Source organism: Lipophrys pholis (assembly GCF_963383615.2).
Source record: "Lipophrys pholis genome assembly, chromosome: 5".
NCBI classification, from domain to species: domain Eukaryota; kingdom Metazoa; phylum Chordata; class Actinopteri; order Blenniiformes; family Blenniidae; genus Lipophrys; species Lipophrys pholis.
The window spans coordinates 6,811,897-6,883,459 of record NC_137628.1 but is presented as its reverse complement, the minus strand read 5'-3'; the positions used below and the strand labels follow the sequence as shown (position 1 = coordinate 6,883,459).

Genomic DNA, 71,563 nt, shown 5'->3' with positions numbered 1-71,563 from the left:
GTCCATGGATCCATGACTGTTGCAGTTTTCCGCCAGGGTCTGCGCGCCAAATAACTTCTTAAACCAATAAAGCTTGTCTAACGCATATCGTGTTTGTGAGTTTTTTCAGGTTGAATTACTGATACTGTGAGGAATAGTGGAGTTCATGGCTTTTTAGAACAAGATTCCCCCCCAAGTAAAACAAATGAGTTTGAAACATGTTTGCGCAGTTTATCCACCTTCAGAAGTCTGGTATTTATTTATTTATATAATCATTTATTTATTTATTTATTTATTTATTTATTTATTTATTTAATTAATTATTTATTTATTTATTTATTTTTATTAATTTATGCATCCGTTTGTTTATTTGTTTGTTTATTTATTTATTGATTGATTTATGTGTCACGTGTGTGTTCACCTGATCCTGATGTTTGATGTTGTGTACAGTTAGCAATAAAGTGTATCTTTAGAAGCTGGTTGAATTTGTGCTAAATGTTTTACTGTAATTAAATTTAAAAAAAAAACACACACACACACAAAATGCATGAATTCTAGAAGAAAGAATGATTCACAGATACACAGAAATGTTTTTAGGACAGATTAGTGCATCTTGAGTGCAGGAACGATCCGTATTCCTCCACACATCTTCATATTTTTCCATTAAATTCACCAACTGTGTCTTCATCTTCGGCGTTTTGGACAGGTCTCCTTCACGTACATGATTGCAGACGATCAAAAGTGAAGGGGAGACAACAAATAATAAAGCAGTCCTTTTTCAGATCTCATTCAGATGCTCTGTGCGGCTGCCAGTCGGGAGATGAAATCGTGACTGCTGCTGCCATTAATTCATTTGGCATTCGGTCCAGCAGTAACGGCCCAGTGCTCCTTCTTTCATGAGTCCCACTGCGGGTTTTCACCATCGCGAATCCGGAGCTCGTCACTCACTCTGTCACTTTGATTTACACAAACAGCAACAAGTGTCACCATCAACAAAACTTTGATGAATGCAGTACACTTCGATTTGAGAAATACTTCCATGTATACCTGGCTTCATGTGTCCCGCCGTAGACGAGAGTATTCGCTGGAGTCGGAGTTAAACACTGGCTAGGTGGATGTTTCATTGTGCCTTTAAATAACTTCCCTGCCTCACTACTGCCTCCTGCTACTTTTTGAATACTTCTGGACCACTCGTCAACACACACCCCCATGTCTGCTGGTGTAATGTTGTTATCTAACATTATGTATATTGCAGCGTCTCCTTGGAGATTTATCTCCCTCCAGCTCACAGCAATCATCGGTCCAAGCAATGGACGACAGTTTGCTCTTGTTGAACAAGTTTAAAAGTGCACTGATGTGTTAGCTTCATATTTTATGTGAGGTGTGAATCTCGTGGTTTATGGAATGACAAGGGATGAGACATTTGCTCCCCGAGTTTGTCCTTCAGACGCGGCTTCTCCCGAGAGCTGCCGCAGTTTTGCCAGTTTGCTTCTTGTCTGTGGCAGATTGAAGTTCTTCAACCGAAGTGCAGGGAAACACAACACAGATTACATGAAAACATTATAAACTGCAGCTTCAGACGAATATAAAAGAGTGTGTCTTCCATCAGGTGGGCCGTGTTCTGCATTGAAGGGCCCGTTCACATCAAAAACACGATACTCAAAACAAAGGCAATTAGCATGGGAAGCATGAGTGGGTAAAGAGCCATCCGTGGTGAACTGATGAACAAGTTAAACTTCTGCTTTTGGGTCACAAAGGATTACAAAACCATCAACTTAGTAGGGAAAATAAACATTTTATGTTTAAGCTTGCTGTTGTCATTTCATGGGTTACCACGTGCAGGTTAAGGGAGAGGTGGAGTTTAAGATGTCAGAGTGTTTTTAGCCATAAAGAAGGAAAAGTTCAGCAAGTGTTTATTGTTTTGTTTTGTTTATCCACATTTAACCACTCTGAGAGCCAGTTTTTGAAAATGTGTGATTTTCACCGTCCAAAAAAAAAGAAAATGAAAAACCCAAGGCCTACAGGCCAAATAAAGCTAACTGGAAGGGAGCAGCATGATTTGGACTGAATTTCCATTTCATCATGAAGTTTCATCAAGGTATCCTACAGAAGTTTTTAACCCTTGTTTTTTGGGGGGTTTTCCCCCCAGATTGCCTCAAAAAAAGATTGTGTGGATCCAGTCTGTCTGATCTCGGGTTTGACAAAACATTACAAAGAATCCACTTTTGTCTGGCACACCCTTTAGCCTGAACAATATCAAAGCAGGATAACTCGGATTTCTCTGATCGTCCTACCGTCACAGTGGCTGCTCCCCAACTGGAGCTTAGTGTTACAAGCTACAAAGTCAAACATTTCCATGGCGTATATATACTTTATTTTGGAACAAATCCAGCGTACGACTGCATCTACAGTACTCGATCAACAGTGTGTAGTGTCTATCTACTCACTGGGTACTGTAGACCGAGGGTGGGCGCTCGCTGTTAACGAGTGTATCATTCATACTTTAATCATGTTTAGCATGTACCACCGCTGGTGTGTGAGCCCCGAAAGCATCTTTAGCATGTAGCATATAGCATGTAGCATGTAGCACGGCTCGGAGTGAAATCCTCCAGGATCCACTGAGTAGTTAAACGAATGAGTGACATCGGTCTAATTCTGCTGGTCCATATGTCTGTGGTGATAAAGTTGATAAAGTTGTCTTTCTTCTCCCCTTTATACTTTAGGAGAACATCATTTACAGTCAGTCTTACTTTTGTAATTCTCTTTAACATTAAAGAATCTCCTAGCCACGGACAGGCTCGTGTTTCTTTTTGTCAACCTGAGCATGACGTTGCTGACGCATGACGTCACATAATCCTCACCGGGTTGTATCGGGGATCTTTTAAGGGCATGAGTACTCCGTGCAGTATCAGACCTGATTACCAGTACTGGTATCGGTATCGATGCGCGCCTATTTGTTATTCTCGCACAGCTCATTTTGCATTCTGCTCGTTAGAAATTGCCGTCAATTTGGAAAATTGGCTTAAAACAAACAACAGCTCCTTCAACTCGCATGTTAGCTGCACTCACAACTTGCTGAAGTGGCACAGTACAAAGTCTCATCAAACACACTGCCATCAATGATGTGTTCTTTGTACAGGCATAACATATATGTAGATCCTAGATCTTAGACATCATTATGTATCCGCAGCATTCAAAAAAGGTGTTAACGCAAAATCATTATTCCTGTCTTTGTAATTGCTCTAGTTTGAAAGGTGATGGGGGGGAAAGATGACAAGTGTGTGGAGAGAGTGGGAAGAGGAGGGGAAAGAGAGAGAGAGAGAGAGAGAGAGAGAGAGAGAGAGAGAGAGAGAGAGAGAGAGAGAGAGAGAGAGAGAGAGAGAGAGAGAGAGAGAGAAGAGTCAGAACACCCTGCTAAGTGAAAGAGCTGTGCGTGAGACTTCTGTGAAGTCGATGAAGGATGCTCCTCCGCTTCTCTGCTCCTCCATTTATTCAAAAAGTGACATTTGAGATTTTTAAATCATTTATTCCACATGACATTATGAATAATTTTCTCTTTCTGCACCAATTGACTGAATATTGAATCCAAATACATTTCTGCGCTTGCAGTTGAAAAGCCTTTAACGACAATCTTCGCCAAGCGCTGGTTCACTCATCCTGAAAAGTTTTTTTTTTTTTTTTCTTAAATCATAAACCTTCTTTATATAGGGCCGTAGCCCGCCTCTTTCTTCAGTAAAGGAATAACTGTCTCAGCTGTATACTCCGGGCTTTAGATCTGCCTTCTTTGACACACACGCAGTAGGTATCTAGTTGACAGAGTTAGCAGTGGCTTGGGGTTTGGGTAGGATCGGGTAGAGCACTGCGGCGGCGCTTTGATGTGATCCTCAGGAGATGAAATGACTGAAAAGCTGTAAAGACAATGAAAACAATGACTAGAAGAGAGGAAGTGGGGGCAGAAAGAGAGAGGTTAAATGTATGTTGAGACTGCTTGGAAGATGAGACGTGCGTGTGTGTGTGTGTGTGTGTGTGTGTGTGTGTGTGTGTGTGTGTGTGTGTGTGTGTGTGTGTGTGTGTGTGTGTGTGTGTGTGTGTGTGTGTGTGTGTGTGTGTGTGTGTGTGTGTGTGTGTGTGTGTGTGTGCGTGCGTGCGTGTGTGTGTGTGTGTGTGTGTGTAGAGTCTGACGAGAGGAGAAACTGTCGGCCGAACTGCAGGAAGGTAAGAGACGCCGACAAAGAGACTTATCTCCGTGATGAGGATTTAATCACAGCCTCAGCAGTTCACCAATAACATCGTCATCCCTTTTTCACACCCTTTGTACCAGTCCTTCAATCTCACGCTGCACTTTTTCCCCGGATACAGCCCATTGAGTCCAGGCAGCTTCACCTCCCCCACAGCTTCCCTCTTAATGGAAAACTAAAGGTGTTCCGGCTCATTCCACGTTCATCTGAGTCGGAACGCAGTACCTCTCCAAACGGAGCTTGTTATTCCATTATCAGTGGTGAATGTGTGTGTATGTGATTCCCTTAGAAGTCTCAGAAGTGTTTTATATTTGAGAACAGAGCCATCAGGTGTCACAGTGTGAGATTTTTTTTTTTTTTTTTTTTTAACCATCTGAGTCACAAAGCATGACTCAGTCGCAGCAGGGAAGCTGATTGGAGAGACACGTGTCAGACATCAGTTCTCCTGACTGAGTCAGTCTCACATCCACAGTCCCTTAGGCAACCCCCCCCCCCCCCCCCCCCCCCCAAGTACCTTCAAATAAACCTGGAAAATTACCCTCCACTTTAAAGGAATTATCCTGCCTGCAGTTGATGAATTGGTTGAAATCACATTTAAAGTAAACACATATGGCCATGAAAGGCAGCTCCAATACAGACTTTAGCCACGATCAAGAAAGCAGGAAACATTTTGTCTCACATCTTCTGTTTCGTGACATAAATCATCCAGTTTCTGATGGAGCATCTTGGGAAATGCGTGTCAGACGTTTGCGAAACCAAACACAATAAAAGAGCCATATTGGGAAACAGAAAAAATTCTCATGGTTGGTTGAATGTCAACAAATAAATGGGAAGCAACTTCAAGTCATTGTGGGTTTTGTGTTTCCAAACATTTTAATATGCAGTCACAGCAGAGCGTCTTGTGTCTTTCATACCTTTCTTATCACACCCAGGCTCCGAGGGGTCTTGAGCTGGTGGTAGTGGACTGCAAAAGGCAGGGGAGACGTTTCTCCACTACAACAAGAACAAGGATCTGTCTACACGATGAGGTTAAAATGCATAATGTTTGTGTTTTCATTTCAGACACGCCTTGCGTTTCCACAGAAACAGCAGACGCACTGAAAACGATGTAATCGTTGCTGTTTTCCTCTCAGTTGACAACACTGTTTCCCAGCTTCCAATGAGACAGAGACCGGGGTGTTTTGAAAACATTGTGCTGGAGACCGTATTCAAAAAGGGCCATTTTGCAGGGAAAAAAATAAAGAACAGTGAAGTTTGAGTGGTGGAGCTTGGGGAGATGGACGTCGGCCTGTGGTTGTGGTGGGACATAGTCGTCCACTGTCTCCACTTCCAATTGTATATGAACGACTTTACATTCTGTATTCATTGCAGTGTCCCACACTCTGTTATAAAGTCTGGTACAGGTGGTGCTATTTAAAAGGACAATTCTCATCTGGTTAACCAGCTGCAGGGGTTTTGGGGGGGGGGGGTGGGGGGGTTATGATGGAAATAAGCTTTAAAGGCTTTATGGTATTGAGACAAACCCTGCATGGATCCAAGATCAGCATGTGGTTATTGTGGAAGTGCTGCGCAGAGAACGAAAATACATTTACACAAATTTGCTGGTTCAGTCACTTCCTTATACGTTTCTATATTTTATACAGCATTTATTTGCTGTGCTTTATACGGTGTACTGGTGAAGTTGCGTGCATCAGGATGAGGAAGGGGTAGATTCGGTTCCACCCCGTAATAAAACTCATTCAGCAGAAGGGAATTAAATCTCCCGTCCTCCACTCTGACTGAATGAAATACACTTCAAGTTACAGCGTGAACCCTGGTTTTGGGTGAAGGTATTTTACTGTGTATTCACACAAAAATGACGGAAAAAAACAAAAAAGGGTCAAACATGTGGCTTGATTAGAGACACTTAAATTAGTTTTAAAGACTTCTCATTGAAAGTTGAAGAAAGATCATCAACCTTTATGAAACTAATATAAGGCAAATCTCAATACACAATTTTTCTTTGGATTATATTTTATCGCCTTTGATTTGCAAAACGATGGCAATCAAGAGAAAGAGAAAGAATGTGGCACTGTGGAATTCATGAAACGGAGTATTATTTCTCAGATAGGATTGGTAATCAGAAGGCATCAAGGTTCCTTGTGTTGAATTGGTTTATTATTCGGGGTGCCAGAAGGTGAAAATAAGGCCGTCCTTGAGAGGGTTTAAACTCCTGAGATACTACTGAAGGACCTTTATCTTCTTTTCTCACTTAAAATAGACGAAGACCAAACATCTCAGATGTTTTTACCATAATAACACAGAGTACGATACATTTATTATTGTCAGTAGAATGAATAGAGACGCTCCTGATTAGTCGGTTTGACCTGTCATCATTGAGTCCCTTACTCGTTAACACGAGATCTAAAGCAGGGGGGTCAAGCAGAAGGCCCGTGGGCCAAAACTGGCCCCTCAAGAGGCTCCAATCCGGCCCACCAAGCCACCAAGAAAATTGTAAAAATATCAAAGAAAACTTTTTTTTTTTTTATTTTATAAAAAAACAAAATAATTCAATTTCATTATAATTTGAAAAAAGACCACGAGCCTACAACATGGGGAAATATTTTTGTTCAGTTGACAAAGAAAATAGTACAGCTAATTTTCTTTTTTTTGGAGGGGGTAGTTGACAGGACTGAATCACTTGGTCTGTGGAGGGACATTTCCAGAGAAGACCTCCAGACACACAGGGAGAATGTGCAAATACCCACAAAGAGTGGAGCCCCAGAATGGAATCGAACCAGAGATTTTTAACTGTGAGGAAAGAGCGTTGACCGCTGTGCTTGATGTTCCCTCGTTAGAAATCTGCTCACATTCAATCAACGGTTTTCAGTTCCACGTGACGTTTTGAGCCACGTCACAAAAATTCAACTTCCCCAAAATTGTTTCTCTCCACACGACGGTACAGATAACAATTAGATAAGTCACAACTTTGTGACGAGCATGCTCTTATTTAGTCTAAACTCTAATGTTTTTTTTGTATGAAACTGCACATTCTGCAATTTAGTTCTACATAAGATAATCATCCTGGAGGCGCACACCGACAGCACAGCTGGAAACTGCCGCGTCAGCATCTTCTGGAGCTGGTTACTGGTATCAGACGAGCTGTAGTTAAAGGTTTAGCCTGAGCTGAGAATCAGCATTCTGTCATTTCATTTCTGATTTGTTTCATTTTCTACATTTGCAGAATTCCTTTTTTTCACTCAATGCCAGATTTTTCTATTTTATTTTCACACTCAGTGATAAAGTATTTGGGGTGGGAAAAAAAAAAAAAAAACACTTCAAAACTTTACAGGCACCGTCAAGCTCCTTCAGCTGTGACATGTCATGTGCCTACACCCACCAGATCGCTGCCGCCTCCTCAAACTTAAAAACAAAACTCTTTTTTTTTTTGTCTGAAGTTCAGCCAGTAAATGTGCCGCTTCACAAACACCTGAAGGGGTGTAGAACACTGACGTCAGTGGGAAAATGTTTAAAGAAGCAGCTTATGAATAAATGCTGTGATCTTAAAGCCTGATGATATAGCGATCAGCCATAACATCATGACCTACGCCTAATACCTGCATTTTCCTGACCACTGACCAAGTGCTGCAAGTTCTGAGGTGGCGCCTCCACCCATCGTGTCCGTTTGTTCAGCACATCCCACAGCTGCTTGATAAGACTGAGATATGGGGAATTTGGAAGTGAAGACAACACCTCAAGTTGGTTTTTATGTTAATAATGTTTCCCATGAGAGAGTGGACTAATGGTCTAATGTGTAGGTCACAATCAACATCACATTCTTCCCATAATGCATCCTGGTGACATTTGTTCCCCAAGTACAAATGGGACTCAAAACCAAGACACAAACTCTTCCTAATGTATATTATGACACCTTATTTTTAAATCAGAAGCAGCACTCTGAGCTTCAGTAACATGGGTCAGCCTTCACACCCAACTTGGACAGAACAACCATGTATGTTCACCAGCTCACCACTTCTAACAGTCGTAAAGACATGACAAGCATTACTGTTTGGCTGATCTGTGTGTCCACTCTCACTTTCAGATAGTAAAAGACAATAAACACTTTTCTTATTTTCTACTTTTTTTTTTTTAAATTCTGCTTTATACTGTAAATATGACAAAGATATTGACTAGCACCAGCACATGTGCATAGCTAAACTTTGTGCACTATCCATTGGGACATCTTGTGCCGTGCATACACGATCTCAAGTCACAATAAATACTAATTATGACACATCACTATTAAAGAAATGATATGACCGGCAAGTTGTGAATCAAATAGTGACATATTTCAGGTAATTCCCTGGCACAAGTATGGAGGCTTTGCTTCTAATCTGAGGATTATGAACATCTCTGGATTAAAAATTCTGGGTCATATTAGTGTCTAATTATTACTTGACAATAAAATTGGCTCAATGTGACGGATCACCACTTCGATTCATGTTAGGAGAGATTTTTTTAATGTTTAATTAGAAGGTGATGGATCAAAATTAATCCTATGTAGATTTATGTTGTGAATTTAATAATCATATCAACTCACTTCCTTTTTTAAGACCTAGTAAACTGCTCTTGTGCACTTTATAACTTAGGTGAACGATTCCCAAACTTTGGGCAGGCTCTCATTGTTTCTGAGAAAGACTGATCTTTAATTCTCCAAAATATGATTATACAAGGACATTGTGATTTGATTTGATTTTTTTAATAAACATACTCTGCTGCTGAAAATAGCTGAACCAAACCACTGGCCAACGCTCTCACCGTCCAGTTGCGTGGGTCTGCTTGAGATTCTAGAGAGTGTATCAGTGATGTTCTTTGGGTTTGGGTTCCACGGACAAAAGCACTACACACATCCAGTTTTGGTAACTTAAGAGCAGGCGATGCTTCAGGGACCCCCCCCCCCCCCACACACACACACACACACACACACTGCCCCACCTACAGTGGGAAACTCTAGCTTAGTGTAGCGTTCCAGATTTACCCTATAATTAAGACACCTCATCTCTCGTGGTAAAATTGTGTTTCCTCACGACAACAAGATATCTCTTCGGTGGAGTGTTTCCATGTGCTCCCCGTGCATGCTTGGGATTTCCCCTGGCTTCGTCCCTCCCTGCCGTTTGGTGACATAAGTGTGTATGGGTTAATCTGATTCCCGTTGTTTGCCCTGTGATGGACGGGTGATCTGTGAAGTTTGTACCATGAGATGAACCATCTCTACGCCTATACATTTCTTCTGAAGACAAAGTGGATGTAATTTATGAACAGATCAGTGTCCCGGGATTAGTTTATAATATTAATTGAAGAATATCCATATGTTGCATTTAATTCCCCTTGCTGTGTTCTTCAAACATTCAAGCCAGAAACCAGAAACACTCCGAAATACCCAGTGTTTTTAAAAAACATTGTATTACTTGCAGCTCTTTTCTGTTTTCTCCCTACGCTCATAAACAGAGTTTTTAGTTGCACAGAAGAGTTTTGACTTTCAGAGGTTGGTGGATTTAAGGCCAAAGCTTAAGCCCGAGGTGAATTTGACTCAGTAAAAGGTTTTTTTGTTCACCATGGTCCGTTGTGTAAACGCTAAAATAAAGTCTTGATTTCTTCAATTCAGCATTAATATGTGTTTAGAGTCTTCGCAGCGAAACAATCCCTTTACCAGCCAGCCAAAACACATTGAGTTATTTCCTTGTACAAGGGTGAGTTTATATAATATTCCCACCGCTTGCTACAGTTGAATTTATGGACTGAGAGAAACTGTGTGCCTTTGTTTTCCGCTCCTCTTTTCTTCTGTCCTCTTCCACAAGCAGACTCTGCTCATCTGGAGGAAGATGAAAGGATGACTTTTGCTCATTGATATAAATAAATGGAGAGAGAGAGAGGAATGAGGCGAGGCCGTGTAGGAGGGGAGATATCCTTGGGGCAAGAGAAGGAGTAGGAGAGAGGGATGAGCCGACCACAGGGAGGAGAGGAGGTGGACGGTGAGGGCGAGAGGGAGGTGGAAAAAATGAGAAGTGGAGACATGCATGTGGAGAAAAGGGTGATAAAGGAGACCAGAAGAAGGAGAACATGGCAACAAGAAAAGGAGGAAAGACGAAAAGTAACACGAGATGGTGAGAAGGCATGATAACGGGAAAAAAAAAAAACACACTTTATGAAAATGAGATTTTCCACCACATTTGATTACAACTATCATCAAAGCGCTGAGAGTGATTGAGTGTGCACACAGTGTACGTGCAAAGAGTCACACCAGTGTGTCTGTGCAGAAATGTGCACATTTAGTTTCTGCCTACGCACGCTCATATGCATTTGGCTGCACGTCTTTGTAAGTGCATGATATCCCCCCCCCCTCAGTATTTCTCTTTTTCTTCTTTATGAGCTCATCTGCCCGTTTCACCCATAAGCCCGCGCGCTTGTATTGCAGCTTACAGTATGTGCATGTGTGCACAGTCCTAATCTCATCCACCTGTGCTTGTTGAAGAACATTTATATGAAGCACCAGTTAACCTTTTTTTTTTTTTTTTTTTTTTTCCCTGTCTAAAGCCGTCGCGTTGTGACATTTTATTAACTGTGGCAGGTGATATATTACCACACTTTCCGTGGTAAGATTACATTAACCCTCTCGCCTTACTCCCCACTTATTCCTCTTTCCCCCCTAGTCCTCCTTATCTCTTTTCTATTCCCACTGCTTTTTCGCCTCCTTCTCCTGCCTAACCCCCCCCTCCCCACCATCCGCATATTCCCCCCACCCCCCTCACACACTTTCGGACCTGACAGCATCCGCCACTGTAATTACGCTAAAGGGGACAGCATGGAAAGAAATAAAGGGCAGTTAAATACTCAGTGAGACAGGGAGAAGATCCCCACATAAGCCACTTTTTGAGAGAGGCACAAAGAGAAAAGGAAGAGACATCCCAGAGAGAAACATAGGGTTGAGAGTGACAGAGGAAAAGAAGAGGGCCCGAGAGGTAGAGAGATGAGAAAAAAAGGTTTTATTGGGGATGGGGTAGATGTAAAAGCTATTTAGCTTGCAATGGAGCGCTCTTTACCAAGCAGGCAGTCCTATGTGGTTACCAGTGTTAGCTGTGTCACCGTGGTCTCCAAGATACATGGAGGGCTTTAATAATAGCGCAGCGCAGGGAGGGGTGGTTTTAAGAGATGTGTGAGGAACATAATAGAGTGAGGGAGAGAGTGAAATGGAAATACTTATGAGATGCACTTAGTGCGGTCATTATACAGTTTCGGTGTGGTGCTTGATGTTCATCTACAGTATTACCTCCAAAAAAGCAGTGTGAGTGATGAGACTTGATGTAATGATGTCTGAGACTCCCACTGATAGATGAAGATGTATGGCAGGAGAGATGACGGCTTTGAGTAAACGATAGACAGATGAACAGATGGATGAAGAAAAAAAAAAAACATTTTGATGAAAGGGAGATTTTGTATTTTATCTCATGGTTTTCTCTATAAATGGTAATTGGACGTTTTCGTTTAAAAAAAGGATAACAGCGGAGAAAATGAACGTGTGTTAAACATTAATATAATAGCTATATCTGTCTAGCTCATAGGCCACACATTGTCAAACACCTCTTTCCTTCCATTTACATTAATCCGTCAATCTCTACAGCCACATTATTTTAGGGAGCTGAAGCCTCGGCAGCCAGCACTAGGTGAAAGGCAGGATACAGATTGGACAGGTAAGATATCTTCCAACCAACACAACTATCCAAACCAGCCTACACTGGCACATAAACACCAACTCTATTTTTACTTATTATATTTCAAAAGTTACAGAGTCTCACTGTGCTAATTTGCCTAATTATTGCTTGGTAAGCTATCAATCTAATCAGAATCAGCAGGGCTTTGAGTTTATTTGTTTTTATTTGTCGATACAGTTGGATTTTCAGTTAGATCTTCAAACACAAGGATGCAAGATCTCTTAGAGCATTTTGTTTTTACAGCACAGGTACAAATACGGGTACCGACATCTTGTTAGTTGTCGACACCGAGTGACGATATGATTAGTTATGAAACGCCATGGAGCTTTATTTGTTCTCCATACGCAAACAAAACACAAAGGCTATGCATTGTCACGATCGAGCTCCACACAGCCTCTTCCTCCACGCGATGCACTTCCAACAACCTTGAAGGCTTCAGTATACTACTGCGTCGAGAGTATAAAGCACAATAATCCCTAATAACATATTGGCAATTTCTACATCGCCGCTGTTAACATTTCTATTGTTAACTGTATTGTGTCACAAGAAGGACAACAGATATGCCTGACAATAAATGTCTAAAAGTGTGGAGGAAAGTCATGCAGCTCCTGATACACAGTTTGCAAAAGTTTTGTGACCCCATGGTGTGATTGTGGGGTGAAAAAAAACAACAAAAAAAAACACCCAAGTAAACTAAAGTGCGGACGTTTATTTCAGAAGTTCCCCAGTCCAACTCTAACAAACCCCTTAATGCTTCAGAGTGTGTGCCTAATTTCCAGGATGAATGCAAAGTCATGTGATGAAAGGATGATTTGCATCACCACCAAGAGCATCAGAGGGCATGCAAGGCTTTTGAAACTGTAGCCTAATTAATAGCTGGCGAGCCGCTTTCCCAGCCTAACTGTGGGGAGGCGCCTACCTATCACGTTAATTTGACTGACAGGTTTTGGATGAGATCCGGTCCACTGAGAGTAGGCCGCTCAAGCAGTCCAGTCAGTCACCTTCATAGAGTCTGACACCAGACTGCTTTCCCCTAATTCAAACTTCACATCCAATCACTTTTCACTCCCTCATAAATCCTCTTAGATCCCGCCTCCCTCCCTGTACTCCTATTAGGTGATTGTGTTTTAATTTGGAGCAACGAATGAGCTATTAGCTGTCGCTGACACGTTATCCATGTAATGCAGGAAAGCGGAGCGCAGCAGCTGTGACAGTTTATCCTCATTCACTCAGTCACCGACCGAGCCACACACACACACACACACACACACACACACACACACACACACACACACACACACACACACACACACACACACACACACACACACACACACACACACACACACACACATACACACACACACACACACACACACACACACACACACACACACACTCAAAATTAAAAGCAGCTACTTTTTGAAATGAGATTAAACCAGACTTCCTGATTCAAGTCAGATAGAAACACAGAGAAAAAAGAAGTCCTAACGCAGCGGAGGAGTGTAGCGGCTTGCTCCCGTTTTGGCGCTGTTCGCCTGAAAAAGTTCCACGTGCGCTAACACTCTGATCACATATTCACAAGGTGGCTGGGAGAGAGAGAGAGAGAGAGAGAGAGAGAGAGAGAGAGAGAGAGAGAGAGAGAGAGAGAGAGAGAGAGAGAGAGGAGAAAGGAGGAGAGGAGCTGCGGTTAATTGCAGTTTGCAGGGGCTGTCAGAGCATTGGCGAGTGCCGCACATCGGAGTTGACTGGCAGCTTGATAGAAGCCTTATCAGCCAGATAAAAAGAGAGACGAGGGTGCGGAAAGAAGAGAGGCAGAGTCCGCGTGATGAAGGAGAAGAAGGACGAGGACAAAGGGAGGACAAAGTGAGCACGAGTCTCTACGCGTAAAGAAGAAAAAAGACATTGTAACTTAAAGTTGTATCTCCTGTTTGATCACGGTCATCAAACACCAGAAAGTGTATAAATATAAAGAAATAGCCACACAGTTGGTCTCTCCTCTTTCCATTTGCTTTCTTTGTCTGCATATTCCCTGTAGCACAAAGCCCCCCTTTTTTTTTTTCCTTTTTTTTGACATTTACCATTCTTATCCTCATCTGTAAGTTTGCCCTCTATTTCTCTCTCCACCACCATTTCTTTGTCTTACTCAAAGTTTTGTGTTGCTTTCATCTGTTTCCCATTTTTTTTCTCCCTCTTCTGCGCTGTTTATGCTTCTTCCTGTTTCCCTTTCAACTCTCTCTTACTTTAGGTTATTCCGCACCTCCCCTTTGTATACCCTCTCTCTCTCCCACCGCTGCACTTTAGCTTGTACTACTCCAATCAAATTCGGATCACATCTTTATATCAAAGATGCCTACCCTCCAGGAGGCACTACTTTCATGTGATGAAACTTGCTTATAATCCTTTCAAAGCTGTAAAGCCAAGGCTGAATATTAACACTCCACATTATTGACCTTCTACTTACACAACACTTCTTTGTCAGTTTTTCAGACTTGGAAAGTACTTACAGTTCTTATTGTGTTTGCTACAAGCGCCCCACCAAATTTTTACATTTCCACATCAGGTCAGATGTTGAATTTGTTAGATTGAAAAGGAGACGGTGTCAACCCAAGAGGAGAACTGCATGTTCAGAATTCAGTGTATTTGACACGTTGCATTGTGTCTCTTCCACCCATCTTCTATGACCCAGTTTTAATCTCTTGCAAGCAGGCTTGCTCATTTATTCATTTAAAAATGTCGGACATAGTCACCACTGTAATGTGAGATAACAGGTAGTGCTTACTCTTGTAAAATACACTTTGACTTACTTTTTTAGTACTTTGCCTATGTTTTTCATAGCCAGGTCCTGTGGATATAGCTGTACAGAAAAGGGGTCTCCAACACATCGCTCATGGCCTACCGGTAGCTCACAAAGTGCTTTCAGATAGGTCGCCAAGGGTGAAATGATATAATAAAAATGTGATATGTCATTCCTTAAACCGGTATGAGACTAAGATTACATACCTACCTAGCAATTTACTTACATAAATACAGTGGTGGGCCATACCTTTCAGACCTAGGCCTTCACTAGCCTCGGTCTGTATCAATTTACCCTTCAAAAACTATTTTATTGCTATATAAAAAAACATGTTATTATGCAGAAATGCAGTATAAAGAGCAGTTGCATCACATCGATGCTCATGTAACCAGAATAAATACCTTTGCTGGTTAATTAAATCTGGAATGCACATCTTCGACTGCTGCAGCTGCATAAAAAAGTGGCTGCTAATCCCGAAACCTCGAGGAGGGTGACAAACGTAAGCTTTTCGTGGTCTTAAAATCTGCTCTGTGTTTGGTAGAATCCTGCCATGGAGTTAGTTACAGTGCGCACAATAGAGTGCATTGGACCTCCGTGCCCTCGGTGTGCTGCGGTGCATTCAATGGCCTCTTGAAAAGTTTGTATTGAAAATGGTTTTGACAATAAATCCGCAACCAAATCTCTTTATCTTCTACTCCAGCCATTGTAGGTTGGCAAAACCGAATTTAAATCAACACAACTATAATTTTGCTCGTGCAGCTCGCTATAGATGCAGTCAGCTCGCGCTGAAGAGTGAACTCTCTGACTATCTAATCAGAGGGCGTGAATATGCTGACGTTACCCAAGGCCAGGTAGACGGCCATAAGCTGCCCTCTCAAAATCTGATTGGTTGAAGCAGCAGCTTGATCGAAACTTATTTTTATGCTGCAGACGCCTTCAGAATTAGACTGTGAAGGCCTCATGTAGATTTCTTTACCCTGGCAACAAGTGATGGCTGAAATGTGATTGGTTAAAAGCTTAAATAGGAAAATACTTCTCTGGAATCAGCGGAACCAGGGGAGAAGTCATGGAAGGAAGTGGACAGACCATTTGGAATTATTTAATGAATATTCATGGGCAAAATATAATTAACATCAGTCTATGATTCAGACATTTGTCTTTGGCCTTCAGAGTATATATTGCAGGCTCTGATGGCCCACCACTGCATAAATACCAACCAAGCTATACCTACTACCAAATGCCAAACAACCTACCTACTTACACGAATATCAACCAACTAACTCACTAACCACTACCACTCCTACTTGCCTACCAACCACCCTATGTACCTACCAATCGAGCCTGCCAACATTGAATCCTGCATACCTTGATACCAACCAACCAGTACCTACTAACCAGTAAACCAACAGACCTACCTAAATAACTACCTGCCTAAACATAAATACCAACCTATCCCAACCTACTAACCTGTACCTACTTACCAAGTACCCAATGCCAACGTACCTATCTACTTGCATGAATATCAACCTACCAGAAAACCCACCAAACGCCACTGTTCCTACCGAGCAACCTGCCGACCCACCAACCATGATACCTACGTACTTTGATGCCTACCTACTTACCTACCTACCTATCTACCGACCTACCTACCTACATACCGACCTACCTACCTAACTAACTACCTACTTACATGAATACCAACCAAACACTCATGTTCCTCCCAACCAACCAAGCGACTTATCTACCGATCTACCTACTAACCAACACACCAGCCTGCCTACCTAATAACAGTTTTGTAGACATAATTGGAGACATTCATGCATTATATTAAAGTAAAGGTAGATTTTTTTCAATAACTGTGTTAACTTCTATCTTTTAATATTCAGCTTACTATCACTTATGTATTTAAAACACACTCTAAATAATTATGTTTTTGTGCTTATATAGTATGTTGCACATGACAAACTTATTTTAAGCAATATTTTTAAGACATTGTCTTTTATAGTTCACTCTTCTTTTTTTCCCCTTTTTTAAGAATACCCATGGCTTTCATAACATCTCCATTTGCCCAGATTGTGCTGTGTTCATTTGGAGCGTAGGGTCTGTTTCGTCAGCTGTGCTGTCTTAGGTTCACCCAGGAGACAAAAAAGCTGCCAACCTGCCCAACATAGCACCAGCATACAGACGGCTGTGTAGTTATTAAGAAGTAAGGGAGCGCTTTCCTTCCACACCGCAATGCACAAAATACTACTTCACTTGCTGGAACGGGGTACAACACATTTGGGACCACCTTGACTATCACTTTATGCCCCAGATACAGTTGAGGGTTACAGTGTGAGAGGCTTTAAAGCTTCAACACTTGGTTTCTGAATTCATGCACCTGTCTTCAGTCCATGGAAGGTTAACATTGTTAGGGTGGCTTTGAGCACTCAGCATAAATTTGGGAGGGCATCTGAATTCAAACACAAGACTGAATGCGGTGCAGAGATTCACTTTGCCCAACTTGAGCCTTCGAGATGCTGGTGGGCAGAATTGCATGACATTTAGACAAAGCCAAGGCCTCCTGGTGCAATTTGTTCAGCTACTGAAATCTGGAAACCTGGATGATATGGGTGCGGGTTGAATGTCATCTGTCTTGTTTGCCCTGAAGTTCAGTTTGAAACAAACTTACACAACAATTTTGACATCAAGATGTATTATAGTTTGCATTTTAAGGAGTCATTTAACACAGCTTTGTTTTGCTGGTCCAATGCAAACACATACAAATAAGTCTTCAGCTCATTAAGTAATTCTCCATACAGACTGATTAAAAGCAGCTTGGTATTTATAAGAAATTATTAGATGACTGAGCAGTTGCAAAACATCTCATTCACTGTCATCCAAAGTTAGTATTTGTTTCATTATTATTTTTTTTTTTCCAATTTGTTGAAGTTCACCGTGTCTCCGCATCGGAGGATTTCAGTGTTCTGCTCACATTCTGCAACAGGCACAGTTCACAAGCATGTCAAAGTTCAGCAGCACAGATTACAATTGGGTATCTTTCAATTCTGTTTGGTTGCTTAAGAACACTGTTATTGTTTGTTGTCATTTAAGTAACATCTGGATATTCCTCAAATGAATGATATCCCGGTGTGGTAAAGGGGGGTAATTAGGGCATCTTAGTGGAGCCGTCGGTTCGAAACATGCTCCGTTGCACTGATTGATCTGTTTAATGATAGCAGCGGAATTAACTGAGTCAGTGGAGATAAATGTCAGTGAGCTGATCATCTGGCAGCTTCAAACCATTGATTTGTCTCTTATCTTGGCTAATAAGACGCCGTTAGAGGCTGTCGTTATTAAAACTGAAGCAGCTTTGTTCAGATCCAGCCTGAGAAACAGTCTGCAGATGATCAAACCCAGAACAGTTTAATCATCAAACATAATTAACAATTTATTTTATTTTTCAATTTGAATGTGTTCATTTGTGGTAACTTCAGTGAAAAACTTACATTTCTGATTTAGTGAGCAACATGAATGACAAAGTCCTGTGAAGCAGGGTTTTTTAGTTCAGGGGCCACAAACTGTTTGATTTCACCTTGAGTGGGCCAGACGGCTAAAATATTGTCATAGTAACCTGATGGGAAAGTCTATTTTTTCACAAAACCAAACAATTACTACAGGAAATGACTACAATCTCAACATAAAGCCAATTTTAACGAAATCTTCTGGTGCAAAATACAGTGAAATGTCCCAATTTGTTTTCCTAAAACTATTTCAAGTATGCATGTTTTTACGGACTCATCCTCACAGCATGGCTTTGCGGCTAATGCTAGTTTGCTAACGTTTATGTCAGAATCACCGCTCTCTCATTTCTGGTCTCTGTGTTTCGATGTGTCTGCTACTCTTAAGAAAGTAGTTAAACAAATCATTTGCTTGGTGGTTTGGCTGGATTGGAGCCTCTTGTGGGCACCCCGGCTGGAAAGTGTATATAAAACTTGACAAAACAGTTACCCAGGCTGCGCGGTGGTGTCGTGGTTAGCACCAGCATTTCACAATGAAAAGAACACAGTTAAAGTCTGGCATGAGTATAGTTTGCATGTTCTGCTTGTATTATCTGACTGATGTGTCTTTCCCCCACACAAACACATGTTTTGTGAATTAGTTCATTTAAATTACGTGAGGAGTGAACGTGTGATTGTCATTGCACTAGTTCAGTCTAAATAATAGCTTTATTCAGAGATCAGAAGATGGATGGAAGAATCATTGTTGATGCACATCATCCTTCCATACCATGATTTTATATTTATCGGAAACATAAGCACATACTATACTGTAAGCTCAGCACATGTTAATGTTGGACCTTGGCACTGATGGATGGATGAATGAATGGATGTATGGAGGGACGGATGGAGGGATGTATGGAGAAATGTATATGGTCTTGAACAAACTACAATCCTCAGATATGGTCTTTGTTAAAAATTTACCAATGACTACAGTGCATTCATGAATCCCAAAATTTGGCAGTCTAGTTGGTAGTTGGAAAATTCCCACTTCCGATTTGGAATTATTACATGACAACAAAAGTCATCCAACAAGTTGGCTCTGTAAAGATATGCAGATTAACAACAAACAGCATAGTGATTACAAGGATGAAAATATAAGTATTTATATAAAACCCATTGACGGAGTGGACTGGTTTTTGCCTGAGCTCAACTATAATCGCCTCCAACTGATCTTAACTTGGATGTTTATCAAGGATTGGTCTATAGACAGACAGCTCAACTTGTGGAAAAGATACAGTTCAGTTGGATTTATAAAGCACCGTTTGAATACCCATCTCATGACAAAAGAAAACAATTCCATATGATTGTTTGTTTGCGTTTACGTTTCAGAAAAGTTTCGTGTTTATACAACGGTGATTTGAAAATGATGTCTGTTCACAGAAATGGAAGAAACACTGATAACAATGTAGTTTCAATGTTGGCCACTATTGGGTGCTATTTGGTTTTATGATGAAACCACACCTATGCACGAAGACACCAATACACAAGCATTAACAATGGGAGGAAACGGACATTAGTATGGACAGACGACCAAGTTGGATTGTTATTACGGTGCCTCTCAACTATGAAACTACCAAGTCCCAGCAGAATATGGACTTGGAGTCATGACACTCTGGAGGCTGCCATTTGTTAATATAGTCCAACTCCCTGCGCATGTGCAGAAGATCTATTCACGACAGCCTTTGTGCGCATGTGCAGTAGCAGGAGCGATCCACAGAGGGTCCGAGCATTCTCAAAAAGTTGCATTTTATCATGTTTCAATGGAAATAAGAGTTGGAACTTCAAAAAGTTCCACCTTAGGAGATGTATTCAAATAGTTGTGGTTTAAGTGGCTCCAAGCAGCGTCATATAAATGGGGCCTGATATAGCTGCAAGTTAATAATGGTGCATTTTGACATTGTGTAGCAACATATTCACTTAAATTCAATTATACTAATGGTCAAAAGTGGTACTTTTACATTCAGAGATGTACGTGGAGACTTGGTGTGGACTTTGAAACTCGTGCTTGATCATTTAGTTTATGAAATGTCCTCATCGCTTTATGCACTCTGTCTCGTTGATGTTATTTATGTTGTCACAATGCCTAGAAAAGTCCTAAATGGATAAAGTTTTCATTGTTATTACTTTGCTGCCTTTTCTCAACCTTTGCATGTTTGAAGTGTTCTGTTTACATTCATGAACACAGACTTCAGCAATTCCATGCTTTTTCAACAATGGGGCAATCTTGTCATCCATTCCAAAGCGTTCATCGTTCTTCCAGTTAAGAGTAAGTGGAGTCCTTGCACTTCATGCATGTAGAATAAGCATCCGCTGATCTCTCCATGGTACATTTGGAGATGGACTTACACAGTGAATATAAAGTCTGAGGATAAGAGGAAAACCAGAAATGCAATAATTGACCTAGAAAAATAAGTAAGCATTCAAAAAACTGAACACAGTACAGTCAAGAGTCGTCGCTGGTGGAAATGCTGAAAGAAGAAGAGGTGACAGTTGAAAGTACACCGTGTGAAGGCTTCACATTCCAACCTTAATTTTGCATTTGAAGACATTCACTGAAATTATGCACTTAAGCTCTTTCCTGTATGCCGTGTTTCCTTTCATTGGTGAGGTGCCGATGTTGAATTGATGGGATGCGTTGACAGACTTCTCAGCATTTTATCTGCTCAAAATACAGCATTGGCAGCCATGACACCTAACCCAGATAAATACTGTAATTATCAGCTCTGCCTCTCACGGCTCACCCGTCTGCCGATCGTCTGTCGTATCCATCATACCTGCACAAGCACACATGCCGACACACACGCACGCACACACAAACCTGCACAAGTGCACATTGTTTTGCTATGTCAAATCAGTATCCATCATGGCGAGTCAAAGTGAGATTCAGTGCCGCACCCTAACAGGGTAACCGCACTGTGGGCGAGTCCATATTAAATTGTCTGCTGAAGTGGGCCAGATTGCGTTAGGCCAGTCTATCCATTCATCTGCGCTAATGCTTTTTTCTGCCTCCATCTATTTTATGAAGTGAAGGGGGACTGGGTAGAGGAGGACAGGGCCCTGGAGAAGAACAGAGGTGAAGAGGAGAAAAGATGGAGAAAAAAAATTGCAAGGCTTGAAAGAGAAAGCCACAGAACAAATGGAGATGTGAACAGATAGTAAACGGTAAGAAGGAAGGACTGTACAAACATGTTATAAATGGAAGAAATGCATGGGTAGACTGTGGCACCTCGTGATGTAATTATGGGTTGTTGTTTTTTTTTTTTTGGCTCACTATATGCGACTAACTGCACAGTTATTTGAACATGTGTCAGTGTTTTAAATGAGCGAGCCCACAGAATCCTCCGTTAAGGCAACACGACCAAACAAGCTCTAATGGAATGAAACAGCGTGCCATGTACGGCACATAGCAGCAGCTCTGCTAACAAGACTCCGCAGTAATGAGCTTGAGGATGTGAAAACACACATGCACGAGTGGACACACACACACACACACACACACACACACACACACACACACACACACACACACACACACACACACACACACACACACACACACACACACACACACACACACCACACACATTTGCATTGCTATCCATGTAAGGCCTTCCCATTGATGTAATGCTTTTCCCAGACTCAAACTTTAACAAGTTCAAAACTCAGACCCCAAATGAATTTCAACCATATCCTTAAAACGACCTCTTGACATCAGTCGGTGTGATATCCATGTTGTCTGGGTTGTCGAGCTGACCCAACAATTAATCTTTGACTAAGCCCCGCCCCCAAACGTGGACAAACTAATAGCATTCAACTAGCAACTGCCCGAACTTGGATAAACATTCCTAGTTCCATAGAGAAGCATTAGAGGTGGCGACACTTTTGTTTTTTTTTACTGTGTTATTTAAGTAAGTAAAGATGCAAAAAAATGGTCAAACAATATTTCTGGGGCAACATGCAACAGCAATGTGAGGTATCCCGATAGGATAAACAACGAGGTTGACTTCATCCCATTACCAAAACCCAAACAAAACATGGACAAATGTTTGCTGGTCATTAAGCTCTGTCTCGTGCCTGTTGTGGTGTGGTTTCAACACTGAGAGTTGCAGAGTAGCAACAGTAACTAAGCCAAAGGTCAATTGTAATGTGTTCCCAGCTATTGGCTTCCAAACAATGAGAAATACAACAACACCCATATACACGTTTGTGTTGCCATCTCTGTGCAGCCTTAACAAGAAATCATAGCTTGGTTGGTAGAGTGGTCGTCTCCCAATCGGAAGGTTACAGGTTCAATTCCCATCTTTGCCATCTCTGCCTGCCTACATACCGAAGTGTGTTTGGGTAAGACACTGAACCCCAAAGTGCCTCCATTGGAGTGACAGCGCCTTGCATGGCTGCAGCCTCAAATGGTGTGTGAATGGGTGAATGTGATGAACTGTGTAAAGTGCTTTGGGGCTGCTGTCAGTGAAAAGGTGCTATATAAGTGAGTCCATTTACATGGTTGGATTGCTGTCTTTGTGGGTTCTACCCATTGATCAAACTTTTAGGGAATTTTGTCCCAAAACTACATCTTAAACCCTAAATACATGTAAAGCATGTGCGTTACATATTTGGCCCCTAAGGGTGAGATAGCTAAAGTGTTGTGTGCCCCTGGTTTTTGGTCAATGTAAAGCAAGAAATACCAATACACAGAAACACACACTGTCCATGCTATCATTAAAGTGCCTACCCATTAACACGATGCATTCCCAACCCCACTTTAGCTGTAAAACTTTACATTTTAACACTTAAATACATGTAAATCTACATGCTTCGATCGGAACCCACAAGTATAGTCGGCTCCCTGTTTCTAGGCCCCACAAAGAGGGAAGTACATGATGATACACACACGCACCCCACCTCAGCGTGCTCACACACTATCAGCATGCACTCATTTCGCCATGACCACTTTAAAGTATGTGTTGCTATGGCAACAGTGTGATTTATTTCCCAATTAAGAGTTAGTGAACTTGCCCGCTTACCACCAGTAATATGAAGCTGCACATAAATTACCTTCAAGCGTAATGCGGTCTATTAAAAACAAAGAAGTATCACCGCCTCCCATCTCCCCGACAAGCAAACTTCTGCATTGAGAGTTTGGTTCTGTCCAAGTTTACGGCGCAGAAACAAATATTCTCTAATAATTGTGTGCAGCGTCTAATTGACGATTAATGGGGTTGCTTAAAAAGGATGGAATTCAGCGGGCTTCATGTTCAATACCCGCCTTTTTCATCCATCTCGCTTAAAATGAAGATAAACAATGTGCAAATGGATGAGAGAGTCAGGAAGCAGGTGGGAATGTAATGGAATCAATTAGGCAAACACTCGTGATTTATACTCTGTGTTGATAACAAAGAAAGCTTAATTCGGTTTATTTTGCCTTCTTACTGATATCATTTGTTTTTAACGTTTATGCAGTGATAACATATGTATCTCGCTACCTCTTGTGACAAATGAATTGAGCGCGGAAGCTCCTTTTTTCGTGCTTTTTGCATCCCCATGTGCTCGAGTGCGACGTGCTCAACGGGTATGCGAGCGTATGAAGCAGAGGTAACTCTTAAATATTAACACGGGCTATGAAATGTTAATGCACGTAATAGCCCTGTTTCATAAACATGAAGGCAAAGTGTGTGTATTTGCTTGAGGAAGATTTTAATTTGTGTGTAATACGTCTCTCCCGTCTACATGAGCAACTCTTTGCGTGTGTGAATATGCGAGAAAAATCCAAGAGTGGAAAAGACTGCAAATAGTAGTTTAAGAGTGTAGAGTAATGAAAGCGCTCTGTACCACCCCCCCCCACCCCCCACCCCCACCCCTCTAGTTTCTTCCTGTCCCTCTCTCAGGCTCGCTGCAGTCTTCTTGAGACCAGAGACCTCGTCTGGGTCTCATTAATGTCCCAGGCAGTCCCCTCGTACAGCTCCATCTCACATTCCAGCCATGCCATCCCTGCACGCACAACACGAGCAGGCTTCAGCTGCAATTAGCATTTATGTCGTCACACATTCACACACGTGCACATTTTAGCTCCGTATCGTTTTTCTTGTACGCACCCTTCCCATGCTTCAACCCTGCGGCCCTCTCAGTAATGATAAGCTGGTTGGACAATAATTAGATGGAGTTAATATGCACTCACCTGGTCCAGGAAAACGACTCAGATGCCCCGTTCCCTCCCAACAGGGCATTATTAGAGGACCTCCATGGCTTTTCTGTACGATTTTCCCTCTTTATTTGTGGCAAAAGGTGATCCACAAAGTCATTCCATAAAATGCACATTACCACAAACTAACAACAGCATGAGCTGGAATCCAAATGTGAACTGTAATTGAAGGTAATTATGTTCGAGGAGGTGGCAAGTGTTTTTTTTTTTTTGTCTTGTTTGTTTTTTATGTGTGACATTGTGTGTGAGAGAGTATAAAAGCTAAAAGTATGTTTCTGAGTGAACACGCTGTTAAGTTCAGTAATTAACCAATCAAAAATGATTCAATCACTAAATCAACTAACCAGAATAAGAGAAAAGCAAACAATTGTTACAGTAATGATAATAACAAAGCAGTGTTTTCTCTGATTAATGAGCCCACAACTACCAAATACACTTCCCCAGTTTTAATTTGTGTCTACGGCTCAGCTCTTGCTCTTAATATGTGCTCCAAAAAAAGTCTTTTAGTATTCACCACATTTCTTTAAATGTCTGATGACTCATTTTTTCCCTCATCCGTTCATCAGAAATACAGATTTATCTCTTTCAGCGGTTTGTGTTTCAGGGCAGGTGATTATAATCATTAATATTGTTTTACATTTCTACTTCCAAGTACTACAGCCAAGGTTAAGCTGTTGTTCTTTAAGATGGTCTGCAGGGGGCTTGACCTCTGCTTGATGGTAATTCCTGAAGCAGCAGTGGAAGATGAAGCCAACAGCAGTAACAGAAGTAAATGGAGCTCCTGGCCCAGAGTTCTCAACACTGCTGCAGGGTACATTATAGTAAAAACCCAACAGTGCATTATCTTTCTTCATGACAGCTTTAGCATTGGCTGTTGTGGGAAATAAATTGGGGGTAAGCTTGTCTACAACACGGGCCTTGAATCGCACTTTGGTGATGAAGTAAGATAAAGTCATGCGCGCTGATCACAGTTTTCTTTGTGCAGTTTGCTGTATTGGAAGCCAGCAAACTGCAAAGTGTTGATAAGTTCTATCACCTCGCATTATCTGATATTGCTTTTGGCTTCAGCTTGCAAAGGCCACAAATTGTCTCGGTATCTTATTAGCCTCAGTATGAATCTTTCATTTGGGCCTCTAATCACGGAGTCCCTAAAACTCGGCACAGTCGTTACACTTCTCACTTTTACAATCTCTCGCTCTTTTCATGTTTTTATTCCCGCCGTTCTATTTTTCATCACAACTTTATCCTCCTTCATACCCTCAAACACTCTTTAAACTTGAGGAAATGAGACCCTCATCTCTTGGATGTTTGAAAAAAAAGAAAAAAAAAAAAAAAGTAGGTGATCACCTGAAAGTTTCTGACACTGAGAATCAGCCGTAAGCCTCTGTTGAATGTTTTAGAGCAGGCTGGTCGGCTTTTTTTTTTCTTTTTTTTTTTTTATGTCCGAGGGGGATAAGACGGCTCCTTGTGTCTGGTTGTCTGCCAGGGCTTTGGAGGTAGAGGAGAGGCAGCTACCTTTTCTACTCTCCCCTCTCATCTCTTCACACTAATTAGACAGAAGCGGGTTTAAATCTTGGTGGGGACACACATCCTGAGCCCGATCACAAGGTGGGTGTGTGCACTGTGTTCATCAAAAGCTCCCGTTTCTGTGTCCAAAAACACATTTTCAGGTCAACATTGTATTTGCAGAAGACATTGCTGGTTAGGAATACTGCATGACAACTCCTTACGTGTGTGTGTGTGTGTCGGTGTGGCGAGGCACCGCAGGCGATGATGAGGAGGGGGCTTAAGCAGTGGGCTCTCCAGGCGTAATCACTTCACCCATTTCAAAGGCGAGGATGCCAATTAAAAGTGATAGGGCTCAATACGAGCTTTTGGGCTGCCACAGCCAAGACCAGCACAGCTAACGTGAAAATCAATCACCCCCCCCCCCCGTTTCCTGGTGGAGGGCAGCAAAAGAAACAGATGAAAAAAATTCAAGTTCTGCAACGAGCTGCAGTCGAGGCGACAAAAGGGGAAAAACCTCACAGGGTCACTAAGAGAAGACAGAGTTGAGTCCCCACTCATCGCGGGTGTGTGTGTGTGTGCGTGCGTATGTGTCGGGGATGTGAAGGTCTGTGATCACAACTTCAGAAAGTAGGTGAAAGAGTGAGCGAGGGAGACTTTGATGTTTACGTTTGAGGGAACAGTGGTTATCCTCACAGCGACACAGACCCTGGTTCATTTAGGCCTTTTGTTTTGTTCGGAGTTTGCATGTTATTGCTGGTTGGATTAATCGGTGACCGCAAATCCCCCTGTTGTCTTCTCTGTTCGTCTGTACAGATAAAAGAATAAATGCAGACAGAGATTAATATCGATTTGGGATGAATGTAAAAAAAATGCACATCTTTAAATGGATTTATTTATATGTATGAGCCCACACAAAACATAAACATGTTACAAATGTATATTTGCTTAATAGGCACACACAAATATTTCATGTTGTATGATACATATATTATAAAATTCTACAAATATATACTGTTGGGATTCCATTGATGCTGTCAGATCGAGTGCAAAGACTTACGGGATGCCATTTCTCTGGGCTAATTGTGGACAAAGCTGCAGTTTTTGTGTTTCTACTATCATTTGGTGACCCAGTTTCCTCCCACGATCCAAAAATATGCAATGTGCGTGTGTGTCCCTATGTTTGCCCTCTTTCATTTCTTTTTCTCTCTCAGTCGAAACTCTCATCAAACCTAAGGTTGCAACCTTACGTTTGATAAAAACAGATAATGCAGGTGGATGATGGACAAATAAATACAATAAACCAGTATCAAACACCTCAACAGGTGCCGCCCTCCTTTATTTGAGTGAATGAAGTCACACACGTTGTATCTGACATACAGTAAGGTAAAAGGAAATGTCCAGGCTTGCCGCTTCTTCCTGAGAGCCGGGTGAGGAGATCGATAACGCGCTCGAGTTTGTACGCCAGCCAAGGGAACAAATTTCAGCTAACAGGCTTTTGGCTTCAGCTACATGAGCGAAGTCCAAACACACAGGAGGGAGTGTTTTTTTTCTCTCCCCTGAATCTCAGGAAAAACGAAAAAAGGATATATGTCAAAATGTTCAATGCGTTTCTGGAGCGACAAAAATGATTCAGCAGAAACAATGCAAACATATGACATGATAGAAATAGGTAAAAGGTTTGGAAAACGATTGGACAAGGACCTAATTACAAGAAAGCGACTTGTATTACTCTATAAACTAAAAGGCACAAGATGTTGGGCACTTGGTTTTCATGGCTGAGATGTAGTTAGAGGTTTGACGTCTCAGTGATATTAAGATTTTAACAGTGGATCCCACTATTTTCACCGTTTCAAAGTGCTTCACGCTGACGTACACGCACTGTCACACATCAGTGGTGACAGCTGCCATAGATGGTGGGAGAAAGTTCAGCGTCTGCCTCAGAGGACCTGATGGGGAATTGAACTTATAATATTTGGATAGCACAATGATCCATGAACATAAGTCACCAAGTAGTACTGGTTGAGGTTTATATATAGAGCTAAGGTGGACCAAGTTAACCCTTTATTCAGAATATATTGTGGTCAGCAGTGAGGGATTGAATCATTTATACACTCGAAACAAAATACACAATAATTCAGCTCTCAAAATGACATTAACAAAATTGATTTGCTTTTTATTAGTGTTTCTCACTTTCAGTTAGTGCAACTGATTGGAAAATAATAAGAAATGTTATGTTATATTTACGGTATATTTTCATTGACGAACTGTGAATGTAGAATTTGTAACTTCATATAAAATCAATTCAAAAATGTTTGGATAGAAATTACGAAAGATTCGCTAATTTAAACTTTCAATTTCCAAGTACTCCATTGACGGTGCTTTAAATTGATAAATGTTAAGTGTGTGAATCACAGCTTTGGTGTCTGTAGGGATTCACAGTTTCTCTTATCTTTTGAAGTTTTAATCTTTTTTCTGCTATTGGCAAATTTTATTTTGTGGAAAATGGATAAACATGCATCTTTTGATCTCTCAGGAGTCCATGTATTTGTGTGTGTGTGCCTTCGTGTGTACCTGACGACAGTGAATGTCAAAATCAGAGAAGAGAAAACGAGCTCAGGGCTTTCCCTTCCACAGATGCGACTCTGGCTGGACCCAATCCTCCCCCATGATGCTCTGCAGACGGAAATCTTGGAAATACTCCAGACGGTGACTAAGAAACAGAAAGGAAAGTAACCAACACATCTCAACATGAACACATCGATACTGAGCATGATTCTCAAGGAAAGACATAAAAATCGAGTCCTGGATGTCCTGCATGTCATAGGCCCAGTTTACAAGTTGTTTGTTTTTTTGGGGTGTTTGTTTACACAAGAGTGGTGATTGGAGCCAGTGAAAATGGAACGTGTTGAGAACGGCACTCAAGTAAATAATTTTCCTGAAAGCGCGACAATAAGATGGATAATAACAATGATGTCCTCAAGAGTGCCATGACTCCCCAGTCCATATTCATTTTATCCATAAAAAATATATATTTTATTAAATTTTTTATTTGTTATATTATTCTTATTATTGTAATTTACTATTATTATTATTAAAAAAAAAATTTTTTATTACTGCACACATCTCTGGGCAGGTTGGCCTGCTTCTGCACATAATCTCCTATTTTCGCCCACCCGTCTTTTTTGTGTTTCTTTTCTCTCCTGCCTTTTTATGTATCACTCTTTGCCCACCTAATTGCCCCTTGGGGATAAATAAAGTTGTTTTCTGATTCTGATTCTGATTGTGGTAGTTATACAGTTGACAATCACTGAAATAACAGTGTGGGATTGACACAGGGTCTTTAACCCCTCACAGCCCGGGATTTATTGACACTCATATGTAAAGTAAAGCGGAACAATAAATCACAAATTTAGCATTACCACAATCAGCAGGAGGACTAACTGAACAGCAGCAAATCAAGTTTTAATACATTGTGCATTCATGAAATTAAGAAACCACAGAGGCAAGAAAAGTAGCCTGTTATTTGGAAGAAAAAAAAAAACCCAAATACATGAACATTAACGTCATCTGCATAAGTGATTGACTTCAATTGCAAATCAATCGATTATCACAATACTTAATGTTCTTGCATGTTCTCCTGATGTTGTGCAGCCTTAATGAAAATAAAATAAATCGTTCCTCTTTTTTTGCTTCCTAAAATAAGTAGAGACCGTTCATTGGAAAATAGAGCAGCACATCCAGTGCATATCGCCTGAACCAGGAGTCTTCAGTCTCCCCCGTTGCAACTTTTTTTTAGGAACTTCGTGAAGACGGCCATCAGACTGAGGTGTGTTGAAGAAGGAAGACATCTAATAGCCACGTTTACACAACGCTTCGACGCGGGTTGGTACTGTTTGTGTGATGAAACCACACACATACGTGCAGAGCAAGACGCTAAACATTAACAATAGCAAGTACACAGACATTCGTATGGACAGATGACAAAATTCGATTATTATTCCTTGTGATGGTCAACTATAAAACTACCCAGTCCCAGAATATAGACTGGAAGTCATGGCACTTTGGAGGAAACATCAGTCTGATTGTCCATGTACCTGAGCACTTGCAAAGAAGTATTTACTAAGGCAGTGGTGCAAAAGTTGCTTTTCCCCTCATTTACACGATGACGGAGCGTTTAAAAAAAATAAGAAAATTCACCTTGGGAGCCATTTTCAAAAAGTCACTGTCACTGTTGTAGTATAGACGGACTCCGAAAACACAATGATTTCACGTCAGGGCACACTTAAACCAAATGGGAAGTACATTTCCAATGACTTCATTCAAACAGCGAAAGTTTCAAATATTTTAGATCCATTACATATAAACTGAAACGTCAGAGCCCAAAACATCCAGGACATCCAGGACCACAGTTGGTTATTACTGGCGTATACATTAAAATTATACAAATATAGTTAAGATGCAAATGGCTGACATTAAATTGCTTCTAATCCGATTGTTGGCATGTGTACAATATGCATTGTGCATTACTGGGATATAGACACCAGTGTGTCAGCAATAAGACCAGAAGAAATTAGGAAATCTACCATCCACTGCTTCGATATTCAGCCTCCTCTCAATAGATCTGCTTTTTAACAGACATCCAGCTTTAAGTGAACAATATTCTTCAGCATACTTACAAATTGGGAGCTTGGCCCGGGGCTACCTCCTCCTTGGGTACGGGGTAGAGAGCCTCATATGTGCGCTTCTCTCCGGAGCCGTGGATGGCATAGGAGTTCATCTTGTTGACGTTGGGAGGGAAGTACGACCAGGGGATCAGAGCCTCACCCGTCCACTCCTCCCCGTCGATCGCGGAGGTAAAAACCATCGGGAGCTGTTGCTGTACAAAGGAGAACAATTAACGTGAGAAGCTCTTCTTCCTAAAACGTAATAACCTCTTACATGTTAACCTACCACAAAGGCCTGGCCGACTCCCGACAGTAATAAAATCAGGTGCTGTCCGTGTCTGAAGTTAAAAACACAGAGGAATCGTCTTAATTCTGCTCATCTCTTCCAAAGTTAGATAATAACCATGAAAACACAAAATCCTAGCTTGTGCTTACGGGCAAACCTCCACCTCCAGGTAATTTTCTGTGGTACTATCAAGGAAGAAGGACTCCACAACTGACGAGATAGGAAGAATTAACAAAGTTAATTTCACATTAAGAAACTACTTTAAAACTGGTATTAACCCTAATTCACACCAATTTCATGAAAGCATTTAATAATTAAGTAATCTGACTCATTTACTTTAAGTTACAGTTTGAAAAAAACAGATCCGTAAAGTTTCAAATACGATAACGTGAGCGACACACGCGTTAACCCCGCACCGTTCTCATTATCTCCCTCCATCTCAATGTGTTTGGTTTCCAAGCTATTAAGTAACATTAATGAGGCCAAATATACGGCGCTCATTAACCGGAAGTCAAACATAGTTCAGGTCAATTAGAATGAATTGTTATTACTCAACCTCATTACAAGGTTTAATTACTGTGTCGCTATAATAATGATAATGCATTTATAAAATAACGGTCTCATAAACACAGAGTTCCATAGCTTCTTCTGCCTCTGATTTTTATCACAGAATTTTCATTGTACAAACAGCAGCAGAGATGCTATTAGAAATACAACTACCATAAAACTGACGGCAATTTATCACAAATGGCCATCAATGTGACCTTTGATAAGTTTATGAAGTTCAGTTTTCATTATTAGTTACGAGTTGAATAGAGAAATAAATAAAGTTTTTCTCACTGGTTAGTTGTCAAATAGTTTGATAAAACAAATGCCGGTTTGTGTTGTAAGTATGGAAAGTGTATCTGTATTTACAAGTACATTTTAAGTCAAATTGAAACTTAGTGTTTATAAGTATATTTTAATGTAAATATAGAATTAAAACACTATTTAAATACATTGCATTTTTAAAGATAAAAGCTAAAACACTGTTTATATCCACATTTCATGTGGAGAAGTAGCTAAAAGAGTGTTGACAAGTACATTGTTATGTAAATGTGTAGCTAAAAGACTGTGTATATGTACATTGTATATAAATATGAAAGTACAAGGGCATTTATAGGTATTTTTTTTATATATGGGATGACCTGAGAGTGTTTATACATATATTTTATAAAAATAAGTGTTTTGTAGAATTTCAAATGCATTTGGAGCTAAACTGTACTTATCATCAGATATCTTGTCCCTTGACAGTGCCTTTATGTCTCACAATAAATATTTATGTACTTCTACTTCAAACTGTTTTATAGATTATATTTAGAAACTTCTATAGTGTATACGTATTATCTTATAAGACGTATATAGTTCTTATATTTAGTTTTTTTCCGACTGCTATACTCTTTCTGTGCATTATCCCAGTATGATGTTGTGACATGTGGAATTTCCCTGTTGTAAGACTAATGAAATAATGTATTAAGTAATTTAGTCTTATAAGTGTTTATAAGTACTTTAAACACATAGAATGATCTATATGAATCTTTAGAAGTGCATTTGAAACAAAGCAATAGGTGGCCTGTTTGGCTGGATATTGTTAAAAGAGAATTATTGTGTTTATGCATTGATTGCATGCAAGAATATAACTGGCTGTCAATCTCCTGGATGAAAAGAGCTTTTTATTTGGAGTTTAATCATCTTTCAATTTACTTCAGGCGTTTTAAATCTTCACCTTTCACTTCAAAATGTGCTGTGTTGTTGTGTCACACTAAACTATTGCTTTCACAGCAGCTCTGTAACAAATATTAATAGTGCCTTGATAAGAGAATCAGTAAAAGCGCTTTTGTGGCTCCAGCTCTTCTTACCCACCTTCATAATCCCAGAGTCCAGGGAAGGCATGGCCGGGGGGTCCGGCAGGAGCTGCTGGATCGTTGAAGAATGGGCCAAACACCTTCATGGTCATCCCTCCCAGCCCAGGAGAGAAGGTGATCTTGATTGGATCGTGATCAACAGGGTTGCTGTCCCAGGTGGACTGGATGGAAAACTCCATCTGCTTGTATGGACTGAAAAAAACAACAGAGTCAGTGAGCGAAATAGTGACTGCAAGGACAGCAAAGACAGGGCAGACTTACAGAGGTTCACAGCAAAGCAGCATGTGCATGAGCGTTAGGACCTGCAGCCCATGAACTAAACCCATGTTGTCAACCATTTAGTCTCTGACAGCAACACAAGTGTCATGCGTTCAGATATTCGCAGCAGTTTGTTTTTAGTCTCTGATAGCAAAGTGGGCTCCTTATGAGCTTCTCATATATTCACGTGTCCTCTGACTGACTGGATCAGCAGTTTGTTATCAAATGAGATTAATGGAAATTACAGTTCTGTTACTCAGTGACAAAGGCAGTAAAATCAACGGCTTGATAAATGAATCTTTGAACAGAGATAACTTACTTCATGTCATGTGAATCACATGATGTGATCTGAATAAAAGAGGAAATGAACTTTCCTGCAGATGTTATGTTGCAGCATTAACAAAAAAAACAACAACTATCTGATAAATCTACATAATGGGTTGTATGCATATGCTGCATCTACTTTCTGACAGACCAAACAGAATCAACGTAAAGAAATAAGGAATAACAAAACCTCACGCCTCCATTTCCTCGTTTCAGTGTAGGCAGGAACCTTTGCTCGGTGTTGCGCCGGAGCAGTTTGAGCAGGACACCTCTCTGTTGTCATTGGTTGTTATTGTTATTTTCAAACTTCGCGGCGGAAGCAACAAAACCAGTAAAAACACTTCATAACTCTCATTTTCGTTCACTACTAAGCACGACACGTTTGGCTTACATGGTTTACAAGTATCGTCTTTTATCGGAAACGTGTTTGGATCCGTATTTCGCAGGTTGAAGTGATTAGTTGTTGATTAGCTGCCAATGCTATCAGCGCTAGCTGGTAACCACAGGTGACGACTGTAAGCTAACTCTCTGTCAAAGCCATTTAAACGTGTTTTTACTGCTTTTTATGGTCGTTAGCTGAATGAATGCAGTGTAGAAGGAGAGTATTTAAACCCGCTTACTGCAAATGTATCGGGTTGCTTCACATCAATCTCTCCGCATAGTTACACGGAGATTACCTTTTCGTCTTTATCTCTGCTCGTCATCTGGTTTTGCCATTACAGATTATTTGTCTTTCATTCCGACCAGACATTCAGGATGGATGCAGAGTTGGAGTTTCTGCGTGATGAAGGTATGAACGTCCTTTTCTCTCACGTAGATGTTTACTACTAACTAATTTCATTTCAACTAAATCATTTCGTTTTATAATCTCCACTGGTGCAGAAGATTGAGATCTTTTAAGAAGAAAAAAAGATATATGGGGAATGTTAAAAAAAAATCTAAATCATACTGAAAATTGGCATCATGTCCACAATCACCATATTTTTCTTTTGTTTCCGACACTATTTTTGTTAGGGTTTTATATGTTCGTTTTTCAACAGGGTTGCTTTTATTTTGTTGTTCAAACTACAGGCACACACAAAAAAACAAGAAAATCCCATATGTCTGTGCGTGTGCGTGTGTGTGTGTATGTCATATACATATGTCTTGTTTTCCCACATAATACTCCCTATCCATCACATTGACTTGTTTAATGTCTGATTCTGACAGGCTACAGTCAATTTTTAAAAATATGGGACCTGTTTTATACACATATGAAAAGAATAATACTCAATATATTTTTGCATAAGTTGTGTTTGTATCCTTCTGTTTGCTTATAAATCATGTTTTATCTGTTGTTATGGTTGAAAGCTTGTGTGAAGTGAATGCACTTGTGGAAGATCTTAAAAAAAACCAGAAAATCTTTTTAATTCTCCTCAACATTTCTGTGCTCGTGAAATGTATATATGAATATTTAAAGTAATCTATGTATTATGTTTTTTGATTTTGTCTAACATTACCTATTAATGAACACCAAACATAGGTCTATGTTGGGTATTGTAATAGAATAAATGTATCGATAATTATTTGTGATATTTAGAATAATATCCTTCCATAATCACGATTATCCCTTATTATATTATATAGAATTAACTATTAAAAAATATATGTGATTTAGTAACACCTTTTCATTAGATAATTAGTTTTGATATAATATTTCTAACGCGTTTAAATCATTCAATTATTAAATAACTGGATATTTTGCTGTTATGGTTTTTAACTCTAACCCAGTTGAGAAAACGACTCGATGCACTTTTTTGGAGTGCTTTGTTTTAAGAACTGTGGGTTAGGTTGCTTTTATTAAGTGCATTTTAAGGGTTTTCGCAATCTAAATGAATGCGGACCGATTGTGACACATTGTGTAATTTCTTTCTTCTACTAATTAATTGAGTGACTGTTATTCATATGACAATGTTTTTCAACATCAGCCTTTGTCCAGTTTGATGAAATATGATATGCTGTCTAATATGAATGTGTGTCTGCTGTTCTTTTTTTTTAGTAAACAGATTGAATTCTGTTCTCAGCCGTTATCAGCGTGGACAACAGGCTCAGTCCACAGCAGCTCAGGTACGACGAGATAATCGTGAAATGTATAAAGATGAAGAATCCTCGAAGAATTTCAGTTCAATAATGTGGCAACTTCAGTAGTACTCTTGTGATAATTTCTTTTCACTGTTCTTGAAAGTGATTTCTAATCTTTTCAAGGCGGTAGCGAAGAACCAATAACTACGTGTTTTTCTTCTTCAAAATTAAAACATTTATTTTGTCTGTAGTAGTTTTAAATGTATTTTGTTTAGTTGAATTAAATAAGTATATTTTCATAATTATTATTTATTCAATCATTTAATTCTGATTGTAAGCCAATATCGTAATTCCTCATCTCTCTTATTGATTGATAATTTCTTTATCTACATACGTGTTTTGCAAACATGAACAATTTATAAATAATAAAAAAAAATGTATCTGCTAGTTATTTACCTTTTTTTTGTCTTTGTGTTTTCTGTTCGAATAGTCTCTTCGTTGCTGTTTTTATTTTTGAAAAATGTCTCTCTCTGTTTGAAAGGTTGAAGAGATGAGGCGGACGGAGTCTCCCACTCCCTGGATCTCTGATCGAGGGTCAGTTCAACAAAAATCTCTTATTCTGGAGACCAAAATGTTTCTTTTTTACCCACCTGTGACGTCGTGGTGCTTTTGTGCTTTGTGCAGTTTAATGGCTCCTCTGATTGCGGAGTATGATCGGCACATCGATGAGATGACTGAAAAGCTTCAGAAATATGAGGTAAAAAAAACAAAACAAAAAAACCCCAAAACAAATAACCTCAGAAATGTTGAAACATCAAAATTCAAAGTTTCTTGGTGTGAATCAACAGGCCATGATGGCGGACGTCAAAGTGAAGTTGGAGACAGTTGTCAAAGAAAATGAAAGGTATGGAAAAAAGTTTTGATCCTCAAAACAGGAAGCTCAATCACACTGGTTGAAATTTAAGATTGTTTCATATAATCAAAAAGTATTTACCATTTCAAAGATTCAGCGATTCAGATGGACCTGTCAGCACTGATTGCCAGTGCCTTCCACATCTTGCAGGTTGCACACAGAGTTGAGGGAGACTGTGGAGAAGCAGCTTCATGTTCAGCCCACGTCTTCAGGAGTGGAGGGCAGCACACTGGAGGAAGATACCGTCATCAAGAACCTGCAAGAGCAGGTCCAGCTGTCTGAGCAGGTCTGTACACCACTGCAGTTTATTCAGTACTCCACCCCCAAAAAAATGATATTGCGTTTGTGCGACTATAATTGGACTATAAAAGTACACGTGAACACGTTACCTTGATTGAAATGTGACTTTTCCGGGTTGGAATAACTCGCCCAGACAATGTGATTGAAGGTCGTGCTTGGAAGTATGTGGAGAGGTGTTCTGATCTGGAAATTAAACAACACATACGTCCAACATAAGAAGTGAAAAGACTAATTACTGTAAAAACGGTCCATTGTCATCTGTCTGCCCTGCTAACTTGCTACCTCTCTATCAACTGTTTTCATGCTCTGTGATGTCGTAGGTCACCTCGAAACTTACACTATAGTATATTTTTCTATCATCAGAAGGACCATGACTTAAAAAATAAATCAGTTTCAGGGTATAAGTATACTGTGATGACACTTAATTGAGCTATAATAATAATAATAATAATATTAATAATGATAATGTATTATATTATATTTGTATTATACTTTACATTTGTCAATCTCAAAGTGCTAAAAACAACAATATAGGCTAAAAGCAGCAACATAAAACATTTAAGAAACGGCAATAAAATTGATAGAAACACTTAAAAAAAATCGGAACTGAAAATCAATAAGAGCTGCGAAACAGGAGCACTATAATCATAGCTGACTAATATCACATTCATATTCACACAACAGATCAAATTAATTTGTAAATTAATTGTCTGAAAGCTCTTTTCTCTGACCTTCGTTTCACCTTATTAACTGGGAATCGCTCTGATGACATGAGCGCGCATATCTGGAGTGTAGCAATAAATCTACAAATAAAGGTTTGATGTCTGGTACAGTTAATACGTCTCTGATTGACATGTGCAGGTACTTAACTGATGATTATTCAATAGGTAATTAGGTTGCAGTTTCCGTGTGACGCGAGTGAAATTGCGCTGCTCCCCTCTCTCTTCAAATCTGCCGTTTGATGGCTGCAGGGAGTTATTGAACTCACAAGCTCATCATACAACGGCTCAAAGCTAAACTTCTGTGGGCATGTTTGACATCTCTGGATGGGGGGGGGGGGGGGGGGGGGGGGGGGCTCCATGTATTTTGAAATGGCACCGGCGTGATTGATGTCTATTGATGTGTGTGCGTGCAGAAGACGAGTAGGCAGCAGAAACGAGCAGATCAATTCGTCAATTAGTTAATCTGAACATGCTCGTGTCATTGTAGCCTCATTTCCCCATTTAAATCATAATAATTCATCATTTCATTTATATTAAACACTTGTAACAAAGAACATCTGTGTTCTTGATTTGAAACTTGGCCGAGATGCTCATCAATCTTTTTCCATAATTTCCGAGACCTTCTTCGGGTAAGTTTTTCTTTTTGGAAAGTTCTACAAAACGTAACAAATGTCCAGAGCCTTTACCCCTGTGACTCTTATCCTTTTGCAGCTGACCGTGTTTTGCATGCATGCCTCCTAGAACCATAACTTTTATTCCCTGTATGACATCAGAAAGCAGACAACAGGAGTGTGTGTGTGTGTGTGTGTGTGTGTGTGTGTGTGTGTGTGTGTGTGTGTGTGTGTGTGTGTGTGTGTGTGTGTGTGTGTGTGTGTGTGTGTGTGTGTGTGTGTGTGTGTGTGTGTGTGTTTCTGGACTATAAGCCTCTACTTTTTTCACATGCTTTGAACCCTGCGCCTTATACAATGACGCTGCTAATTTATGGATTTTTACGGGTTAGCGGGCTTCATGCCGCCAGATTCTACTTCTGCATGTAGGTTTGTGCTCTTCTGAGCCTTTGCTTCTCCAAAACGTGCCCTAAAAGTGATATTTCTGCTCTTCGTGACCTCGTCTTGTGCTGCTTTCCGTGGGCTGGAACTCCTGATGATGGCCGTGAGTGATGCGTTCAGGTGAATCATGAAACGCCGCCCTGCTGGACTCCGTGGCTGAGAAATCTTCCTCCCCGGAATCACCATCAGCAAATAACTGATAAAAGGCTTTATCAACAGAGCGAAAACCCTCGATGATTTTGTATTTCTCTGTGCCTCCCTCTGTTTCTCTCTGTCTCTCTCTCTCCCACTCCCTGTGCCTCTCTGTCTCTCTCTCTCCCACTCCCTGTGCCTCCCTGTCTCTCTCTTTCTCTCCCGCTCTCTGCCCCCCCCTCTCTCTCTCCCTCCCTCTCTCCCTGTGCCCCCCTCTGTTTCTCTGTCTCTCTCCCACTCCCTGTGCCTCCCTGTCTGTCTCTCTCTCTCTCTCTCTCTCTCGCTCTCTCTCTCTCTCTCTCTCTCTCTCTCTCTCTCTCTGTCAGGTAACTCATGAACACATATTAAAAGAACATTTTCTGTCTGTTGGATCAGGTAGACAGCAGGTGGGCAATACAATATTCACACAACACTGTGTGCAGGAATTTCCAGCACTATGACAGACAGATTTGCAGGAATTGATGGAAATATGAGCAATCCCCGTATTCCCGCAGTGAAATTCCTGCCCCGTTACAACGTGGACACCTGCGGCTTATAGTCAAATGCGGCCTATATATGTGCTTTTTTTGTTTTGCTTTTCTTTTTAAATTTTGCGGGTGCGGCTTATATTCAGGTGCGTTCCATAGTCCGCAAAATATGGTACATCGAAGAAATAATCTATATCCAAGCATACACACAACACACCTATCTAAAAAGACATACTTTCACACATATATCTAATTCAATATGTCTGAAAAGAAGTAGGAAAAAGTGAAATTATTATTTAAGGAGGTCCGTTTTCAGTTTTGGGCCCTTCTGTGTGGAGTCTACATGCTTCCCATGAGTTTTCTCCAGCTTCTCTCTACTTCAGTGCAAAATCTCACATATTAGATGAATTGTTGACTCTGTATTGCTCATAAGTGTGAATGTGAGTGTCTTGGCCGTGTGAAGAACCTGACCAGGGTGTAGACAAGCCTTCACCTTCGATTAGGCTCTGCAGCCGCTCTGAGACTCTCTGAAATAAAGCCATATAGAAGACAGATGATAAGATGGATGGCTTTAAATCTCCGAGCTATAAAGTGACATCAGCCCAAGCGGCTCCCTCCACTCATAACTCCTTTTGACTCATCCTGTAGTTGCAGTATTTGCACACTCTCATAACTCACCCCGAACAAGACCCGAGTCACGTGTGGCTTCGGTGGTGACTCACTTCACTGCTAACAAGATAGAAAATGTGATGGTTACAAGGCATCATTCCTCATTGATGAAGAGGTGTTTTCTCTCTCAATCGAATGTCGAGAGATGTTTGGTATTCTCCTCGTCATCAGTGTCTGCTTAAGAAAGCAGTTTTACTTTCAAGCAAGGGTGAGCACAGACGTCTGACTGTGTGTGTGTGTGTGTGTGTGTGTGTGTGTGTGTGTGTGTGTGTGTGTGTGTGTGTGTGTGTGTGTGTGTGTGTGTGTGTGTGTGTGTGTGTGTGTGTGTGTGTGTGTGTGTGTGTGTGTGTGTGTGTGTGTGTGTGTGTGTGTGTGTGTGTGTGTGTGTGTGTGTGTGTGTGTGTGTGTGTGTGTGTGTGTGTGTGTGTGTTTTCATGTGGGTGGATATATGTGTGTGTTTAGGAGCGGGTGCAGGCCATGGAGCTGTGGCAAACGGCAGCCCAGGAGCTGGATCGCCTCCAGCAGATCTACCAAAGGAACGTCTCTGACGGACAGACGCACGACTCGCAGAAACTGCAGCTGAAGGTTCGCCGCTCCCACATTAACATGCAGTGCCGGCACTTTACTCCAACATCAGCCCTTCAGCACTAGGTGGAGCTCTTATCATAGAAATGGGGTCAATTAGGGCAGTTTGGCCTCACTTAATACTTCATTTAAGCACAAGGTAATTACTGGCAATTAACTTTTATTGAATGTACCTTTTTTTTTTTTTTCCTTTTTTTTCTCTCCCTCCATCACAGGATCAGCTTCTTCAGTTCCAGCAGCACACATACAAACTTCAAGTGGCCAATCAGAAACTGGAATTGGTAGGTGATGCTCATTTGAAAGCATGCTAAATTACAGCGTCCCAATTAGCCGTGGGATGAAAATGCAGTGCACTCCTCTGAAGTGAACTCTGCTTTAATAATTAATCTTGTAACTAAGCAAATCGCTTCCTGAATCACTCTGGTAGTGCGCCAGAGCTGTCTGTGTGTATAATGAACTGTCAGCTCACTCGGTAATCCTCTAACTACCTTAGCTTCTTTCTCTTTTTTTTTTCAGCTCGCCGCTGTCTTTTTTTTGTTTTTCCTGCAGCCACTAATGATTTAACACAGGACTGTTTAAGAAAGACCTCTGACCCGAGTGTGGCTCAACTTCATATACTATGTGTACGCCGATCAGCCGTAACATTACAACCACCTGCAGCAGATATATTAAGGCCGACTAACAGGACATTGATTTCAAGTGAAACCACAAAGCTTTTGTTGTGTTTTGTGTGTCCGTTCATGCGACAATGGTGCATAGTTATATTTGAAAACGTCTCCCAAGATAGAACTTTTCAAAATCACTCGGGCTCTGTCCCCCTGTAGACAGGCAAAACGAGACTTTCTGGAGTGTTTCCAAGTCCCTGGAGAGTATACTCCTGGGACTTATAGTCACCGTAATAGCAATCCAACTTGGTCGTCTGTACATACGAATGTCGGTGTACTCCTATTGTTAATGTTTATAATAACATATTGTTCTTTGAATGCATGTGTGTGTGTAGTTTCATGACAAAAACAAACGGCACCCACTAGTGACCCAACATGAAAATGTCATTGTTTTCAGTATTTCTGCCATTGTCTTGCAGATGGAACATTGTTTTCAAAATGCTGCAGTGTACACGAGAAACTTTTCTGAAACCAAAATGCAAAAACAATCCGTTTTCACTTGAAACGAGTCATCACCTCACTTCTCTTGAATTCCTGACCCATTTTTGATGTTTTCGTAGCCTCTTTGAGCAGAAAACAAGCCACTGCCACCAGGCAATACTATTTCCAATAAAAGGTGCACGTGGTCTGCAGGCCTGCTTTCACGTGGGTGGAACAAGTCAAAGTAACATCCTCACATAGATAACAGAACCCAGTGATTCTCAGCATAACATTTCCTAAAGCATCACACTACCTCAGTCAGCCTGCGCTCTTCACTTTAATGCATCCTGGTGTCATGTGTAAGAAAGAAACAATCTGTGTTCCAGTTTTGAGACAATTATGCCCGTTTCTGCCTCATTTAATAGTGATCATTGGAGCACCTTGACTGCTCTACAGCTTTGCAGCCTCACATCCAATGAACGCCAACACACTGTGTATTGTGAGAACTTTCTGTCTGATCCAGCATCGTCCTCTGGAGTAGTTTGAGCCACAGCAGCACGTCGTTTGGACCAGAACACGCAGCTCAGACTTCACTCTGCATCAGGCAGATCATGAACCTGTGAACTGGTTCACCATTTTCCTCATCCTTGGACTAGTTTTAGTAGATTCTGGGCCACTTTTGATAGATTTTGTCCACTGCAGACTGGGAACATTGCAACCCAGTCATTGTCAGACTTGTTTAATATCTTACTGTTGCCCTTTTTACGTTTTCTAACAGATCAAATTAGAGGACAAAATATTCACTTGCTGCCTTTCACATCACATCACATCACATCACATCACATCACCTGTCAGTGGTCTTAATGTTCTGGCTGATCAGTAAAGAGGTGTGTTGGTTTGTTTTCTTCATCTTAAAAACACAGGTGCACACACACGTTTGCCGTGTGTAGGAATAGTATAGTAACACTATCCCTCTAATGCATTTTTAATGGCAGGGCCAGCCGCCGGCTTTCCCTTCTTTTCCTGTTTAAGCGAGCCGTCCTTTCAGCGCCTGCATGTGAGAACGACTCTGTAGTAACGAGTGACTGACGGGATCCTCCGGGTGTGTTTCTAAAAGGACACGGGGAGTTTGCAGAGAGAACTTTTGGGAGGGAGTTGGTTAGGAGTTGAAGTTGAAGCTGCGTGTTTTTGGAATAATGCCACACAAATGGGATTCTTGTCTCTCGTGCCACACGCAGACGAACCAGCAGTTCCTAAAGACGGTGACCGAGCAGAGCACAGAGATGGAGGAGCTCCACAGCCAGCTCAGGTAACGGAATACCTCATAGAGTCCTGTTCTAGACCAGTGTGTTGGGAATATTTTTTAGGTAAAAACCCCAAATTCGTTTTTTATTAGTGAATAGGTCATGCAAAACAGTAGCATTGTGGTTTATATTGGCCTCAAAGAGACTATGTCGGCACTTTCATTTTAAATACAGTCTATTGAAGAAAAATTGACTCATTCTGATCATAATTGTATAAATCCTCCATCTATCGTCTATATTTGCTTCATCCAAACGAGTAGTTCATGGCCCGTATTCATCAAGCTTCTTAGAATTACTCCTATGAACCCTGCCGAGAGTTGACTTATGAGTAAAAAAATTCTTTGCTGAAAGCTGAACGTGGAGGACTGAATGTTAAGTGTCACTCTCAGAGATGAATTAGGACAGTATTATGTGTCGTAAATGGAGTTTTAGGTGACGTCACTTCAGTGTCCATAGAAATGACCAATCACGGAAGGGAATTCCTTTTCTAAAAATAAAGAAATATCTTAGAAATATTTAAATGTACAATGGGAGTGTATATTTTGGCAATAATCTAGAAAATAATGTGAAAAATATTGGCAATGAATCAAAAATAAATGTTTCCTTGTTTTATTGGTTTTTTGGGGGATTTTTTTAAGAAAAAAGTTTAAATCACGGATTCCGTGGTGGGGCGATGGACGGGAGGGAAAGAGAGAGGGAGAGAGGGCAAGTGAGTTACTGCAAAAAAAAAATAAACACTGAGTTTTTTCTCTGTTGATAGTATTTGTAGATTTTCCTCTGAGGAGGACGCTGCGCAACGACGGAGTGTTACGTGATGCACATGAACGCATCACGCATGTATTATCGGCATGAAGCTCGTTTACTCATAAAAATCCACAAATTAGCGTCATTGTTTAAGCTTCTGGGTTTAAAGCGTGTGAAAAAAGTAGCGGCTTATAGTCCAGAAATTACAGAAAGTTTCGTTACACTAGAAAAAAAGGTGCCGGTCTGATCGATACAGTTTGATCAGCTGCTCGTCATGAAACAAAGCCAGGACATCCTTCTGCTCTCAGAACGTTCTCAGGACTTAAGAGTAAAATGGCACTCTTAAGACGCTTGATATATACGGCCCCAGAGGTGGAGGTCCTTTTCCAGCGAACATCTGGGTAAGGCAGAGTGAAAAACAGAACACACTCGCATTTAAATTCAGCTTAGAGTCAGAAAATAACCCTTAAGTGCACATTTTTTAACTGGAAAGGAAGTTCGAGTCACCACAGAAACCCAGAGGGAGAACATGCAAACGCCTCTCAGAAAGGCCAGATACCAGGGGTGGCAAACATAAGGCCCGTGGGCCAAACCCAGCCCACAAGAGGCTCCAACACGGCCCTGCCATACCACCAAGGAAATGGTAAAACATTTACCTTTCATGGGATACAATTATATTTGAACACAATTAATAAACGGAGTGAACACAACAACAATACTGAGATACCGTCGATGCTGCCATGAAAGCTCTCTACCTCGTTGCTATCAAACTAGCTTCGAAGCCATGCTGTTAGAGTGAGTTTGTAAAAACACCCATAATGCAACAGCTATAAGAGAGGTTTTTTGGACATGTCACTGTATTTTGCAGCAGAAGGCTTCATTAAAATTGACTTTTTGTTGAGATTGTACTCGTTCACAGCAGTAATTGTTTGTCTTTGTTAAAATATAAATCTTTTCATTACATATGCTCTGCACCACAAGGAAGAAAAACCTTAAAGTTTAAATTTAAAGGTTATTTTAGCACTATGGTACCAGTACCGGTACCCTGTCAAGATGGAATTGGGCCCAATGTGGCCGCTTAAGTAAAATTTGTTTAACACCCCTGATCTAAGCTTTTCTTTGCTGTAGATGACGGTACTAACCACTGAGCTACCCGTCTGTAAATTAATATTTTACATTGGAATACTGCAGGAGATACATGATGTTTCTTTTCAACTTTTTAAATAAAATTTCATCTGGATCATTTTCGAATAATCCTTGAAATGTTATTGTGGGTTTGATGAGCTGCCTTTTTTAGAAAATGATAAATGTACAAGTGCTTCTCGAACCCTAATCCTCGGTAAACTTGAACTGCTGTCAAACCTCACAGAATAAGAGGGCAGCAAATGAACTCACTAAGCTTTCAGTGAAAATGTAACATGACTTGTTGAAGTGTGACTACAGTGGCATCTGAATAGTTTTTACATTATAACTAAATTAGTTTTTCATTGCGGATGGATTTTGAGCTTTTGAGAAGTGACAAGGTTTTTTGGTTAATAACCCAGACACTTGACTCTCCTGTACCTCTTAATGCAGGCTCGTAATTCTACCAATAATATTTTATGCGGGTCCCAGAAGGCTGAAGACGTATGGAGAATCACCACTGAATTTGGGATGGGGATGGCACGGAAATTCTATTTTCTTCTACCCTTGATATGCTAATTTTGAAATTAAACTTATTTTAAAGCTAGAATTCAGTGTTTTGGGAAATAATGATCTTCATAGCATACATTTGCAATAAATAGCCCTTAAAGCTCAAATAAAGTCAAAAACTGTAAAAACAAGCACATAAACACACATTGAACTACAAATTAACAGCAAATGAGCTTGTTTGACGCACTTCCACCCATCTGGTAATTATGAACTCCAACCAACAGCTGGTTGGCATTTATAAGTAGTTTTGTTGCTGTCTCTGTTTATGTGTGGGTTTTCTCCCACAGTCAACAAAACTAAACATTCATTTGCTATTAATTGGGGCTCTAATTGTCTCTATATGAATGTGCATTGTCTTGTCTCTCTGTTGGTCCTCAGATGGACAATTATAAAGCGATAACTATTCTGTTTCAGTGACTCAATACAAAAGGAGAAACTTGATCCATCATATAGATTCATCATACATTGTTTTAAATCATGATGATGATGGCTCACAGCAAACAAAACTCTTGCCTCACTGAAATGAATCAACTTTTCAATGATGTTCTCATTCATTGAGAAACACCAAGAATTTCAGTTAATGTTGGAACCCTCCATCCCGGTTGCAGACAGGCTAAAGCTGAACTGAGGACGGCCACAGCTAAAGTGGATGAGATGACCAAGCTCCTGCAGAGCGTCCAGGAACGGATGCAGAGACGGGTAAGAGAAGAAAACAAAGTTTGAAATAAAAAAAATAGAACTTTTGTCGATCGTTTGTTGAGCTTCAGCAGCTCAAACAGCAGTTTCAATTAATTCAGGACTTAAAGGGTTTGTCAATTAAGCTCTGAGGACATATAGGACTTCATCTGTGCGTGTCTGTGAATGTGTGTCCAGGAGGAGGATGTGGCTGAAGCTCAGGGCCGAGAGGACGCAGCAGACAGGCGGCTCCAGCAGCTTCAGGCAGCCTTAAGCCAACTCGAGTCCCGGTGAGCTCATTCTGAATTTCTCATCAGAGCAGTAGGCAGCTATCTAATCGTGTAATCGATTGTGTAATCGAACTTGAAATCACCATTTGAAATCGGGTCTGTTTGCACGGCAACAATTTCAAGTAAACATCCAAAACGTTTGTTGTGTTTTAAGTGTCTGTTTACATAACAGTGGTGCTTGGAGCCACTGAAAACATAACTATTTGGCTCCATCCCCATGTAGACAGCGAAAACTGGACTTTCTGAAAACGCTCGGCGCCCGTCTCCTTGTTGGCGGCGTAAAATGCTGCTACGTATTTCCACACACCACAGCCGTGGAAAATAGTTCTTCGGCACATGTGCGGGGAGATAGACAATAACAGACATTTTGGCCTCCATGACTCCCAGTCCATATTTTAGTTTTGTCGTTGAGTCTCCTGTAATCGCAATCCAACTTCCTCGTATTTCCATACGATTGTCCATGTACTCGCCATTATTAATGTAGCATATTGTTCTCGACGTGTGCGTGGTCTCATTACAAAAACTATCAACAGTGTCTACTAGTGTCCCAACATGAAAACTACATTGTTTTCAATGTTTCTGCCATTTCTGTAGAAATTGTTTTCAGAACGTTGCCGTGTCAACGTGAAACTTTTTTTTTTTTAAACGAAAACACAAAAAAAAAAAAAAAAAGGATGCAAATTCATTTGAGACATTGTGTAAACAGGGCCTGAGCAACACTGCTAAACACCAGTCTGCTCCTCATGTCTCCGCCACCAGGCTGAAAGCTGCTTCGCAGGATGCCGATGCAGCCCGCAGAGAGACGACTGTCTGGGAGAGAAAGGTGGGGGAACTCCAGGCACGTTACTCCACCCTGGAGGAGGAGAAGTATGATGCCCTGTCAAAAGTCCGCGAGAGTGTTCAAATGGCAGAAGAAGCCGCGCTGCAGAAACACCAGGTCTTTCATCCCAAGTCTTTCCCTCAGTCTGTTCAGCTGCACCATCTCCTGACAAGTCCTCACATCCCTCAACAGCGCCGCAGAGCTTTGCCCGCTGATATGTGTACCTGTTTCTTCTTCACGTTCCTCCCCTCAGGTTCAGTTGAGGGAGAAACAGAAGGCAGACGAGCTGGAGAAGACGAAGGAGGCCATGAGGCAGTTGATCCAGGACGCCGCGGTCCGCACCAGGAAAGAGGTGCACAGTCACTAACGGGCTGAATCAATGTCTCGGCTAATCGCCCGCCACCTAATTTGATCTGTGTGTGACTAAAATTTGCTTTGAAGCCCCTGCTGAAGAAATCACATTACTACTTAAAAGCAGAGGATGACGCAAGAGTGTGGAGTGCCAACGCTGTCTGCCTCCATTCTCAAATGGCAATCCTAAAAATTACAGAAACCACAGACTTTCTGATTTCTAATTAGTCCTGCATGAAGGCACAAGCTCCGACTGTAGCAGTCGTGCGGCGCCGCAGTGTTTTTTTTTTTTTTTTTTTTTTTTAAAGATGAAGCGTTAATCCCGAAGCAAACCACTGCTCTTTCACCCTGCGTAACCTCAGGCTGAGACATTTGATTAATGCTCTATTAACAAGACTTCTTCATCGACTTTAATCCCTTTAATGCTGCACAGTGTGACTGAAGCTCTGGGTGTCATCTAAGTCTCTAGCTGGCCTTCGACAAACGCACTTTTCTCCGAGTGTAACTATTGATGCGGAAGATTCATGCATTTGCTTTTTAGCTCGCAGGTGGTTTTGTCATTGAGTTTGAGTTTGGAGCCAAAGTGAGACACTTTATTCACCTTAATCTCCTCTCTCCCCCTCATCCTCATTTGAAGCCATTCAGTGTGGAGATAAGCATGTGTAATGAATAATTAAGCCCGGATTGCTTACAATTGGTAGTCAGACCTCAGATGTATCTGAGGGCTTCACTGTGATTGTGAACCACGGCTGCAGTTTCCAGGAATACATTTATGTGCACAGTGTTTCACTTTTCAGACTTAACTTTAAAGAAAACACTATAGGTACACCGTCTTCTCGTTGACGGGGTATTTGTTGAGTGAGAACGTCTATGAATCAGGTCAATTAAGAAAAAAAGCAACAAATGTACACAATAAAATATAAACATTGAGGGTTTGAAATTATTCTAAATACGGACAGCAAGGAAATGGATTTAACATGGCAAGTACGTGTCAAGGATGAGAGCACTGAGTTTATTTAATTATTTTCCGTGGAAACGAAACAATCCCCAAAGAGTTTCTGTCTGGAAAATATGTCTGATATTGTGTTTGACAACAAACAGAACAAGGTCATGCATTACAGATCATTATTCCACACTGCTGTTGTTTACCAGTTTGGCTCTACTGGATGTTTGGTTGCTTAAGAATAATAAGTTTGTGTTAAGGCTGTTGGAACGCATGCAACAACTGAAATTAAGTATGTTTACCCACCCCATGACAATCTTCACAGGACTGAGTCGGTGTTAAAGAGCTACAAGGTGGTGTAGTGTCGGCACTCCCCCTCACAAATAGACTTAGATTTAGTTTCTTTTCTGTGTTTAAATATGTCATTGCAGTATTTATTTGTGTTGAATAAGGTGAGATTTTCTCCAAAAGGCAATCGTGAATCTCTTCTCTCAGATCACATGTGGAAAAATAAACTCAATACGTTTTACTCCTGTTTTTGTACTAAGGCGTTTCATTTGCATTTTATTACTCATCACAAATGAGGTATTTTTCCCCCTGCTGTAATATCTTAATTTAATCAATTGTACAAGTGAGATTATTGTCTTACTGCCTGAAAAGTAAAGATTTTTAGAGAATTAAAGAGTTTAGATTTTTATCATGCTGTAATTTAAATTTTATTGCACATTCAAGTGTGTAAATCTAAAATATTCCTCTCGTCACTCAACCTAAATTAAGCAGATTTCTGAATCAAGTGTTGTTTTTCATCAAGTATATGCTAAAAAGAAAAGAAAAACTCAAGCCTGATATACTGTTGACTTTTACAAAATGAAAGTACCAAATGTGAGCTTTGTGATTTTTGTCTTCAACAGGTCGAGAATGCACGTAAACAGTGCAACGATCAGATCCAGCGAATGGCGGAGGAGCTGTCTGCTCTGCAGATGGTGAGATCCTGACCTGTCAGAAGATCATTAAATTCTCCTTTAGTTTCTTCTCTTTCTGACTCTCGTTTTCTATAGGAGTGTGCAGATAAAGAGTTTCACATTCAAAGGTCTGTGCGAGAGAGAAAAGCCGTCGAAGAGGAACTGGAGAAGGTATCAAAGAAGAAGAAAGACGTAGCCTAAACTTGATGTGGACTTTATTGAATGTATTACTTTATGAATGAGTTCAGGCTGTTCTGCTGATTCTCCTAACATTGGCTGCGGTGTTCTTGTTTGAGGTGTATAAGGAGGGCCGCGCAGAGCCGGAGCTCAGGAAGATCGATGCCCTTCATCAGAGGTGTTTGGATGCAGAGAGGCTGAGATCAGACCTGAACCTCACGCTGCAGAGCACCCAGAGCAAGCTCAAAAAAATGGAGCTGGAGTAAGTGAAACGTAACGTTTAAGTTGTACGTGTTCAGGAAGATTGGCTTGCCTCTGATCGCTCCGTCCGCCTGCAGCTACAGCGAGGAGCTGTCGCGCTGTCAGGAGGAAGTGCGGCGGCTGCAGGGCGCCCTCACTGCCGCCCGAGACGACGGCATCCGCGTGAGTGAGGAGCGGCTGCAGTTGCAGCAGGAGAACATGCAGCTCCGCCGGGAGATGGACGACTTACGAAAGACTTCCCTGCTGGTCCAAAAGAAGGCAAAACAAGAGGCAAGTTAGCAACTAGTCAGTCCAAAAGATGCTCAATGCTAAATGTGCAGGCCGAGTAGTACCGCTGATGACCTTCGGGAGCAGTGTTGTTCAGTATAGCTTATGTGCAACCAGCAAAGTAACAAAAGATGAACAGACAATAGGATCTCTTCAAAGAGAGCCTGTACGAATGTGTGTGGATACAAGCAACTCTACAACCTTTAGTGCAAAACCAGTTAAAACACAGGCAGACATTATATATAACATTTAGTCCAAATTATAAGAGTGTAATATTTTTACTGCCGTTGTCGTTATGGTGTTACATACTTATTTATTGTTCATATTCTTTTATTTTGCTACTCTTCCATTTTTTACTGTCCACTAGCTCCTCTCACTATGCAAATGTCCCTATTGTGGAACAAATTAAGGATGTCTGTCCGTCCGTCCGTCCGTCCTTCCTTCCTTCCTTCCATTCTTTCTTTCTTTCTTTCTTTCTGTCTGTCTGTCTGTCTGTCTGTCTGTCTGTCTGTCTGTCTGTCTGTCTGTCTGTCTGTCTGTCTGTCTGTCTGTCTGTCTGTCTGTCTGTCTGTCTGTCTGTCTGTCTGTCTGTCTGTCTGTCTGTCTGTCTTCCTTCCTTCCTTCCTTCCTTCCTTCCATCCACCATTATAATGCTAAAAACAACCACACATCACCACTTGACCTGAGACAATTAGAGAGAGTTTAGTAGTTTCGGTGTCTGGGAGGATCGATTTGTTGTCAGTGAGGGTCATAGCAGAATACTTTGGAAACTCTACTTCAAATAAAGATAAGAGGGAAATGCCATTGGACAACAACTTGAAAGCATGGCTCCATTCTGCCTCAACAGTTTGGGCTTTACTGGCGCTGTAATTGGGTGTATGTGGTCCCTCTGTGTCACTTTTAACCTTCAGTCCATCGAAATATTGCTGCTGACCGAATCCACCCCTTTATGACCACAGTGTACTATGATTGTACAGATGTATACTTCCGCGTTACACTGATCTAAGGGCAGTCGGTTCTGTGTTGACCTCAAAGGAAACTCATCACTGACGCCTGTCTCCTCCTCCAGGTCTCACAGATGGAGCAGGAGTACAGCCTGAAGGAACAGAGCCTTGACGCCCGGCTGAGGGAGCTGGAGGAGAGCAGCCGGAGCTCCAGCGCCGACCTGACGCAAATCCTCACTGCACAGCAGAAAAGCACTCAGCGGTGGATGGACGAGTCCAAGAACCTCGTTCAGGCCCTCGAAACTAAAATCACAAGCCTCAAGTAAGAAGCAATCTTCCCGAAGAAAAGAAACATGTTCACTTTGTGCCGCTGCAAAATGGTCTTAAGAACATCACCATCACCGAAGAGATGTTGAGCTCTGGCTCTGTTTATCTGTCAGCAGTTCCTGTGGATTTCCAGTAAAGTTTTTTTAAACTCTCCCTGAAACAAAACGTACAGTCCATGATACTTTTTTTTTTTCTCCTGTATTGATTTCATTGTTTGCAGTGTTACAAGTATGAATGTGGACGTGCATGAAGGATGTGCTGGTAACATGCCAGACACCACAGCACAAACTTCAGTGAGGAAGTGCACAACATCAGGCAGGGTGTCATATTGTTATGGCTGATCAATGTAGCTTTTTATCTCAGAATGAGTGTGCAAATCAAAGATGCAAACTTTTTTGCTAAATAAACTGGCTCCTTTAAATCATCACATTAATACTCGAAACCGCATTTATATGAAACACAAACAAGTCAATGAACTCCGAACACCTGAGGACTCTGTTGTTGATGAAGCCACAGATAAGGAGGAGCACCAAAGAGTTTGATAAAAACTAAAATCGACTCTGCTGCAAGACGTTTTGCCCTCAGCTGCAGGTATTGGAAACACTAAACCTGCAAAAAAAGAAAGAAAGGAAGAAAAAAAAAGCTGAATTATGGTTTTGTTTTTGCTCTGTGTGAGATGCGGCTGTGCTTTTATTATATTTTTCTTTACGTGTGTTTCAGGGCAGAGCTGAGTCGGCAGAAACAGCGATCGCATGAATTAGAGATGCAGCTTGAAAGTGACCACATCACCACGGCTGAGGTTTGTGTGAGACACACTGGAGCAGGTTCACAACCTTTTTTTAAAAAAATTTTTTAATGGGGAGAAGAAAAAAAAAGGTTTTGGACTCCATCTGCGATCCTTGACAAAGCATCAGATTTTAAAACTGACGTGGTTTTTGTTTGTTAATCCAGGGCGTCGGACATAAAGCTCCAGTTTGACTGTATGTGGCCCCTGGACTAAAATGTATTGCAACCGAGCAGTTTTTAACTTTAGTAATATGAGTGCTAAACTAAGAGGATTACGAGATAACGTCGTACTTGTTTTGACGCAGTTTTCCATGATGGGACCCGATAATCTGCTGAGCCAGAGTTAACCTCTGGAAATGTCAGACAGCTCAGACAAATGACTGGAAAAAGGACAAAACGATGCTATTTCTCGGAAACTTCCTACATTCGCTTATTAGTTGTGAATCAGCCATGTTTGACATTTCTACACACCAGACCTACATTTCACTGGCGACTGTCTTGAAAACAGCAATATAATCGAAAACACAGTCTGTTGGCCAAACTGCATCAGTGTCAATGTGTCATTTCAAACTAGATGAACTGAAGCAAATAGTCTTTGTTCAGAATTAGAAACGGTAGGAATCCTCAGAGAATTACGTATTTCTGCATGTCTTTCAATGTGGATTTAAATTTGGGGTTAATATTCAGAATCAGAATAGATTGTCGAGGCCAAGGGTTTCAAACCATTGTTTTATTTGAGGGGCCACAAACAGCACAATTTCATCTTGAGTCGGTCAGACCAGTAAGTTAGAGAGCTATGATAGCCTTTAAATTCAAATTTTAAAGCTTTTCTTTATTGTGGTGGAGAGTATATGTGATAAAAATTCTTAGATTTTCACTAAATCCAACAATTCATGACTGAAAATGACTGCAATCTCAACATAAAGCCGATTTTGATAAAACTTTCTGGTGCAAAATAAAGTGAAATATCTATTAAAAAAAACAAAAAAAAAAAACCTTCTCCTATAGCTGTTGCATTATGGAGGTTTTTACAAACTCACCTTGACAGCATGGCTCTGAGGTTATAGCAACGAGGTATCTAGCTTTCATGGCAGCATCACTGATATCTCAGGTGGAGTCTGCTACTTGTAAGAAATTTGCGGGGGGGGGGGGGGGGGAATCAATGTTTTCTTTGAAAAAAGAAATGTGGGTTTGCTTGATGGATCGCCTCTTGCGGGTCAGTTTTGGCCCATGCTCCTTATATTTGACACTCCTGGTCTATCGTAATGGATTGTAATGATTCCTCTTTTGTGGTGTTAATGTGCTTTGAAAACAAAACAGTTTGTGTGATACTCCATGTACCTGATTCCTCCGAGTGTGCTTGTGCAGTATGAGAGGCAGCTGGCAGAAAACCAAGAGAAGACGAATCGCCTCCAGAGACGCCTGACACAATCCGAACAGAGGGCGACTTCAGCCACACAACAGGTACGAGCAGTCCAGTGAGACAGTTATAGATAGAAAAGTGTGTCTTGTGCTGTAAAAACAAATCACGGTTTACTCCAACATCTGCTAACAGCATCTTGGAGGGAAACATGGGATTCTCAAAACCGACTGACCTAAAGTGGGAAGGTCTTTCGGTACTACCGTACTCTCTAGAGGAAAGGAGCATCTGTCAGAAATGCATCATGATCGAACTTAGGGTGGTAGTTTGGCAGCGTCCCGTTAACATACAGCGACATCTGGTGGTGGGATGTCCTGGTGTCAAACGCTTCTGAATATGAATCACATGACCGGCCACACAACTGAAAGAAAGTGCGGCTTATAGTCCAGAAGATACGGTACTATAACTCCAAAAATGGCTGAGTTATAGTCCCTGAGGAAACTTTAGAAATGTGGCTTTGATCAATGTCTTCTGATAGATGTAGTACATTTATAAAGAGGTTTTTTTTGTTTGTTTGTTTGTTTTCAGCTCAGTGTGTTGGCGTCACAGCGAAGGAAAAATGCTGCAGCCGATCCAGGGACGATATGATTATAACTTTCCTTAGAGAACTGAATCTGTGGCCAAACTCATGAAGACAACACTGAGTGCTCTCTCTGTTAATTAAAACTATGTACGACTTATTCAATTGTTTATGTAAATAACGTACAAAATAAAAGGAAATTAGTGTTTTTGGTAGATCGTTTCTTTGTAATAATACTTCTTACACCTTTCAAATACCAAATGTATATCTAATTTTATTTTAATCTAGCAGACAAAAATGTCCGTATTTATTGTTTTCTTTCCTAAATCATTTGCACTGTTTTTGTATTTATTGTCAAGTTGTATGTTTCAGAAGCCCCCCCCCCCCCCCAAATGAACACTATAAAAACTAACTTGCTGTTGATTTAGTTTTTTTGTGGATTCGTCATTGTGGTGCATTTTACACATCAGTGTGGACCAGAACACTCCCGGTCACACACACTGTCAGTTTTCTCAACTCACGAACATTTTCAGAAGATGGAGTTTCTCAACGCGACAATGTTGCTTCACTGTGTATTCCTCAGACACTGATTTGCACATGTGTTGAACAGCTTTTTTTTGTGAATAAATTATTGATCTATAGTGTTGCATTCATGTGAGGGCAGTGATTGTTTTCTCAACATGTTTCAGGGAAAAAAGATATCGCACAACTGTGTTTTTTTTCCCCGAGGTGATGACCAACAAAGGGAGTCTGTGAAAACCAGGAGTGTCCAGACTCAATTTTTCTTCTACGTAGAGGAAATAGTTGAAGTGTTTGGACCTCTCACCAGATCTTATGGATTAAAGCCAACAGCATCAATCAAAATGCAGGTAAATGATGCTTGTTAAGCAATGGGGACCAATTAAAAATGGATCACAATCTGCGGTTTGCCTGTAGGATTCAGTGTAGAGCGCTCCGTTCTCATTGAATCAGTGTGACTAATCGATAAACTTTTATGAAATTTGTTGGTCCTGGGTAATAACAAAAGGAAGAATATATACTGAATACACACTCATGCAGTTGTCTCAATACAGAAATACTTAAGGCAACTCTTTCGAACACACACAAACACACATCATACAACCTGTTGGCATCAGTATTAAACTTTGAGTTAAGTTTTTTTTTTTTTTTTTTTTTTAAACTCAGTCGTGTTGAAATGAAACTTCCACCAATCCATCCATCTTCTATTCCGCTTCTCCAGTCCAGGGTCACGGGGTGGTGGAGCAAATCCCAGCCTATTATGGGCGAGGGCAGGATACACCCACAGTGCAGCATTACACCCAGCAGTCTGCTGTGGTCTCCACCAAAAATGTCTCCTTCCCTCTCCGACACTCTGACACACGCTCTGGCCGTCACAACCATGGATGCCATGATGTCCCTCTCCTCTGGCCTCCACCTTCAGATCAGATTCTTCTTCTCCACCTCTGCAGTCACAGACCTCTCTGTGGCTCTCACACTATTTACAGCGGATCACTTGTTTTTTTTTCTTCTTTTATTAGTGAAGCCACGACTGTGACACCAAATCAGATCATTTTTCCTGACCGAGCCACGTCTACCAGGCAGGCCCTGAATCTGGAATGGGGATGATCCCCCCAACAGTTACCCCTTTGAAAGCACACCAGAGGGACCCGCCTACTTCATACCGGGGGAGGTAAGAGCTTTGGGGGTGATTTTACTTCTACAGACAAAGACGTTGGAATGTTTGAGGTCTTCTTTGATCTTTCATTGCAATACAGTAGTTTCTTCGACTGTCGACTCATCTATGAGGATCAAAGTAAAGCTTGTATAGATTATGTGTCTTCCAATGCAGTTTTTTTTTTCGATTGAAGGGACCTGGATCCCCTTTGCAGAGTTCTAGAGCTCAAGGTCCATTTACGCAGCACTGCTTTCAGGTGAAAACAGAAAACCTTTGGAGCATTTTGAGTGTCCGTTTACACGACAACTCTGCTCAGAGTGAAACAGAGGAAAACACAACTTTCCTGAAACACTGCTCCTGCGCATGCACGCCACAACCGTAGTAAACCTTCGTCTTGATTAGCACTCTTGCCTCATAGCGAGAATGGTTCAAATACAGCCCACACATTTCACCAGTTATTCAAACCGTAATCTTTCCGGTCGCTTGGCCAAACAACACATTTTCATCCGTTTCATCATCACATCTGTTGCTACTGTCTTTAGACGGTTTGCTCTGAACTGAGATTAACTTTCTCGGGTGCACTGAGGAACGTTCCAATAAAACGTGTTTTTTTTTTTTTTTTCTAACCCTGAAATTAACGAAACCAAATGAATGTAATTTAAGTTATTTGACTAAAGACGAGACAGATATTACGACTCACTAATTAGACAATATCTCTAAAGATTTTTTAAAATCATACATGGCGTACTTTGAAGTGTCTTTGATTTGTCTATATCTTTTGAAATGTTTGTGTCAATGATCGACTGAGTCATGGTAAATCAGTGTGATTTGCTCAACATGGGAACAGCAGCTCATTGCATATCATATATCATATATTCCAGATGAGTTACATCACAAAATCACAGCAGCGGAATTCAAGCTGTGTTTTAATATTTCGATACGTCGACTTGTTGCATTATGATTACACCTTCTCTTTTTTTTAATCTTTTTTTTTTCGCCCTTGTCCGGTTCGGCAGCTTGGGCCAACAATATGATGTGATTGAGAGCCTTCGGAGTCAGAGCAGTTTTTGCTCTTGCAACAGGGAGAGACCTGGAGTCTCCTCCTGTTGCTGCCTTTAGTAGAAGTTGGCATTGCTGCCGTACACGACCGGGGGGAACGCACAAAGAGAGAGAGAAGAGAAGAGAGAGAAGAGAAGGGAAGTTGAGGGGGAGAGGATAACATACAATACCCTTGTTGTGCTACATATATTATTTGCAGTTATCACGCTGATCCAAATACTTTACAACTGTTATTAGATTAAACCAGCCTGAGCAGCTCTATCTAGACAGTAACGTGATTTTCTAGATTAAACCAGCCTTAGCAGCTCTGTCTAGACAGTAACGTGATTTTCTAGATTAACCAGCCTGAGCAGCTCTATCTAGACAGTAAGATGAAGCAGGAACATGAATTAACAAAGAGGCAACAACAAAAGAGGAACATGACTTTGAGAGTTTGAGCAAATGATGACAGAGAACAAGCAACTTCAGAAGCACCTTTCGTGAGGAGTGGAAGTGTGTGTGTGTGTGTGTGTGTGTTTGTGTGTGTGTGTGTGTGTGTGTGTGTGTGTGTGTGTGTGTGTGTGTGTGTGTGTGTGTGTGTGTGTGTGTGTGTGTGTGTGTGTGTGTGTGTGTGTGTGTGTGTGTGTTAGAGTATATTATTGTCACTTTGTTCATGTAATAAGTCTAGGAATATTCCAATTCTCAAAGTGGTGGACTTGCACTCTAACAAAACCCAGACTTATGATAGACGTTGATTTAATTTATTTATGTTTTTATTACTGTTCTAATCTTGGAGAGGAACAGCATTCACGCTAAAATGACTTTATAAAAATAATCTTTGAATTTGAATTTAGTCTGCGTGTGTTGAGTCGACATTAATTCCGTGGTTTTCCCTGAAGAAATATCCAATCAAAGCTTCAGTCTTCAGTAGAAAAACAATGTGATTCATCAGAATTTTAAAGAAAATTGTGCAATTAATTTTTTTTTTTTATTTTTTAATCGATTGACAGCACTAATTGAGACATTAAAACTGTATTGTATATCGAATTCTGGTATGATATGTTGATAGCGAAGCCTAAATATTTCACATATTGTGATTGTCCAGACAGCGTAAAATGTCCTTAGCAGCACACACAGGCCCTGTTTTACGTGAGAACAATTCAAAAGTATTCTGGAAGCTGTTTAGTAAAAATGCTGTTTTCACAGGCTTGGCGCTATTATCATGTAAACAGGCAGCCAAAAAAACAACTTTGTTGTTTAACGGCTATAGCCAAAGACGTTTTAACAGGAAAGACTGCTGTAGCCCGATCTGACCCTACCCTTTATGTCTTCAACCTTCACATCCAGCATGAGAATTCAGCTCCTCCAGTGGTCTGCAGTCAACCAGTAAATTACTGGCTGTTTGGAAAAATGTGTCCATTGTTGTATTGCTATACAGATTGTTCTGGTTGAGATTCTTCCTCATCTAGCACACATCAAAGCAGTCAAAAGCATTCGATGTCAGATACAAGATTACATTGTGTGTGTAAGATAAGTAGAAGGAGAAAGGACAGACTAGATACAACAGCATCAGTTGGGTAATGGAAGAACAAGCAATGTTTATATATGTTTATTTTTTTTAACCTTACAAAAAAGCTGCTGTTTGTCCAAATTCATAAATCACTGATTTTGGAAACATTTAACTTATTGTCTTCCACTTCTTTGTTAAATGTCTCCCAGTCAAATAGCTTGTACAATTCAAAATCCTGCTGTTAACGTCCAAAGCTTTCTTTACCTTGACAAGCTATTAAACACATACAGTGTCTACACTCTGAGTGTGTGTGACCTGCCAGATGTAGTGAGCTAATTGGTTCAGAAACAGGTTGTCTCCTGAATGACTGGAACATGTGCCACGAGCCATCGCACGCTCATCATTAAGTGTGATTGTTTAGCCCTTCATTTAAGAAAATACCTCCATGTAACGTCCTGTACATTGTTGCTCAGTAAGTTCCAATTGACAGTGCCTCCCCATGCAGAACTGCATGAAATGAATGAAGCACCACAGCCTATAACGGGACACCCCTCCAACCCCCCCCACCCAGACTGAGGTTCACTTTCAGAGAAAGGCTGAGAAAGGTCCACTGGTCGGCTCTCTTCAGCTTTCCTTCAAGTTTTGTAAACAAAACACGGACAAAGTTGCTCGTTCTGTGTTAGCGCCCTTTGACCGGTGCTATTCAAGTGCGAGATGCCCCATCCAATATGGCGGCGACGCTGCTTCGCTCCCCAGCACGACACGAGGCGTCTATCCTCTATGCTCCCACCCACATGGGGCATCTCGCGTTGTATGATGGGAAAGAATTCCGTTGCTCGGAAACCGTAAACGGCTCTTTCTCAGCAGCCGTTTCCGTCTTTTAAATAAACTATTCAGGCAGAAATCATCTTTACAACACCCCGCGACTGAATATCTCACAAGGTAAGAGCGTCTGCGTTGCTAATATTATTTAATCCACACTTGAAATAATGTTCATAGATTAAAGTCACAAAACTTTACCAAATTGTTTGTATGAGGAGAAAAAAATTAAGCTCTTTTCGTTCATTTAATTTAAAGTAATTAACGCGAGACATCTGTTATGCATTTCCAATGTTGGTTTATGCTGTTTTTACACTGCGCAGACTAAAAGGGAGCAAATGTTGGGGATATGTCAGTTTATGTGTCGCAAATTGTAAATATGTGGAAATTTCACCATTGGACATTTAACTGGCGTTTTAATTTTTGATATGTCAAAGTGCTCTTCTTAAAAATGACTCAAAGTACAATACTGTTTCAACCGCATCTCATTAAAACTTCTAAAGTTTACATTGGATTCATTCAATCTGTATAAAAAGCTATCGTGATTAAAGAAAGCGTATTTAAAAAAAGGAGACTATTGTAAACAAATAGTGATACAAAGCAGGCATTTCTCTGTATACACAATAAACTATGGAGGACTAAATGTGCCAAAACTACATGAGTAAATGCACAATTAAATAATGAAATGTCTCAGTAATTAATTAAAATTGGAATTAAATATATAAATGTGTCATTAATTCATTAAAATACCAATTCATTTTATGTAATAAGCATATATAATAATTTCACTGTTTGATGAATTATTTCATGGTCTGGTGTTTTACGGCTTCATGAATTTCTTTTATCATATGTATGTATGTATATATATGTGTGTGATTTTATCTGTCAAACTCACCCATCAAATTCAGTGGGCGGATCCTTAAACCCGATTGGTTCCCCTGCACATCAAGTCAGAACAGATCTATACCAGATGATGGATTGATGCAGATCGAGAGAATATATTCTGATACACTGGGTGGCGCTAGATGTTAAATTTTGCTCCTTGTCTTGTTTCCACCCAACAGTTGTCGAACTTTTATTTCTTAACTTCTGCACATGAGTTTACATACAGTGGTTAGGTTTCCCAGGTGTCGCACACTAACACGTCCCTGTAGCAACACATAATTAACAAGAGCAATCCGAGATTTCTGACATCTGCCAAAGGTTGACCCGGACTCAGAAAGGAGAAATGTTTCCGGATCACCTCCAAAAGTGAATGGAATCTTCCACGGCCTAATATCTATCTGTGGTGAAAATTTTGACGATATTCGTGCAGTCGTTTTCACGTAATCTTGCTAAAAGACATACAAGCAGACAAACAAATATATGCCAATGATTTTATTATGTCCTTGGCAGACACAGCAATTGGTTTCTATCGCTACAATATACTACATCTCTTCGTTGTTTTGGATCATTTATTGAACAAAACTTTATTTGCAACTGACAAAAACCAAGGCGAAGACGGTCTCCTGCTAGTTAAACACCTCAGTGGTGAGAGATATTTTAGACTCTAAAACATCTCTCACCAACTTCCTGCGGTAGTTGTAGTCTTTTTTTTTTTTTTTTTTAAACTGGAGAATCTATTCTAGTGGCTCACTTGATGATGTTTGAATTTTGGTCACAGGCTGTTGTTGTAGTAGCTCGTCTCTGGAAAATACTTTTAAAGGTCATGCAGATCCTTCTTCTGCATGAAATAAAGAAAAAGGAAAACACTTGCAGAGCCTCTATTTAAAATAAACAACTTCACATCAACGTCACATCAATTGGATCAGCTGATTTTTTTTCTGTTTGTGACAATTTTATACACAAATATCTCAACTGTGCCAATCTTTAATTTTTTTATTTAGCCTTCATTTATTCAGGAGAATCACATTGAGATTAATAATATCTTCCTATATGCAGCACACAAAGAAGACTTACCTTGTATATTAATGACTGTGTGTTTATGCTATTCCTTCATTTATTATATACATTTGAAAGATATATATATATATTTTTTGGTATCGTTTCATATAAATTAATAATCATAAAAACTAAAACTTACTTCCTATATAAAAGACACGTGACCTCAGGTGTCAAGAGAAAAATGGCGGCGCTCTATGGGGGCATTATTGTAGCAAAACTATGTCAGTGCGCTCGGAGAGACGTGCGTCTGTATTTCAATCCGTCTGTCCAAAGTCAGAGTTGTCAATGTGTAAAAGAAATTGTGAATGTGAACCTGAACCTGCAGAAGTCTTCTTGTAATATGTCTATCTGTAATTAGGTATCTATATGTGTAGAAAAATCTGCTCATCTGTATTAGACTTTGTACATGTAGTAAGATTTGCCAATGCGTACAAAGATATTTGTAGTTGAAAAGTCTGTTTTCAGCTTCAAATGCTGAAAGAAAAGTGGAGCAGTTTCACAATTGGCGGGTTTTTTTCCACACTTGTCTTTTGCTACAGTTCTGCCATGACAGGTTTTTTCTGCCCTGAGCTCAATGACACCATTTCATAAATTATTTAATAATGTATTTATTTATTATTATTCATTTAATTTCAGAGTTTCTTTGCACCTGTAGTTCGTTGTATGTGGGAGGACAACCGTGAGGAGAGCTGCCATGGACTCAACACTTCCAAAGTTCTCTTTACCGAAACTCGCAGGCCACAGCGAGACCACCGACTCCAGGGGTAGGTCCAGAAAATACTCAACACCAGAACAAATACAATGTGCTACAAAAACCAACAAGTCTGAGTTCGGCTCAGTTCTTCAATAACTGACTGACTGGGTTGTTAGAAGCTCACAAGAAGATGCCAGGTACTAAATATAATGTGTATTCAAGTCAGCAAAATAGTTAATAATTCATTAAATGTCACATCTGTCTGCCCACACTGCAAGATCAGTGTCGTGTTGAACGACTAACAGTGTCGCCTAAGGATATCTCAAATATTTAAAGTTAGTTAAAAACATCTTTTTCTGCTATAAACCCATAGTAAACATGTTTGGAAGTGTCCCACTGGACAAAACCTCACATGTTTCACCATTTCTGGCTTCACAAAATATCAAAATTGGATATAGATTCCTATTGGAAAAAAAGAAAATGGATTCCTAATTATGACTTGTTTTCCTATGGAAAGCCTTGCTCCAGCTCTATGTGTGCAATGCAATGCCAAGACACAACCTTTTTTTTTAATAGTTTATTTACTATATTTTCTAGTTGAATGTGTCTTAGCCAGCTACAGCAGCTGCCTCATCTCAACGTTGAGCATTTAAATCATGTTTTATAGAAATGCTGATGTGCGATTATTAGTTTAAAAGAAACTGCCGCCACAGAGCGCATGAGGAGGTTTGCCGACTCCTCTCTCAGGTAGTCAACGCTCAAATGAATGTAATGAGTAAACTCTGACAAAATAACATGTTATTTTAGATTTGCACAAGCTCCCTGAACTACCGCTCTCCAGTGACCCACCGGCGATGCTTGTTAAAGACCCGCAGGTGAGACCTAGTCCTAAAGGCATGTTCACAGCCTCCAGCGCTCAGTAGGTGAGTTGTCTTCTCTCCCTCAACGTAGGCTATTTTGAAAAGACCCGTGGCACGAATTCAACCCAGGCCCCAACACTTACAAGCATGCGAGCGGCTGCATTTTCCTGGCTGGGACACTCGCCTGCCCACGTCTCAGCCCAGAGAGCAGCCGCGCAGGCGTCGTGACAAGCCGGCTTCTGTCCGTCTGCCTCCTCTGGAGTCCGCCTCGAAGGTCAGTGAGAGACACGTCTGATCGACGAGCATCGACTGCGGCTCCGCGCAACACCGGAAAGGAGATTTTTCACTTCAGTCACATCTTCAGTGTGTTTCATCTCTAAGGCAGGAGTGTCAAACTCATTTTAGGTCAGGGGCCACATAGATGTGCAAAAAGCTTCTTCTATACCTGTTGCATTATGGGTGTTTTTACAAACTCACCCTGACAGCATGGCTTTGAGGCTAGTTTGATGGCGACAAAGTCTTTCATGGCAGCATCACCGATCTCTCAGCACAGTCTCAGTGTTGTGTTGTGTCCGCTACTCTAAAGATATTTGTTTAAGGCATACGTGTCGAACTCCAGGCCTCGAGGGCCGCAGCCCTGCACGTTTTGCATGTCTCCCAGCTTCAACACAGCTGATTGCAATGAGCAGCTCGTTATCTGGCTTTGTGCTGAATGTGGTGATGAACCATCAGGACATTCAGGGGAGGGAGACATTGAAAACGTGCAGGGCTGTGGCCCACGAGGATCTGAGTTTGACACCCCTGGTTTAAGGGGTCATATTATACAGCTTTTCATCATTTTCACATGAGTCTCATTGGTCCGACAACGTATTCAAAGTTTTTTGCGCCAAGTCCAACTTTTCCTTGACTTTCAGCCAATTGAATATTTGATCACATGAGCGGCATTCGGAATCTGCTGTGTCTGTGTGAGCTGGACTGGCTCCGCCCACACATGTCCATCTTGAGAAGAGGAGGAAGAACTTCCTCTCGTGGTGCCATGTGCCAGAGCAGAGCTGACGAACTGTGGGAGGGTCAAAGGGAGGGCCTACCTCGATTGGGATTGGCTAAACCTCCTATGACACTATATAGGGTTTGATTTGTGATTCGCTGATTGGAGTGCACACTTTTTAAACAAGCCAGTGAGAGACATGACAGACTTTCGTCAATTCTGGGTCGTCATTCTCAGGTATGGAGACGCATATTAATGTTGGAAAACCCCTAGAAAGTGGATTTTACATAATATGACCCCTTTAAAAAAAACTATGTTTTCTTTGACATTTTTACAATTTGCTCGTTGGTTTAGCCGGATTGGAGCCCACAGGCCTCATGTTTGACACTCCCATCTCAAAACATACATACATTTTAGACCGTGTTTACACAACACGTTTTCAATGGTGTCATGTAAACGGTGCTCGGAGCCACTGAAAACACAGCTTTTTGAAAACTGCTCCCAAGATAAACATTTTCTAAAATGCTCTGACTCCATGTAGATGGCAGAGACGCCGCTATGGCTGCTTCTAGTCGCCGACATGAAAACTGCATTGTTTTCAGCATTTCTTAGAAACATGGTTTATTAATAAATTGTTGCGTAAAACTTTATGAAATAAAAACACAAAGAAAAATGCATTTCAATTTAAAATGTCGTATAAACTACGCTTTATTAAAGTAATGAATTTCAATGACTTTTGAGGTGATTTTTGACTGGATGAGTGATCATGTCATCATAACTGTTGATGACAGTCACAACAAATGCAATTTTAGTATTTTATTATCAATAACTTGACAGACGTTCGAGATTCTATTGATTTGATGAAGCACTTTTCAAAGACGGGGTCACAAATTGTTTTACAGTAAAGAAAGAAAAACATTGTTCATCAGTGCGCGGATGTTTGCAGGTGTCAGAGAGATCTGTACTGTAGCCGACAAGTTGAGATTCTTGTTTAATTTATCTTTCACTAATGGAGTAAGTTAATATTTCCCTCTGTCCACCCTGCTAGTCTTCCCCTCAGTCACCCAAGGAAGTGGATCCAGGCCCCAGTCATCCCAAACAACCTTTTTCCCGCAAAGATGTGATGTCACGGGACTCCACAGAACCAGTTTACTGGTACAATGAGAGCGAGGCCGTGGTCATCACCAAGAGCCGCGTCTTCTCACTGTACAAAGACGAGGTGGAAGTCACCAGCCTGGAATGCTGGGAAACCAATTCCGAGAAGTCCCACAAGATGCTGAGCATCCCGTTCTTCGCTCGCTTCAAAAAATGGAAGCCGTTTTATGTCTGGCGCAAGAACGTCCGTCAGCAGAAGATGCGTTTGGCCCGAGAGAACCTCAGAAAGAACTTGTTTCTCGTCAGTCCGGTATGTATGTCGGTAACATGGGCTCTGTTGTACTTCTGAAAATAGAAATACACATATAACACATACTGTATATCTAATTCAACATGTCTGATACGAGGTCAGAAGATGTCAAACTGATTTAATCACACCTCTTCCCCAATATTCAATCACACTTTATAATTATCCTGCTTCCTGAATCTGTTTTACATTCATAATAAATGTTATAGACACTTTGTATCTGCGTACGGAGAGAAACAATCTTCGAGGATGAATATCTTGTTAAACGTGTATAGATGGGACATTATAATGGAACTGTTGTTTGCCTTTGCCATACAGACTCTAAGTCCTGCGCTCTCAGATATCAACAAAATGTGTGTCCAGCTTCAAGCGACTCCCTTGTGTCATCTGAAGAAGAAGCACACGTACACACTGCAGGAGTTCATGGACACCCAGTTCCAACAACTCAAGGGGGTGCGTTTGTACATCCAGATATCCAAGCGGTATTGGCAATGCATTTCCACGTCATCGGTTGCCTCTTTAATGCCTGTTCTGCTTCAATGTTGTCAGGTACAAAATGGCCGGGAGAAGTTTCAAGAGCTGGTGAAGGAGGTGGCATTCTGTGCGTGCCGACACTTCCTGGAAAACCCATCTACTTATGGTGATACCCGTACGTTCACACTGACACTACGCTGGACAGTAAATACATCCACTTTATGGTCAGTGACAGAGAAAGCGGAAAACAGTGATCATGTCACAGTTAGAGCGAGGCATATTTCTTAAAGGTCTGCTGTGTAATTGTGGAGAATTACATTGAATAAACAAAAACAGGCGAGGTTATAAACGGTGATCATTTTGTGGTATTTGACAACTAATAGCAAAGTTTATATAGGATTCTAGATTGTAAATATAATGTGTGAAGCTCATCATAATGTTTAATTATGAACAACGCCACTTTAGAAACAAATCATGTTATAATGTCCCCAGGAATTAATAAAGTAATTCTGATTCTGATTCTGATTAATAATCAATATGTTATAGCATGACTTTGTCTAAACGAAGTGACAGCACTATGTGAGGTTATGAGTGACTTTTATATGATACTGTGATATAATCATACAGGCCTCATTGTAGTAAATCGTCAGTTAAAATAAAGAATTAGTTCATCGACTCAGCTGTTTATTTAATAAATGAAAGGTTACTTGACTTATTTGGAAACATCATTTTTGGGGGTAATAGAACATGATGTACAACCCTGGACTTCAGATGCCTCCAGAGAGAACTGTGGTCTTTTTTGTCATGCTGGTATAAAACATAATGTATGATGGGCTTGTAACACATCACATCCATCCATACTTCCATACACGTACGTACATCTTCTACGCCGCTTCATCTCATGCAGGGTTGCAGGGTGCTGGAGCCAATCCCAGCTAACTGTGGGTGAGGGCAGGTCCACCTGGACAGGTCGCTGGTTCATCACGGGGGCAAACACTCAGAGACAGACGACCACACACACTCAAATTCACATATTGTGGCAATTTAGGGTCACAAATTTACCTCACATGGTCCGCGGAGCCCTCGATGGTTTGACAAGACCAGTTCAACACAATATCCAGTACCTGTTCATATTGTTATGGCTGATCACTTGTGTGTACTGAGATCTTGAAAGGCTCACGGTACTTCTGTTTGTCACAGATATTCATCAGGAGAAGATGTACCTTCAATTAATCAACAAAGATTTTTGCGCTGACCGTGTCATCTGGTAGGAAGATGTTCTGTATGGCTTTTGTGTTTGCACCTTCCTGCTTGTTACTGCTTATGACAAAAGGTTTTGACATGCCACGTGCAGAAAACAATTGCTTGAAATGTATATTTGGTCTCTCTGTTTGGCCTTCACAGCTTCATTCACGTCATTGACTGTGTGGTTATCAGCACCTTGCACAGCCTCGTGGTGAACACAGCCGATGGATTCCTGGCTGTGTTTCAGGAGCAGGCCGGTCAAATACCCAGCCATGCCGTCATTGAAAGCTGGAGCCTCCACCCTGAGGACGCCACCTCCATCTCAAACCCCAACTCAACTGAACAACAGGTATTCTCATGTAGGCATCAGGCGGTCACGGTGCGTGCTCGCTTGTTTGCTGACTCCTGTGTCTTTATCAGTCCCCTGAGTCCGAAGCGCCACCCGTTCATCCCGTCTTCACGTCTGAAATGTGTCTCGACACAGATGGTTTGATTTACAAGCCACCCATGGAAAACTTTCAGGTTTGTTCCACAAATTCTTTTGCATTTTTGAGGTTTTTGTGCTGATCATCAACTCACTTGATTTTCACACATATTTTACTTTACAGGAGAGCTTGGCAGAACTCTTCAGCGAGCTGGAGAACGTCGTCATGTCATTCAAAACTCTTTCCACTGATCCTGATGTTGATTCGCTGGTTGAAGTTGGAACGCTCAAGGTTGTTAAATTGCTTCTCCCTTCTTCAACCTGTCGGAAAAACCTCATCTGTTATGTTCTTCATAGGTCAGAACTATTGTGATCCTGAGATCGGGGTGGTAGTTTGTGTGAGTGTGTTATTTGTCATTGCTTACCTGCAGAAACCGTATGACAATCGCACCTCTATGGAGTTCATCCTTGAGAATGACGGCCACCTTCAAGTCATCAAACAAAATATTAAGGTTGGTTCTCGCTCCACATAGTCTACGCTACCATTCAAGTGCCTGCATATGTAGTAGTATACGCATGTTCTTCCTCTTCAGGAAACACTCCAGTTTACCTTTGATGCAGCCAGGGTGTACTTGCACACATTTCAGCGTTTTGGTGTATTCCTGAAAGAGATCGAGAGCCAGGATTCGGAATCAGTGCAAGAACAGGAACGTGGTAATGTACACAACATGTCCACAAACACAGGCGCTCCCCCTCGCAGCACAAAAAACACTTGGAAATACACTCAGTAAATCTCAGATTGAGACGGGATACAGCTGTCATGTGCATCTTCTGAACACTTTAAAAACAACACGTGACATAAAAAAAATAAGTGGTAAAATCAGTTTTGCAGGGCTGCCAGAGGGAGATTTCTTTTTTATGTTGTTTTTTTTTTCAGGGGGTGGTGGGTGATGTGTTACATGTATGTGTGTGTGTGTGCACACATTAACACATACTGTTTATCCCCACTGGGATCACAGCCAGCTGTGTATATAAAGAATAATACTTCGTCATTCAAGAATAATCCAACAGACAGAAATTGTTCTTTTTATATGTGTTTATGAGTTACTTCAGAGAGAGAGAGAGAGAGAGAGAGAGAGAGAGAGAGAGAGAGAGAGAGAGAGAGAGAGAGAGAGAGAGAGAGAGATGACAGGATGTGGAAAGAAAAAATAGACTTAGTGTCAAAACAGACTAGTCTTTCCCAGCATGCCCCTCTCCATGTGTTTCTTTCAGAATTGATACAGTAAACAAGTGCAAGTTCCAACCAATATACATCTATATCTTTAAATTAAAAACTTGTGATGCGTTTTGTGTGATCTCTGCACACAAGTGTGTAGTTTCATTACAAAAAAAATCCTTTTCAGCATTTCTGCTGTTTGCATATGAACAAACATCATTTTCAGAACATTTTCACTTGAAAGGTTTTGTCTAAAAGAAGTGTGATCATGAGTGTGTCGACGAACAGTTTATAATTATTGAATGGCCATGCCTTTTACACATGTGGAGTTAGTCTGCGAACCGTTTTTTTTTTTTTTTTTTTACTCATATTCAGGGTAATAACAATCAAAACAAGGATTTACTCACATTGCCTGACTCTCACAATGAAAAAGCTTCATATTTTTATTCAACTTATATCTTGCATTTCGTGCAAAAATCGCCAGTGAGGACGTTTAACGTGTCAGTTGTGTGCAACATCTAGTTTACTTGTTCCATGGTACCCTTGAAGACTATTTTTAGTTCCTTTTTGTAACGTTCCATGTGCCCATTCTTCAAGCATAATGTGCTTTTCGTCAGATATTTTTTGCACCGTATTTCAAAAAATAGTGTGCCCTCTTTTAGTAGCATGTCCTTGTTGTTTTCTACTCTTGTGAAAAATGTAAGAAAAAAAAAAGAAAGAAAAAAAACTTGACGTTCCAGTGCAGGTTATTGGTTTCATTTGCCAGTAATGGCATCAGGAAGAAACAAAACCTTCTGTAGCAGCATGTCACACACATTTTCTCTGAATGCACCACTCACAAAAAGTAACAAAAAAATTGGCAGATTACTTCTGTGTTGTCACAGTGCTTCTTGGCAATAAACGTGATATTATTGGAAAGCCTTTGTTTCTCTTTCAAATTGTGCCACGTTTGTGAGGATCATGTTTTTGTGATTCGAGCGCCCATGAGAAAATTTGAAAAACCCGAGGAGCTTTTCTCTGCTGTTGACTCTTGATGGCTGGGTTTGGGTTCGGTGGCTCATCACTGGCACCTCTCTGCGGCAACAGACACCTGGTCGTCAGCGCCACAAACTAACAAGCACAGCAAAGAAAAGCTGTTTGGTATTGGCAGAAAAGATTTAGCAAAATTTTTCATGATCTCCGCTGCTGGTCCAGTGCGTGTTCCTCACAAATATGCAGCGCAATGTAAAAAGGCCACTAAGCCTGCTTTCAAAACGGTATCAATAATCCACCAAACAGACATTTCTTTAGTTTAGAATTTGAACGACATGGAATCTCATTAACTTGATCACATTTTGATTGTAGCCCAAGAGCTTCAATCGTTTTCATGAATTGCTGAAAATTGCATTTTAGTTGGTTTTCTTTGTATCTAACTAAATATCTGCTCTGGATTAGCCTCTTTTAGATATTGTGCTTTTATGAAGGGAATGAAGCCAACTTTTGCGAGTTGAAATGAACCTACATACCACACGGTTCCTTTTAGGGTAACCATTCAATTGCCTTTGTTCTCAGATTTGTCCTTCTTTGAAAAATCACTGGAGTTGTACAACAGCCGGCTGAAGGAAGTCTCAGCGCTTCAAGAGAAGAGACATCTTGGCTTGCTGCTCGTGGACAATACTCAGCTCAAAAAGAAACTTGTGGCCTCTCATATCTCTTGTCTGGAGGTTAGCATGACCTACGTGAACACACATGCAAAACATACTGACATGCAACAGGAAATCTAAAGTCAGACCCTCGTTACATTTGGGTGTCCAACAATGGCGCTCGGAGCCACTGAACCCACAGCTTTTTGGAGAACGGCTTCCAAGGTGGAACTTTTTGACGGCACTCTGTAGGCGTGTAAACGGGTAGAAAACGCAACTTTCTGGAAAAAACTCGGGCTCCATCTCCGTGTGGACGGCAGAAACTCTGCTAACCATGCATGCGCACCATGGTCGTAGTAAATAGTCCTTCTGCACATGCACAAGTAGATGGACAGTAATGACAAGAGCGTCATGACTCCCAGTCCATAATGTCCTGGGTAGTTTTAAAGTTGAGACACTGTGATAACAATCCAACTTGGTCGCCTGTCCATACGAAGGTCTCCGTACTCGCCATTGTTAATGTTTAGGATTAACATGTTGTACTATGAGCACCTGTGTATGGTTTCATTACAAAAACATCCACCAGCACCCACAAGTGGCACCTCGTCAAACTGTTTGAGCTCTTTCCAAGTCAAATGAAAATGTTCACATTCAATCAGCTCCTTCGTCAGATGTTCTTTTACTGTCAATGTGGGAACTAGATTGGCCCGTTGCTTTTTCCTGATCTCCTGCTTCAGACCATTTCCACCCACTGCTGCTCCTTTCTGAGGCTCACAGATTTGCTATGGCAGGCTTAACAAAGCACTCTCGTGGGTTCCTGATCACGACCTTTGACCCCGGGCGCTGCACAGCCCACTGCTCCCACTATGTGTAGTTAATTTTAACAGTGAAATTCACAGGAATAATTTCCCCAAGGAATAATAAAGTGTGCTTTCTTTTTTTTTTCTGTCTGTTCTGTGTGGCCCCTCGAGGGCAAGCGAGGAAGATGTATCCATTTGTATTACATCCTCTGGGGGGCCATTTGTTTGACACTCTTGTCTTAGTATTTTGTGTAGCATGTCATACATGATCCACTGATGTACCACTGATACTGCCACCGATTAACTAACAGTTATGGTGTTTGGGAATGAGCATTTGGACCATCACAGTTCTGTCACTAACAAGCAATATGAAGTAACCACACTGTAGTAGGACACGTCACAGACTTGTGGTGATTTTTGCCACAGGTAATCAACGAGATGCTCAAGCAGCTGGCCAAGAAGAAGCTGGATGCTTTCATCACCGAAGTTGTTGAGGCTCAGTTTAAACTGGCGTCCCACTCCTCCACCACACAGGAGTGGGCCAACTCTCTCATGTTCCAGGATGAGATCAATGAGAGGGTAAGAACCGCGTAGCCAGGGAAGGGAGAAGGACAATGTCATGAACTGTAGCTGTTCTTCTCAAAGCGAAAGCCTCTGACCAGTCAAATCAACAATAACATTACAGCCTGTTAATATTTTCACTCAAGTCTCGTCTTTCTTTAACCAGATCACCTTACTTGAAGAAGAGCAGGAGACAATAAACAAATTCTACAATTTGATCGACACGCACTCAGTTCCGACTCCACCCGAGGAGCTTGTGGACTTTGGCAAGTTGCAACCATCCATTACCGCGTTGTGGAACCTCATTGACGAAGCGAACG

At 40.9% G+C, this 71,563-nt stretch overlaps 3 protein-coding genes across 15 annotated transcripts in view; 2 read left to right on the top strand and 1 right to left on the bottom strand.

The window, feature by feature from the left end:
- Positions 1 to 24,549: 24,549 nt before the first annotated feature.
- Positions 24,550 to 33,679, bottom strand: cUnh4orf33 (chromosome Un C4orf33 homolog). 12 transcript variants are annotated; one of them, XM_080464075.1, is made up of 7 exons: positions 33,636 to 33,669; positions 32,862 to 33,055; positions 31,109 to 31,169; positions 30,960 to 31,011; positions 30,686 to 30,885; positions 28,581 to 28,719; positions 24,550 to 26,814 (listed from the first exon to the last, which is right to left on the bottom strand). In XM_080464075.1, the coding sequence occupies exons 2-6, from the start codon at positions 33,040 to 33,042 to the stop codon at positions 28,623 to 28,625; spliced, it is 591 nt and encodes a 196-aa protein (XP_080320201.1). In that variant the 5' UTR covers positions 33,043 to 33,055; positions 33,636 to 33,669; the 3' UTR covers positions 24,550 to 26,814; positions 28,581 to 28,622. The 12 variants fall into 12 exon arrangements, with proteins under 12 accessions (XP_080320201.1, XP_080320208.1, XP_080320202.1 ...); XM_080464082.1 differs by having other exon boundaries at positions 24,729 to 26,814; positions 33,441 to 33,666; XM_080464074.1 differs by lacking the exon at positions 24,550 to 26,814 and adding an exon at positions 27,311 to 27,565 and having other exon boundaries at positions 33,636 to 33,666.
- A 34-nt stretch (positions 33,680 to 33,713) lies between these two features.
- On the top strand, positions 33,714 to 54,619 carry sclt1 (sodium channel and clathrin linker 1). 2 transcript variants are annotated; one of them, XM_080464072.1, is made up of 22 exons: positions 33,714 to 33,776; positions 34,193 to 34,235; positions 35,484 to 35,551; positions 36,048 to 36,100; positions 36,191 to 36,263; positions 36,355 to 36,410; positions 36,570 to 36,705; positions 40,281 to 40,403; positions 40,619 to 40,684; positions 42,727 to 42,797; positions 45,837 to 45,927; positions 46,102 to 46,193; positions 46,953 to 47,130; positions 47,267 to 47,365; positions 49,219 to 49,290; positions 49,366 to 49,440; positions 49,566 to 49,708; positions 49,785 to 49,977; positions 51,044 to 51,240; positions 51,966 to 52,044; positions 53,400 to 53,495; positions 53,980 to 54,619. In XM_080464072.1, exons 2-22 carry the CDS (start codon positions 34,202 to 34,204, stop codon positions 54,037 to 54,039), a joined length of 2,055 nt encoding a protein of 684 aa, XP_080320198.1. In that variant the 5' UTR covers positions 33,714 to 33,776; positions 34,193 to 34,201; the 3' UTR covers positions 54,040 to 54,619. The 2 variants fall into 2 exon arrangements, with proteins under 2 accessions (XP_080320198.1, XP_080320197.1); XM_080464071.1 differs by lacking the exon at positions 33,714 to 33,776 and adding an exon at positions 33,855 to 33,951 and having other exon boundaries at positions 34,168 to 34,235.
- A 10,003-nt stretch (positions 54,620 to 64,622) lies between these two features.
- Positions 64,623 to 71,563, top strand: part of dnah6 (dynein, axonemal, heavy chain 6) — a gene marked incomplete at its 5' end in the record, with an annotated part of 53,692 nt that continues 46,751 nt past the window's right edge. Inside the window, 12 exons of the mRNA XM_080463590.1 lie at positions 64,623 to 64,904; positions 65,220 to 65,354; positions 65,451 to 65,550; positions 66,576 to 66,642; positions 66,780 to 66,969; positions 67,041 to 67,142; positions 67,229 to 67,336; positions 67,476 to 67,556; positions 67,638 to 67,758; positions 69,812 to 69,963; positions 71,109 to 71,261; positions 71,410 to 71,563. The exon at positions 71,410 to 71,563 is cut by the window's right edge and continues 98 nt beyond it. Coding sequence (XP_080319716.1) covers positions 64,623 to 64,904; positions 65,220 to 65,354; positions 65,451 to 65,550; positions 66,576 to 66,642; positions 66,780 to 66,969; positions 67,041 to 67,142; positions 67,229 to 67,336; positions 67,476 to 67,556; positions 67,638 to 67,758; positions 69,812 to 69,963; positions 71,109 to 71,261; positions 71,410 to 71,563 — 1,645 coding nt within the window. The remainder of the gene's footprint in view (positions 64,905 to 65,219; positions 65,355 to 65,450; positions 65,551 to 66,575; positions 66,643 to 66,779; positions 66,970 to 67,040; positions 67,143 to 67,228; positions 67,337 to 67,475; positions 67,557 to 67,637; positions 67,759 to 69,811; positions 69,964 to 71,108; positions 71,262 to 71,409) is intronic.

Coding starts and splice junctions, on each gene's coding strand:
- cUnh4orf33 (XM_080464077.1), bottom strand. CDS start 33,201: ATGGTTGACAACATGGGTTTAGTTCATGGGCTGCAGGTCCTAACGCTC. Junction 31,170..32,861: donor TGGACTCTGGGATTATGAAG/GTGGGTAAGAAG, acceptor CTATCTCGTCAG/TTGTGGAGTCCTTCTTCCTT. Junction 30,886..30,959: donor GAGTCGGCCAGGCCTTTGTG/GTAGGTTAACAT, acceptor TCCTTTGTACAG/CAACAGCTCCCGATGGTTTT.
- sclt1 (XM_080464071.1), top strand. CDS start 33,923: ATGCTATCAGCGCTAGCTGGTAACCACAG. Junction 36,101..36,190: donor CCCTGGATCTCTGATCGAGG/GTCAGTTCAACA, acceptor TGCTTTGTGCAG/TTTAATGGCTCCTCTGATTG. Junction 40,404..40,618: donor CGCAGAAACTGCAGCTGAAG/GTTCGCCGCTCC, acceptor CCTCCATCACAG/GATCAGCTTCTTCAGTTCCA.